The 70,771-nt window shown below is 52.1% G+C and overlaps 11 non-coding genes and 1 pseudogene across 11 annotated transcripts; all 12 read left to right on the top strand.

Annotated features, from left to right (window-relative positions):
- Positions 1–8,290: 8,290 nt before the first annotated feature.
- Positions 8,291–8,481, top strand: LOC140408149 (U2 spliceosomal RNA). Its single transcript, XR_011940065.1, has one exon. It is a non-coding gene; the product is annotated as a U2 spliceosomal RNA (small nuclear RNA).
- Positions 8,482–14,072: 5,591 nt separating this feature from the next.
- On the top strand, positions 14,073–14,263 carry LOC140407991 (U2 spliceosomal RNA). Its single transcript, XR_011939945.1, has one exon. It is a non-coding gene; the product is annotated as a U2 spliceosomal RNA (small nuclear RNA).
- A 5,590-nt stretch (positions 14,264–19,853) lies between these two features.
- On the top strand, positions 19,854–20,046 carry LOC140408000 (U2 spliceosomal RNA). Its single transcript, XR_011939954.1, has one exon. It is a non-coding gene; the product is annotated as a U2 spliceosomal RNA (small nuclear RNA).
- Positions 20,047–25,633: 5,587 nt separating this feature from the next.
- On the top strand, positions 25,634–25,826 carry LOC140408014 (U2 spliceosomal RNA). The gene has a single exon (XR_011939965.1). It is a non-coding gene; the product is annotated as a U2 spliceosomal RNA (small nuclear RNA).
- A 5,590-nt stretch (positions 25,827–31,416) lies between these two features.
- On the top strand, positions 31,417–31,593 carry LOC140407943 (U2 spliceosomal RNA; annotated as a pseudogene).
- Positions 31,594–37,183: 5,590 nt separating this feature from the next.
- LOC140408012 (U2 spliceosomal RNA) lies at positions 37,184–37,379 on the top strand. The gene has a single exon (XR_011939964.1). It is a non-coding gene; the product is annotated as a U2 spliceosomal RNA (small nuclear RNA).
- Positions 37,380–42,971: 5,592 nt separating this feature from the next.
- Positions 42,972–43,156, top strand: LOC140407998 (U2 spliceosomal RNA). Its single transcript, XR_011939952.1, has one exon. It is a non-coding gene; the product is annotated as a U2 spliceosomal RNA (small nuclear RNA).
- A 5,586-nt stretch (positions 43,157–48,742) lies between these two features.
- On the top strand, positions 48,743–48,927 carry LOC140407999 (U2 spliceosomal RNA). The gene has a single exon (XR_011939953.1). It is a non-coding gene; the product is annotated as a U2 spliceosomal RNA (small nuclear RNA).
- Positions 48,928–54,513: 5,586 nt separating this feature from the next.
- Positions 54,514–54,702, top strand: LOC140408018 (U2 spliceosomal RNA). Its single transcript, XR_011939968.1, has one exon. It is a non-coding gene; the product is annotated as a U2 spliceosomal RNA (small nuclear RNA).
- A 5,587-nt stretch (positions 54,703–60,289) lies between these two features.
- Positions 60,290–60,478, top strand: LOC140407982 (U2 spliceosomal RNA). The gene has a single exon (XR_011939936.1). It is a non-coding gene; the product is annotated as a U2 spliceosomal RNA (small nuclear RNA).
- Positions 60,479–66,065: 5,587 nt separating this feature from the next.
- On the top strand, positions 66,066–66,254 carry LOC140407986 (U2 spliceosomal RNA). The gene has a single exon (XR_011939940.1). It is a non-coding gene; the product is annotated as a U2 spliceosomal RNA (small nuclear RNA).
- A 2,763-nt stretch (positions 66,255–69,017) lies between these two features.
- On the top strand, positions 69,018–69,204 carry LOC140408037 (U2 spliceosomal RNA). Its single transcript, XR_011939983.1, has one exon. It is a non-coding gene; the product is annotated as a U2 spliceosomal RNA (small nuclear RNA).
- The last annotated feature ends 1,567 nt before the right edge of the window (positions 69,205–70,771 follow it).

Genomic DNA, 70,771 nt, shown 5'->3' on the forward strand with positions numbered 1-70,771 from the left:
CCCGGAAGTCCAGGGAGAGAAAGAGGCCGACGTTTTGGCCTTTGCTTCCCTGTTGCCCGGAGACGGATACTTCTAGCTTGGAGGGACTCAAACCCCCCGAAGTCAGAAGCCTGGCTGTCAGACATGGCGAGTTTCCTGGGCTTGGAGAAAATCAAGTTCACCTTGAGAGGGTCGTTGTTAGGGTTCGCCCGGAGGTGGCAACCATTCATTGACTTCTTTGTGGACAATGATCGTCAGCAGGGCGGGGGGGGGGGGGGGGGGGGGGGGGGGGGGGCGGGGGGGAAGAGAGAGAGAGGGAGGGTTACTGTATTTTGTTTACTGTACAGTCCTTTTGTTTTCTCGTTCTGTAATTCTACTGTTTACAATGCCAAAAAATACCTCATTAAAATTGTTTATCACCCAGCATTAGATCGTTCCAGATCTAGGACGGGAAAGAGGCCGGCTGCGGCCAAGGTGCTTCGGGGGTTTATGGACCAGATGGGGGGAGTAGATCCGTGGAGATTTGCTAGGCCCCTGGCCAGGGAATTTTCTTTATTTTCCCACGTACACAAAGCCTACTCCCGGATAGATTTGTTTGTTTTGAGCAGGGCTCTGATCCCGAAAGTGGAGGGAACGGAGTACTCGGTCATAGCCATCTCAGACCACGCCCCGCACCGGGTGGAGCTGGAGTTGGGAGAGGGGAGGGACCAACGCCCGCTGTGGCGTCTAGATGTGGGTTTGCTGGCAGATGAGGAGGTGTGCAGGATGGTACGGGGGTGCATTGAAAGGTATTTGGAGACCAACGACAACGGGGAGGTGCAGGTGGGGGTAGTATGGGAGGCGCTGAAGGCCGTGGTCAGGGGAGAGTTCATCTCCATCAAGGCTCACAGAGAGAAGAGAGAGGGCAGGGAAAGGGAGAGGTCAGTGGGGGAGATCCTGAGGGTGGACAGGAGATATGCAGAGGCCCCTGAAGAGGGACTACTTAGGGAGCGGCGAAGTCTCCAGACGGAATTCGACCTGTTGACCACAGGGAAGGCAGAGGCACAGTGGAGGAAAGCACAGGGGGCGACGTACGAGTATGGGGAGAAGGCGAGCCGGATGCTGGCACATCAGCTCCGTAAGAGGATGGCAGCGAGGGAGATAGGTGGAGTCAAGGATGGCAGGGGAACTACGGTGCGGATTGCGGTGAAAGTAAATGAGGCATTTAAGGCCTTTTATGAGGAGCTGTACAGATCTCAGCCCCCAGCGGGGGAAGAGGGGATGCGACGATTTCTGGATCAGCTGAGGTTCCCGAGGGTGGAGGAGCAGGAGGTGGCTGGTTTGGGGGCGCCAATTGGGTTGGAGGAGCTGATTGCAGGACTTGGGAGCATGCAGGCGGGGAAGGCCCCGGGACCAGATGGGTTCCCGGTCGAGTTTTACAGGAAGTATGCGGACCTGCTAGCCCCGTTGCTGGTGACGACTTTCAATGAGGCAAGGGAGGGGGGGACCCTGCCCGCGACAATGTCTCTGATCCTGAAGCGGGACAAGGACCCACTGCAATGCGGGTCGTATAGGCTGATTTCGCTTCTTAATGTGGACGCTAAGTTGCTGGCAAAAGTGCTGGCTACGAGGATTGAGGACTGTGTCCCGGGGGTGATTCACAAGGACCAGACGGGATTTGTAAAGGGCAGGCAGCTAAACACCAATGTGTGGAGGCTCCTAAACGTGATTATGATGCCATCGGTGGAGGGAGAGGCGGAGATAGTGGCAGCTAGGGACGCGGAGAAGGCCTGTGACCGAGTGGAGTGGGAGTATCTCTGGGAAGTGCTGCGGAGGTTTGGGTTTGGGGAGGGGTTTATCAGTTGGGTTAAGCTCCTATATAGAGCCCCGGTGGCGAGTGTGGTTACGAATCGGCGGAGGTCGGAGTATTTTCGGCTGTATCGAGGGACGAGGCAGGGGTGCCCCCTGTCTCCCCTGTTGTTTGCATTAGCAATTGAGCCTTTGGCCATGGCATTAAGGGAGTCCAGGAAATGGAAGGGGGTGGTCCGAGTGGGAGAGGAGCATCGGGTGTCGCTGTGTGCAGACGACCTGTTGCTGTATGTGGCAGATCCAGTGGAGGGGATGGTGGAGGTCATGCAGATCCTAAGGGAGTTTGGGGACTTCTCGGGCTATAAGCTCAATGTAGGGAAAAGTGAACTCTTTGTGGTGCATCCAGGGGACCAGGGAAGAGGGATAGACGACGTTGAGGAGGGCGGAAAGGAGCTTTTGGTACTTGGGGATCCAGGTAGCTAGGAGTTGGGAGCCCTGCACAAACTTAATTTGACGCGGCTGGTGGAGCAGATGGAGGAGGACTTCAAACGATGGGATGTGTTGCCACTCTCGCTAGCGGGCAGGGTACAGTCGATTAAAATGATGATCCTCCCGAGGTTTCTTTTTGTGTTCCAGTGCCTTCCTATTATGATTACCAAGGCCTGTTTTAAGCGGGTAGGTAGGAGCATCATGGGCTTTGTGTGGGCAAACAAGACCTCGAGGGTAAAGAGGGGGTTTCTGGAGCGTAGTAGGGTCAGAGGAGGGCAGGCGTGTCCGAATCTGGGTGGCCCACCACCCTAAAGATTGAGGCTGGGAAACAGCCCTGCAGTGGCCAATAATTGGCCACTTATGATCCTCAATTGGGACAAGGGTGGCAGCTCCCCATCTGAGGCCTTGCCTGCCCCAGTGTAAACTCATTGTGAGGTCAGGCTGGGCAGGACGGGAATCCTGTCCCTTCAATTTCCCACCTCGTTCCGCCCCGCCTAAAAACCCTCCCTGGGGTTAAAAATTAAATAAAATTCAGGCCTTTGTTTCTTTGTTCTGGAAAAAGAGGTAATGCTTGAAACATAAACGCATTCTCCCTTACGCCCCTTCCTCAGAGGAAGAACTCTTCACTCTCTGACCACACTCTCCAATTTGACACAGAATCAATTCCTACATTTAAACATCTTAACAGGTTGCATGATGTCCCTCCACTTTCTTCCCCAATCCCCATCGTCACTGAAAAATGTCCTTACTCGCATCTGAAACTTGGTTTATTTTTTCCTCGTTCTGCTCTGAATCCTGTTCCCTCCAAATAATCTGAATCTTCATTGAAGCTTTCCAGAGAAGAGGAAAGTATGGAGGCTTCCTTCATCCATGAGCCTCCCCACCCCTCCCCCACCCCCATTCTCCAGCGACAAAGGTATTTGTCAGCCGGCCCCCTGCTGCTCTCACAAGTTCAGCAATATCTCCCCATCGCCCCTCCCCCAGCAGCAAACTAACTATTTCCAATGGTAAAGTAAGGGCAGGACAGCGTGTGGGTCATACAGACCAATCTCCCTGATTAACGTCGACACCAAGCTCCTGGCTAAAGTCTTGGCGCTTAAAACTGAGGACTGTGTCCCGGAGGTGATCGGGGACGACCAAACAGGGTTTGTTAAAGGCAGACAGCTGGTAGCCAACTTGAGAAGACGACTCAATGTGATCATCATGCCCCCGGGGGCAGAGAGGTAATGATTAGGGGAGGGGTGGAGCACAGGGTATCGCTGACGACCTGCTCCTGTACGTATTGGACCCGCTGGCTGGGATGGACAGTATACTAGGAGTATTGAGAGAATTTGGCAGGTTTTCAGGGTACAAACTGAACATGACTACGGGTGAGATGTTTGTAGTGCAGGCGAGGGGCCAGGAGAACAGGTTGAAGGGGCTGCCATTTAGGATGGTCGGAGAAAGTTTCCCAGACTTAGGGATACAGGTGGCGCGAGACTGGGGCAGGCTGCATAAGCTAAATTTGACTAGAGTGGTGGAGCAAATGAAGAGCGGGTTTAGGAGACGGGACGCACTCCCGCTATCACTTGCGGGGAGAGTGCAGACGGTAAAGATGACAATCCTCCCAAGATTCCTGTTTATTTTTCAGTGCCTCCCGATTTTCATCCCGCGGTCCTTCTTCAAAAGGGTCAACAAGATTATTATGGGCTTTGTCTGGGCGGGAAACCCCCGCGGGTGAAGAAAGCGATGCTTGAGAGGAACCGTAGCGAGGGGGGGGCTGGCGCTGCCGAACCTCAGCAACTACTATGGGCGGCCAACATAGCCATGGTAAGGAATTGGATGGTGGGTACGGGGTCTATTTGGGGGCGAGTGGACGCGGCTTCGTGCAGGGGTACCAGTTTGGCAGCCCTGGTCGTAGCGGTGGCAGCCCTGCGGATTTGGGGCCAGTGGAGGAGGCATGTAGGGGAGGTGGGAGCATCGGCCTGGTCTCCAATATGCGATGCGACAACCACCGATTCGCCCCTGGGAGTATGGACGGTGGATTCCGAGCGTGGCAGCGGTGGGAAGGATGGGCGATATGTTCTTGCGGGGGGAACTTCTCGAGCATGAAGGCTTTGGAGGAGAAATTCGGACTAGAAAGAGGGAATGACTTTTGGTACTTGCAAGTGCGTGACTTCATACGCAGACAGGTCCCATCCTGTCCGCGCCTCCCACCAAATGGGATCCAGGACAGAGTAGGCTCTAGGGGAGAGGTAGGAGAGGGGAAACTCTCGGATATTTACCGAGAACTTATGAAAGGGGATGAGTCCCAGACAGAGGAACTGAAGCTCAAGTGGGAGGAGGAGCTCGGCAAGGAGATGGAGGAGGGGGTATGGGCGGAAACCCTGAGTAGGGTAAATTCAACTGCAATATGTGCTAGGCTCAGCCTGATCCAGTTCAAGGTCGTCCACCGGGCCCACATGACGGTGGCCCGGATGAGTACATTTACTGGGGTGGAGGACAAGTGCGGGAGGGTCAGCGAATCACGTCCACATGTTCTGGGCATGCCCAAAACTTAGTAGATACTGGGAGGGGTTTGTGGGCGTCATGTCCCAGGTACTGAAAGCTAGGGTGGTGATGAGTCCAGTGGTGGCAATTTTGGGGGTCTTGGAAGACCCGGGGGTCCGGGAGGAGAGGGAGGCCGACATCTTGGCCTTTGCTTCCCTGGTAGCCCGGCGACGTATATTGCTGGCATGGAGGGACTCAAAGCCCCCGAAGGCCGAAGCATGGCTCTCGGACACGGCGAGCTTTTTGGGGCTGGAAAAAATTAAGTTCGCCATGAGAGGATCTGTATTAGGGTTCGCCCGAAGGTGGCAACCATTCATCGACTTCTTCGCGGGGAATTAAACGTCAGCAGGGGCGGGAGGGGGTAGATTAGAGTAGAATGGAAGGGATAAATAGGCGGGTACTGTTTACGAGAGAGGTTTGGTCTTTTGCACTATGTTTCTCTTTTGGGTTGATATTTGCACATTACTGTAACTGTTTACAATGCCAAAAATACCTTAATAAAAAAAAAGTCAGGGCAGGACATCGCTGGAGTTACTCTCTAAGATACCACTCATTCAGCTTCCCCTCAACGAGTGACATTGACATAGTTCCTTCCGCTGGTGTTTGAGTTAACCCTTTACTCTACACAAGGTAAACCACAGACTTCTGAGCAGAGGCAGTTGTTCTCCGAGGCGCTGCCACTTGAGCACAGCATGAATACATAGACCCACACATAGAGCAACACGATGATCCAAAATGTAAGGAACCCTCTGACGGTGTCGCTTGATTTCTCCTGAATGTGTGTTAAATACTGAAACAGATTAAACTGAAGTGATTGAAAGTGTCAGTGGACATAGTATAGGTGGGTTATAAAATTAACCCGCATCTGGGCCTGTCAAATATATTTGCTGTTCTGATATTGATGATGAGTAATTATTCTGAAGGTGTTGATGACGGCTCTATCAAGCAGCACTTGCTCAGCAATAACCTGCTCGCTGACACTCAGTTTGGTTCCACCAGGTCACTCAGCTCCTCACCCAATTACAGCCGCGATCCAAACACGGACAAAAAAGCTGCACGCAAGAGGAAACTGACATCATAGAATTTACAGTGCCAAAGGTGGCCATTCGGCCCATCGAGTCTGCACCGGCTCTTGGAAAGCACACCCCTCTTAAGCCCACACCCCCACCCTATTCCCATAAACCAGTAACCCCATCTAACCTATGGGCAATTTTGCATGGCCAATCCACCGAACCTGCACATCTTTTGGGTTGTGTGGGCGAAACTCACGCAAACACAGGGAGAATGTGCAAACTCCACACGGATAATGACCAGAGCCGGGATTGAACCTGGGACCTCGGCGCCGTGAGGTAGCAGGGCTAACCCACTGTACTGCCCATTTATAAAGAGTTTGAATAACAATTCCCACCAATGGGAATGTGAAGGGTGAGGCAATGATTGTCACACTGACCCTTCAGTCTCATTTTTGGCACACATCTCCTTCAATAGTGGCCAAAATTATTCATCCATTACAAAACTTTCTTCTGGACATTGATTTCAAACCTCTCCCTGAATAGCTGTGAAGTAAGAACCATTTCTACTGTAAATAAAACAAAAGTTGCTCCAACTGATTTTTCTTTTGCACATTTGTTTTCACTTTCAGCTTGATCGATGTTCTCTGGGATGAACCTTTAGCGGGGGAGGGGGGTCACTCCATCCCAGGAATGCAACTTTTTCTAAGGTTTCCAGGTCCCCGCATCACGGTTCAATTCCCGTACCAGTCTCCCCGAACAGGCGCTGGAATGTGGCGACTAGGAGCTTTTCACAGTAACTTCATTTGAAGCCTACTTGTGACAATAAGCGATTTTCATTTTCATTTCAAATGTGAAGCCCCAGTGAGAATCTGAACTCTTGAACCGTGATACCTTGACAATCAAGGAACTGGCGGCATCTGTGGGGCGGGGGGGGGGGTGCGGGGAGAGATGATGTTTTGGGTCTGGGTGACCCTTTGTCAAAGCTCTTTGGGCTTTGGCGGGGGATCACCTGGACTCGGGACGTTAGCTCTTTTCTCTCCCTGCCAGACCTGCTGAGATTTTCCAGCATTTTCTCTTCTAATGTTTTTTGCCCCTTGGTATTTCTCAACTCCACCCATACAGACTCCACATTGTCAAAGCTAATATCCTTTCTCACCATTGTGTTCATTTCCGCTTTAACCAGCAGGGCCACGCCACCACCTTTTCTTCTATGCCTGTCCTTCCGAAATACTGAATACCCAGGGACATTCAGTTCCCATCCTTGGTCACCGTAATCCCAATTATATCGTACCCGTTTACCTATCTGCACGATTTATGTTAAAATCCGAATGACATTTAAAAAAAAAAAAGTGAACAATGGCTAACATCTCAAAGATCCTGGCGTGTAAGTCACCTTGTATGACAAAAGCAGTCCAGCTACACTAACACAATTGAGCCAACAGACAGTTTGTCTGCTGCAGCCAGCTTTGAACAAAGGCTGCCGTTCGCAGGAGCTGATGTCCAATAATGGTGCGAATGGCCTAAACATTGACTGTTCTCACACAATGGTTTCAACAAGAGGGCCTCGTTTAACAAGCCAAAACCAGTATCACAGGAGCGAGCGAGACTTGGGCTAGCAGAATTCCTTTCATGATACAGTCTTTGGGCGTGAGGGGAAATCTTCCTGCCTGGCTCGAGTGGTTAGAATCTGCAATGCACTGGGTTCAGAAAGCTGGAGAGGATTAAGTTTGCCCTGAGAGGGTTCTGCAGGCGGTGGCAACCGTTCCTAGACTACCTCGCGGAGCGTTAGAGGAAGGTCGGTCAGCAGCAACACTGGGGGGGGGCGGAGGGGAGGGGGGAACGAGAGATTGTTTGAGGGGATGGATGAGCAGGAGATAACATGGAGGGTGGGGGAAACTGGCACGTGCGGGCGAGAGCCAGTGTATAAAGCTATGTAAATATACCATTTTGCCATGTATATATCTTGCTCAGTGCGATTTTGTTACGGAGGGGGGGGTTATTGTTTGTAAGGGGAAAAAATTGTGTTGTTAAAAAACTTTAATAAATATATTTTTAAAACAAGAATCTGCAATGCACTGCCTGAGAGAGGGTGCTGTGGGCAGTTTCAAGCCTGCCTTTCAAAAGACAATGGGATAATTATCTGAAGGGAAAATATTTGCAGGGCCACGGGGAAAAGGCAGGTTGCTGCTGCTGCATTCTCACTGGCAAGACATGCAAGTGTTTTCAAAAGCTTGCTCCGCAGCGGTGACAGTGACGTACGTGTGGATAGGTGGAGTACTGCTCATTTACATAACTGTCATGCAGTCTGATTGACAAAGGGGAAAAGAGGCAGGTTCTGTCAATATGAATCTCCTGTTTCAATGGCAAAGGCCAGGAGCAATGTGGCAAGAGTGAAAGTGTCAGTGCTTTCATCGAAGAGTCTTTGGAATGCTGTCAGCGTGCTGTAAAAGAGGGAGGGCATATGGCACTCGGGCAACTCAAGAACATTGGCCATCGCTTCTCGGCCTTTTGGCTAAGATCAAGTGTAGTATCTGTTCTTATCAGTTTAATATCTGATACGTCCCTTATCTGGGGACCATATATTAAATTGATTTTTGGAGCAGGGAGATGGAATAGGGGCTTGCTCCGTCCACTCCACGCATCGACCTGGTATTGCAGTATCTCCAGCAACGGTGCACACCAACCCTTCATGGGGAATTTCAAACTCAAAAAACAGCTCAAACACATACAAATATACACTTTATTCACACTTCTTTCAGCACACAACAAAATGCTTTGGCAACTGGCTGCTGCTACTCACCATCTACCTGGCCCCGGGGTGTCATGAAGAATGACCAAACGCATCTTACAAGCACAACGGCGAAAGGGAACTCATTCGAAATTCACCACCCATTTCACTCTTCAATGTGCATTACTTCGCTTCTCGGCCTTTTGGCTCAGATCAAGTGTAGTCTCATTTGATCGAGGGAAGCTGAGGATTTCGATGACGATCGTGGATTGGAGAACTCGGAGGGATTGAAGTCGTCAAAGAAGAAACGTTTGGAGCTTGGCTGCTATTGGTGGATCTACATGCTGGCCTAAACCTCGGGTTTAGGCCTAACGCCGATACAGTTTCACACCCAACGTACGAGCTATGGATGCAGCTGCATCCCGACCACCAGGCTGGGGCGTGCGAAACACTGTCCGAGTCACAGTGAAGAAAACGGATGGAGAGTCACCTTTGGACCGGAAACACTTCGTGAAGAAGGTGCTGCTCGAGTGCTGTGGGTTTAAAGCAACAGAGATCTTCTGCTTGCAAAACTTCCCCAAGAATGGTTTCTTTGATGTCACCTTCAAGAGCGTCGCAGCGTGCATCAAATTCTTGAACGTCTTCAAGGAAAAAGGTAACCAGAGTCCCTTGTCGATCCTGACTGCGGAACCTCTGTTTACGCTACCGGCACAGCGAAATCGGGTTGTTACACTGCACACGTACAACCCCCACGTCCCTGTATCTGATGTGCTCACGTTCCTCGCCAGGTACGCTGAGCTGAAAAGTGACAGCGTGCAAGTGAAAGACACCTTCGGCATCTGGACAAGTGAGCACCAGGTCAAGGTGACCCTAAGAACGGACAGCAACGGAGCCATCCTGCATCCCCCCTCCAATTTCGCTATTGGAGTAAATCGTGGCTACCTCTACTACGTGGGACAGCCACGTGTATGCCACACCTGTGGCAAAACGGGGCATGTTGCCGCAAACTGCAGTGTGACCTTCTGCAAGAACTGCAGGCAGGAGGGACACATGACTAAGGACTGCAAAGAAGACAAGTGCTGCAACCTGTGTGGGGAGGCCGGCCATCTTTACAGGGCCTGCCCGAAACGCGGGGCGACATACGCTGAAATCATCAGCAGCGGAGTTAAAAAGGCGACCAGAGAGGAGGTGCATACACCCTCCACCGAAAAAGACACCACGGTTCAGAATGAGGAAAAGCAACAGAAGGGCCCCCAACAAAAAGAGGAGGCCCCAGCACCTCCTGACAACCCAACCCCAGCCCCATCTGATGAGGAACACTCAATGGAAGAGGAAGAGGATGGGACAAAGAATAAAGAGCCCTGGGAAACCGTGAACAGGGACAAACGTAAGAGGAAACAAAAAAACAAACTGAAGAACCCTCTGAGGGGTAGTGGCAAAAAGCGACACCTCTCAGCCGGCGCACTTAGTGCCGACACCTCATCCGATGAGGGAAAACAGGACAAGAATCGGCCTCAGATAAAGAGGCAAAGCACCAACGGGGAACGGAAGGCACAGACCCCCCAGACCACCGACCGGGAAGAAAACAAGGTCACAGACCAACCCCCGATAGCAACGAGCAGCAACAACCCAGGTGAAGACCGGCCTGCAACCCCAACACCTACTGACCACCACGACGAACCCCAGGGCTACACCACCCCCCCAATGCATCTGCATCCAAATCACGGGGCCAGTACGGACCAGAACAGTTTTCTCAGCCCTGCAACTGTGCTAAAGTTTGCGAGCACCACCGGCATGCTGGGGAACATCGAACAGCTGGAACAGCCAACTGTATAGACTCTGGACTCTTGAGACTGGTAAATCTATCTTTTTTAAAATGGGTTTAAAAATTGCATCCATAAATGTGCGAAGCATCAAAGATACTTCGCGGTGTGTAGCCACACTCAACTATTTGGCAAATGTAAAAGCTGACCTACTGTTCCTGCAGGAGTGCGGAATTCCGCACCTCAGCAACTACAGGCGCTGGTCGAGCTGGTGGTCCCACGGGCCATCCATCTGGTCAGGAGGAAACGACTGCCGCTCCTCCGGCCTGGGTATTCTGCTGCGGGGAGGCAACTTCACCATCTCCGACGTTAAGGAGGTGGTGGGCGGGCGCCTCCTCGTAGCAGACGTGAAATACAAGAACACCCCTCTCAGACTTATTAATGTGTACGCCCCGGCCGTAAAAAGTGAGCGGCTGGCAGTTCTTCAGCAACTCCCACTGCTGTTGGCCACCTCCAAGCCGGTCATCCTGGGTGGTGACTTCAACTGCATCATCGATGCGGCTGGACGATCCAGCAAAGCCGACAGCAAACTGGACGCTACGTCCAGACTCCTGATGGAAACGGTAAAAGACGCCAAGCTGCTCGACGTCTGCAGCAACCCTGCAGACGGCGCGCAGCGTAGATACACATGGTCACGGCCAGACGGGTCCGTCCGCTCCAGGATAGACTTCTTTTTTGTGTCCCGAGCTTTCACGGTCAGGTCCACCGACGTAACGCCGGTGTTCTTCTCTGACCACTGCCTCCTACTGGCCGACTGCCACCTGCAGGAAGACCAGGGGGTAGGCAGGGGGACGTGGAAGCTAAATGTAAAACTGCTGACCCCTGAGAACATCGAGGAACTCAGGAGGGATTACAAAGGTTGGAGAACCGTGAAACCCCTCTTTGAGGCCCCACATCTCTGGTGGGAAGCAATCAAGGGGAATATCAAGAGGTTTTTCATCCTCAAGGGCGTTCAAAAGGTGAGAGAGAGACGAGGGGTCATGTCCAGGCTCCAGAAAAGTATGCAAAATTTGCTCCAGCTGCAGTCGATGGGGGTGGATGTCAAGGAGGATCTCCAAGAGGTGAAGAGCCAGCAAGCCTCGCTCTACACCTCGGAGGCCTCCAAGGTTATCTTCCGTTCCAGAGTCCGCTCCGTGGAGCAGGACGAAAAGTGCTCACGCTTCTTCTTCCAAAAGGTGCACAGAGACACCTCTGTGATCAGCAGCCTGAAGGAAGAAGATGGCTCTGAAAAGTCATCGCAGTCTGACATCCTGAGGATCAGCCAATCCTTTTATGCCGGACTGTATGACCTGAAGCCAACAGATAGCACTGTTTCCCAGACCTTCCTGTCGACTATCACGGAGGTCATAGGCGACAGCGAGCTGGAAAACCTGGACAAACCACTAACTCTGGACGAGCTGACAAAGGCCGCCAAGTCCTTCGAGACGAGTAAAACTCCCGGAAGCGACGGCTTACCGGTTGAGTTGTATTTGGCTCTGTGGGACTGGATGGGCCCAGACCTGCTGGAAGTGTACGAGAGTATGCTTCTGGAAGGCAGCATGTCAGAGTCCATGAGGAAAGGCATCATCACCCTCATCTACAAACAGAAGGGGGAAAGGGAAGAAATTCGAAATTGGCGACCCATTTCACTGTTGAATGTGGACTACAAAATTCTAGCAAAGGTCATCGCCAATCGGGTCAGGTCTGCTCTGGAGTCGGTGATCCACCCTGACCAGACCTGTGCTGTACCCGGCAGGAAGATCTCTGATAGCCTCGCGCTACTCAGGGATACGATCGCCTACGTGCAGGACAGGGGGGTGGACACTTGCCTCATCAGCCTTGACCAGGAGAAGGCTTTTGACAGAATATCGCACACCTACATGATGGATGTGCTCTCCAAAATGGGGTTTGGGGAGGGAATTCGCAATTGGATCAAACTGCTCTACACAAACATCTATAGCGCAGTCTCAATCAATGGGTGGGAATCAGAAAAGTTCCAGATCAGATCTGGAGTCAGGCAGGGCTGCCCTCTCTCCTCTGCCCTTTTTGTGTGCTGCATAGAACCTTTTGCCGAGTCCATCAGGAGGGATCCGGGTATAAGAGGAGTGACGATCCCAGGCAGTGGAGGCATGCAAGTCAAGGCCTCCCTGTACATGGACGACGTTGCCGTCTTCTGCTCGGATCCTGCGTCTGTACGCAGGCTCTTGACCACCTGCGACCAGTTTGAACTGGCCTCTGGAGCCAAGGTAAACCGGGGCAAGAGCGAGGCCATGTTCTTTGGGAACTGGGCCGACCGGTCCTTTGTCCCCTTCACTGTCAGGTCCGATTACCTGAAGGTGCTGGGGATATGGTTCGGAGCTGCTGGGGCGTGCACCAAAAACTGGGAGGAGCGCATAGGAAAGGTAAGACAGAAACTGGGCTGGTGGGAGCAACGCTCCCTCTCCATTGCGGGCAAAACCCTGGTCATCAGGTGTGAGGTACTCTCGGTGCTACTGTACGTGGCGCAGGTCTGGCCCATAACCCGACCCTACGCCACAGCAGTCACCCGGGCCATCTTCAAATTTATCTGGCGATCCAAGATGGACCGTGTCCGAAGGGACACCATGTACAAACCTCTGGAGAAGGGAGGGCGGAACGTACCCAACGCCTCCCTCATCCTGCTGGCCACCTTTGTGTCCAGCTGCATCAAGCTGTGCGTGGACCCCCAGTATGCAAATACCAAGTGTCACTACATACTGAGGTTCTACCTGTCCCCGGTGTTGCGAAGGATGGGCCTGGCCTCATTGCCGCGGAACGCTCCAAGTAGTTGGACCGTACCGTACCACCTGTCCTTCGTGGAAAAGTTTTTGAAGAAAAACATCTTTGACCACAAGGCAATGAAGCAGTGGTCAGCACGTAATGTCCTCGAGGCCCTCAGGGAAAAGGAGACCGTGGAGGACGTTGGATGGTTCCCTGAGCAGACTGCCAGAGTCATCTGGCAGAACGCCTCATCACCAGAACTTTCAAACAAGCACCAAGACCTAGCTTGGCTGGTGGTGAGAAGGGCCCTCCCTGTCAGATTCTTCATGCACACCCGAAGGCTCTGCACCAATGCACGCTGCCCTCGGAGTGGCTGTGGGGGAAATGAGACGGTCACACACCTCCTTGTGGAATGTGCCTTTGCAAAGAAGGTCTGGAGAGAGATGCAGTGGTATTTGTCAAGGTTTATCCCAAACAGATCTGTGACACAGGACTCTGTGCTCTACGGACTGTTTCCAGGGACACACACCGAGACAAATATCAACTGCTGCTGGAAGGTCATCAACTCGGTAAAAGACGCTCTTTGGTCTGCCCGAAACTTGCTGATCTTCCAGTGCAAAGAATTGTCCTCGACCGAGTGTTGCAGACTGGCACATTCCAAGGTCCAGGACTACGTGCTGAGGGACGCACTCAAGCTTGGGGCAGCTGCCGCCAAGGCGCAATGGGGAAAGACCACAGTGTAAAGTCTTTCCAGCAAATGTACACCGAGGGGCGCGTAACAGTGTAAAGCCCCTCGGTCTGGGCAATCAACACTCCAATGTATAAAACAAACATGCCACTGTAAATATTTAAGAAGGAATTGTAATGTAAAGAGTGATATGTGTACGACAATATCAAAATTGAATGAAAGAAAGTCAAGGCAACATGTAACCCTGCCGAAAATGTACAGTCAAGACAATTTGAAATGTTTCTGAAATGCTCATGATAAATTTTTATGAATAAAGTATATTTTTTTGAATAAAAAAAAAAAAAAAAAAAAAAAATCTGTTCTTATCAGTTTAATATCTGATACGTCCCTTATCTGGGGACCATATATTAAATTGATTTTTGGAGCAGGGAGATGGAATAGGGGCTTGCTCCGTCCACTCCACGCATCGACCTGGTATTGCAGTATCTCCAGCAACGGTGCACACCACCCCTTCATGGGGAATTTCAAACTCAAAAAACAGCTCAAACACATACAAATATACACTTTATTCACAGTTCTTTCAGCACACAACAAAATGCTTTGGCAACTGGCTGCTGCTACTCACCATCTACCTGGCCCCGGGGTGTCATGAAGAATGACCAAACGCATCTTACAAGCACAACGGCGAAAGGGAACTCATTCGAAATTCACCACCCATTTCACTCTTCAATGTGCATTACTCCGCTTCTCGGCCTTTTGGCTAAGATCAAGTGTAGTCTCATTTGATCGAGGGAAGCTGAGGATTTCGATGACGATCGTGGATTGGAGAACTCGGAGGGATTGAAGTCGCCAAAGAAAAAACGTTTGGAGCTTGGCTGCTATTGGTGGATCTACATGCTGGCCTAAACCTCGGGTTTAGGCCTAACGCCGATACAGTTTCACACCCAACGTACGAGCTATGGATGCAGCTGCATCCCGACCACCAGGCTGGGGCGTGCGAAACACTGTCCGAGTCACAGTGAAGAAAACGGATGGAGAGTCACCTTTGGACCGGAAACACTTCGTGAAGAAGGTGCTGCTCGAGTGCTGTGGGTTTAAAGCAACAGAGATCTTCTGCTTGCAAAACTTCCCCAAGAATGGTTTCTTTGATGTCACCTTCAAGAGCGTCGCAGCGTGCATCAAATTCTTGAACGTCTTCAAGGAAAAAGGTAACCAGAGTCCCTTGTCGATCCTGACTGCGGAACCTCTGTTTACGCTACCGGCACAGCGAAATCGGGTTGTTACACTGCACACGTACAACCCCCACGTCCCTGTATCTGATGTGCTCACGTTCCTCGCCAGGTACGCTGAGCTGAAAAGTGACAGCGTGCAAGTGAAAGACACCTTCGGCATCTGGACAAGTGAGCACCAGGTCAAGGTGACCCTAAGAACGGACAGCAACGGAGCCATCCTGCATCCCCCCTCCAATTTCGCTATTGGAGTAAATCGTGGCTACCTCTACTACGTGGGACAGCCACGTGTATGCCACACCTGTGGCAAAACGGGGCATGTTGCCGCAAACTGCAGTGTGACCTTCTGCAAGAACTGCAGGCAGGAGGGACACATGACTAAGGACTGCAAAGAAGACAAGTGCTGCAACCTGTGTGGGGAGGCCGGCCATCTTTACAGGGCCTGCCCGAAACGCGGGGCGACATACGCTGAAATCATCAGCAGCGGAGTTAAAAAGGCGACCAGAGAGGAGGTGCATACACCCTCCACCGAAAAAGACACCACGGTTCAGAATGAGGAAAAGCAACAGAAGGGCCCCCAACAAAAAGAGGAGGCCCCAGCACCTCCTGACAACCCAACCCCAGCCCCATCTGATGAGGAACACTCAATGGAAGAGGAAGAGGATGGGACAAAGAATAAAGAGCCCTGGGAAACCGTGAACAGGGACAAACGTAAGAGGAAACAAAAAAACAAACTGAAGAACCCCCTGAGGGGTAGTGGCAAAAAGCGACACCTCTCAGCCGGCGCACTTAGTGCCGACACCTCATCCGATGAGGGAAAACAGGACAAGAATCGGCCTCAAATAAAGAGGCAAAGCACCGACGTGGAACGGAAGGCACAGACCCCCCAGACCACCGACCGGGAAGAAAACAAGGTCACAGACCAACCCCCGATAGCAACGAGCAGCAATAACCCAGGTGAAGACCGGCCTGCAACCCCAACACCTACTGACTGCCACGACGAACCCCAGGGCTACACCACCCCCCCAATGCATCTGCATCAAAATCACGGGGCCAGTACGGACCAGAACAGTTTTCTCAGCCCTGCAACTGTGCTAAAGTTTGCGAGCACCACCGGCATGCTGGGGAACATTCAACAGCTGGAACAGCCAACTGTATAGACTCTGGACTCTTGAGATTGGTAAATCTATCTTTTCATAATGGGTTTAAAAATTGCATCCATAAATGTGCGAAGCATCAAAGATACTTCGCGGTGTGTAGCCACACTCAACTATTTGGCAAATGTAAAAGCTGACCTACTGTTCCTGCAGGAGTGCGGAATTCCGCACCTCAGCAACTACAGGCGCTGGTCGAGCTGGTGGTCCCACGGGCCATCCATCTGGTCAGGAGGAAACGACTGCCGCTCCTCCGGCCTGGGTATTCTGCTGCGGGGAGGCAACTTCACCATCTCCGACGTTAAGGAGGTGGTGGGCGGGCGCCTCCTCGTAGCAGACGTGAAATACAAAAACACCCCTCTCAGACTTATAAATGTGTACGCCCCGGCCGTAAAAAGTGAGCGGCTGGCAGTTCTTCAGCAACTCCCACTGCTGTTGGCCACCTCCAAGCCGGTCATCCTGGGTGGTGACTTCAACTGCATCATCGATGCGGCTGGACGATCCAGCAAAGCCGACAGCAAACTAGACGCTACGTCCAGACTCCTGATGGAAACGGTAAAAGACGCCAAGCTGCTCGACGTCTGCAGCAACCCTGCAGACGGCGCGCAGCGTAGATATACATGGTCACGGCCGGATGGGTCCGTCCGCTCCAGGATAGACTTCTTTTTTGTGTCCCGAGCTTTCACGGTCAGGTCCACCGACGTAACGCCGGTGTTCTTCTCTGACCACTGCCTCCTACTGGCCGACTGCCACCTGCAGGAAGACCAGGGGGTAGGCAGGGGGACGTGGAAGCTAAATGTAAAACTGCTGACCCCTGAGAACATCGAGGAACTCAGGAGGGATTACAAAGGTTGGAGAACCGTGAAACCCCTCTTTGAGGCCCCACATCTCTGGTGGGAAGCAATCAAGGGGAATATCAAGAGGTTTTTCATCCTCAAGGGCGTTCAAAAGGTGAGAGAGAGACGAGGGGTCATGTCCAGGCTCCAGAAAAGTATGCAAAATTTGCTCCAGCTGCAGTCGATGGGGGTGGATGTCAAGGAGGATCTCCAAGAGGTGAAGAGCCAGCAAGCCTCGCTCTACACCTCGGAGGCCTCCAAGGTTATCTTCCGTTCCAGAGTCCGCTCCGTGGAGCAGGACGAAAAGTGCTCACGCTTCTTCTTCCAAAAGGTGCACAGAGACACCTCTGTGATCAGCAGCCTGAAGGAAGAAGATGGCTCTGAAAAGTCATCGCAGTCTGACATCCTGAGGATCAGCCAATCCTTTTATGCCGGACTGTATGACCTGAAGCCAACAGATAGCACTGTTTCCCAGACCTTCCTGTCGACTATCACGGAGGTCATAGGCGACAGCGAGCTGGAAAACCTGGACAAACCACTGACTCTGGACGAGCTGACAAAGGCCGCCAAGTCCTTCGAGACGAGTAAAACTCCCGGAAGCGACGGCTTACCGGTTGAGTTGTATTCGGCTCTGTGGGACTGGATGGGCCCAGACCTGCTGGAAGTGTACGAGAGTATGCTTCTGGAAGGCAGCATGTCAGAGTCCATGAGGAAAGGCATCATCACCCTCATCTACAAACAGAAGGGGGAAAGGGAAGAAATTCGAAATTGGCGACCCATTTCACTGTTGAATGTGGACTACAAAATTCTAGCAAAGGTCATCGCCAATCGGGTCAGGTCTGCTCTGGAGTCGGTGATCCACCCTGACCAGACCTGTGCTGTACCCGGCAGGAAGATCTCTGATAGCCTCGCGCTACTCAGGGATACGATCGCCTACGTGCAGGACAGGGGGGTGGACACTTGCCTCATCAGCCTTGACCAGGAGAAGGCTTTTGACAGAATATCGCACACCTACATGATGGATGTGCTCTCCAAAATGGGGTTTGGGGAGGGAATTCGCAATTGGATCAAACTGCTCTACACAAACATCTATAGCGCAGTCTCAATCAATGGGTGGGAATCAGAAAAGTTCCAGATCAGATCTGGAGTCAGGCAGGGCTGCCCTCTCTCCTCTGCCCTTTTTGTGTGCTGCATAGAACCTTTTGCCGAGTCCATCAGGAGGGATCCGGGTATAAGAGGAGTGACGATCCCAGGCAGTGGAGGCATGCAAGTCAAGGCCTCCCTGTACATGGACGACGTTGCCGTCTTCTGCTCGGATCCTGCGTCTGTACGCAGGCTCTTAACCACCTGCGACCAGTTTGAACTGGCCTCTGGAGCCAAGGTAAACCGGGGCAAGAGCGAGGCCATGTTCTTTGGGAACTGGGCCGACCGGTCCTTTGTCCCCTTCACTGTCAGGTCAGATTACCTGAAGGTGCTGGGGATATGGTTCGGAGCTGCTGGGGCGTGCACCAAAAACTGGGAGGAGCGCATAGGAAAGGTAAGACAGAAACTGGGCTGGTGGGAGCAACGCTCCCTCTCCATTGCGGGCAAAACCCTGGTCATCAGGTGTGAGGTACTCTCGGTGCTACTGTACGTGGCGCAGGTCTGGCCCATAACCCGACCCTACGCCACAGCAGTCACCCGGGCCATCTTCAAATTTATCTGGCGATCCAAGATGGACCGTGTCCGAAGGGACACCATGTACAAACCTCTGGAGAAGGGAGGGCGGAACGTACCCAACGCCTCCCTCATCCTGCTGGCCACCTTTGTGTCCAGCTGCATCAAGCTGTGCGTGGACCCCCAGTATGCAAACACCAAGTGTCACTACATACTGAGGTTCTACCTGTCCCCGGTGTTGCGAAGGATGGGCCTGGCCTCATTGCCGCGGAACGCTCCAAGTAGTTGGACCGTACCGTACCACCTGTCCTTCGTGGAAAAGTTTTTGAAGAAAAACACCTTTGACCACAAGGCAATGAAGCAGTGGTCAGCACGTAATGTCCTCGAGGCCCTCAGGGAAAAGGAGACCGTGGAGGACGTTGGATGGTTCCCTGAGCAGACTGCCAGAGTCATCTGGCAGAACGCCTCATCACCAGAACTTTCAAACAAGCACCAAGACCTAGCTTGGCTGGTGGTGAGAAGGGCCCTCCCTGTCAGATTCTTCATGCACACCCGAAGGCTCTGCACCAATGCACGCTGCCCTCGGAGTGGCTGTGGGGGAAATGAGACGGTCACACACCTCCTTGTGGAATGTGCCTTTGCAAAGAAGGTCTGGAGAGAGATGCAGTGGTATTTGTCAAGGTTTATCCCAAACAGATCTGTGACACAGGACTCTGTGCTCTACGGACTGTTTCCAGGGACACACACCGAGACAAATATCAACTGCTGCTGGAAGGTCATCAACTCGGTAAAAGACGCTCTTTGGTCTGCCCGAAACTTGCTGATCTTCCAGTGCAAAGAATTGTCCTCGACCGAGTGTTGCAGACTGGCACATTCCAAGGTCCAGGACTACGTGCTGAGGGACGCACTCAAGCTTGGGGCAGCTGCCGCCAAGGCGCAATGGGGAAAGACCACAGTGTAAAGTCTTTCCAGCAAACGTACACCGAGGGGCGCGTAACAGTGTAAAGCCCCTCGGTCTGGGCAACCAACACTCCAATGTATAAAACAAACATGCCACTGTAAATATTTAAGAAGGAATTGTAATGTAAAGAGTGATATTTGTACGACAATATCATAATTGAATGAAAGAAAGTCAAGGCAACATGTAACCCTGCCGAAAATGTACAGTCAAGACAATTTGAAATGTTTCTGTAATGCTCATGATAAATTTTTATGAATAAAGTATATTTTTTTGAAAAAAAAAAAAAAAAAAAAAAAAAAAAATCTGTTCTTATCAGTTTAATATCTGATACGTCCCTTATCTGGGGACCATATATTAAATTGATTTTTGGAGCAGGGAGATGGAATAGGGGCTTGCTCCGTCCACTCCACGCATCGACCTGGTATTGCAGTATCTCCAGCAACGGTGCACACCACCCCTTCATGGGGAATTTCAAACTCAAAAAACAGCTCAAACACATACAAATATACACTTTATTCACAGTTCTTTCAGCACACAACAAAATGCTTTGGCAACTGGCTGCTGCTACTCACCATCTACCTGGCCCCGGGGTGTCATGAAGAATGACCAAACGCATCTTACAAGCACAACGGCGAAAGGGAACTCATTCGAAATTCACCACCCATTTCACTCTTCAATGTGCATTACTCCGCTTCTCGGCCTTTTGGCCAAGATCAAGTGTAGTCTCATTTGATCGAGGGAAGCTGAGGATTTTGATGACGATCGTGGATTGGAGAACTCGGAGGGATTGAAGTCGTCAAAGAAGAAACGTTTGGAGCTTGGCTATTGGTGGATCTACATGCTGGCCTAAACCTCGGGTTTAGGCCTAACGCCGATACAGTTTCACACCCAACGTACGAGCTATGGATGCAGCTGCATCCCGACCACCAGGCTGGGGCGTGCGAAACACTGTCCGAGTCACAGTGAAGAAAACGGATGGAGAGTCACCTTTGGACCGGAAACACTTCGTGAAGAAGGTGCTGCTCGAGTGCTGTGGGTTTAAAGCAACAGAGATCTTCTGCTTGCAAAACTTCCCCAAGAATGGTTTCTTTGATGTCACCTTCAAGAGCGTCGCAGCGTGCATCAAATTCTTGAACGTCTTCAAGGAAAAAGGTAACCAGAGTCCCTTGTCGATCCTGACTGCGGAACCTCTGTTTACGCTACCGGCACAGCGAAATCGGGTTGTTACACTGCACACGTACAACCCCCACGTCCCTGTATCTGATGTGCTCACGTTCCTCGCCAGGTACGCTGAGCTGAAAAGTGACAGCGTGCAAGTGAAAGACACCTTCGGCATCTGGACAAGTGAGCACCAGGTCAAGGTGACCCGAAGAACGGACAGCAACGGAGCCATCCTGCATCCCCCCTCCAATTTCGCTATTGGAGTAAATCGTGGCTACCTCTACTACGTGGGACAGCCACGAGTATGCCACACCTGTGGCAAAACGGGGCATGTTGCCGCAAACTGCAGTGTGACCTTCTGCAAGAACTGCAGGCAGGAGGGACACATGACTAAGGACTGCAAAGAAGACAAGTGCTGCAACCTGTGTGGGGAGGCCGGCCATCTTTACAGGGCCTGCCCGAAACGCGGGGCGACATACGCTCAAATCATCAGCAGCGGAGTTAAAAAGGCGACCAGAGAGGAGGTGCATACACCCTCCACCGAAAAAGACACCACGGCTCAGAATGAGGAAAAGCAACAAAAGGGCCCCCAACAAAAAGAAGAGGCCCCAGCACCTCCTGACAACCCAACCCCAGCCCCATCTGATGAGGAACACTCAATGGAAGAGGAAGTGGATGGGACAAAGAATAAAGAGCCCTGGGAAACAGTGAACAGGGACAAACGAAAGCGGAAACAAAAAAACAAACTGAAGAACCCCCCGAGGGGTAGTGGCAAAAAGCGACACCTCTCAGCCGGCGCACTTAGCGCCGACACCTCATCCGATGAGGGAAAACAGGACAAGAATCGGCCTCAAATAAAGAGGCAAAGCACCAACGTGGAACGGAAGGCACAGACCCCCCAGACCACCGACCGGGAAGGAAACAAGGTCACAGATCAACCCCCGATAGTAACGAGCAGCAACAACCCAGGTGAAGACCGGCCTGCAACCCCAACACCTACTGACTGCTACAACGAACCCCAGGGCTACACCACCCCCCCAATGCATCTGCATCAAAATCACGGGGCCAGTACGGACCAGAACAGTTTTCTCAGCCCTGCAACTGTGCTAAAGTTTGCGAGCACCACCGGAATGCTGGGGAACATTCAACAGCTGGAACAGCCAACTGTATAGACTCTGGACTCTTGAGACTGGTAAATCTATCTTTTTATAATGGGTTTAAAAATTGCATCCATAAATGTGCGAAGCATCAAAGATACTTCGCGGTGTGTAGCCACACTCAACTATTTGGCAAATGTAAAAGCTGACCTACTGTTCCTGCAGGAGTGCGGAATTCCGCACCTCAGCAACTACAGGCGCTGGTCGAGCTGGTGGTCCCACGGGCCATCCATCTGGTCAGGAGGAAACGACTGCCGCTCCTCCGGCCTGGGTATTCTGCTGCGGGGAGGCAACTTCACCATCTCCGACGTTAAGGAGGTGGTGGGCGGGCGCCTCCTCGTAGCAGACGTGAAATACAAAAACACCCCTCTCAGACTTATTAATGTGTACGCCCCGGCCGTAAAAAGTGAGCGGCTGGCAGTTCTTCAGCAACTCCCACTGCTGTTGGCCACCTCCAAGCCGGTCATCCTGGGTGGTGACTTCAACTGCATCATCGATGCGGCTGGACGATCCAGCAAAGCCGACAGCAAACTAGACGCTACGTCCAGACTCCTGATGGAAACGGTAAAAGACGCCAAGCTGCTCGACGTCTGCAGCAACCCTGCAGACGGCGCGCAGCGTAGATACACATGGTCACGGCCAGACGGGTCCGTCCGCTCCAGGATAGACTTCTTTTTTGTGTCCCGAGCTTTCACGGTCAGGTCCACCGACGTAAAGCCGGTGTTCTTCTCTGACCACTGCCTCCTACTGGCCGACTGCCACCTGCAGGAAGACCAGGGGGTAGGCAGGGGGACGTGGAAGCTAAATGTAAAACTGCTGACCCCTGAGAACATCGAGGAACTCAGGAGGGATTACAAAGGTTGGAGAACCGTGAAACCCCTCTTTGAGGCCCCACATCTCTGGTGGGAAGCAATCAAGGGGAATATCAAGAGGTTTTTCATCCTCAAGGGCGTTCAAAAGGTGAGAGAGAGACGAGGGGTCATGTCCAGGCTCCAGAAAAGTATGCAAAATTTGCTCCAGCTGCAGTCGATGGGGGTGGATGTCAAGGAGGATCTCCAAGAGGTGAAGAGCCAGCAAGCCTCGCTCTACACCTCGGAGGCCTCCAAGGTTATCTTCCGTTCCAGAGTCCGCTCCGTGGAGCAGGACGAAAAGTGCTCACGCTTCTTCTTCCAAAAGGTGCACAGAGACACCTCTGTGATCAGCAGCCTGAAGGAAGAAGATGGCTCTGAAAAGTCATCGCAGTCTGACATCCTGAGGATCAGCCAATCCTTTTATGCCGGACTGTATGACCTGAAGCCAACAGATAGCACTGTTTCCCAGACCTTCCTGTCGACTATCACGGAGGTCATAGGCGACAGCGAGCTGGAAAACCTGGACAAACCACTAACTCTGGACGAGCTGACAAAGGCCGCCAAGTCCTTCGAGACGAGTAAAACTCCCGGAAGCGACGGCTTACCGGTTGAGTTGTATTCGGCTCTGTGGGACTGGATGGGCCCAGACCTGCTGGAAGTGTACGAGAGTATGCTTCTGGAAGGCAGCATGTCAGAGTCCATGAGGAAAGGCATCATCACCCTCATCTACAAGCAGAAGGGGGAAAGGGAAGAAATTCGAAATTGGCGACCCATTTCACTGTTGAATGTGGACTACAAAATTCTAGCAAAGGTCATCGCCAATCGGGTCAGGTCTGCTCTGGAGTCGGTGATCCACCCTGACCAGACCTGTGCTGTACCCGGCAGGAAGATCTCTGATAGCCTCGCGCTACTCAGGGATACGATCGCCTACGTGCAGGACAGGGGGGTGGACACTTGCCTCATCAGCCTTGACCAGGAGAAGGCTTTTGACAGAATATCACACACCTACATGATGGATGTGCTCTCCAAAATGGGGTTTGGGGAGGGAATTCGCAATTGGATCAAACTGCTCTACACAAACATCTATAGCGCAGTCTCAATCAATGGGTGGGAATCAGAAAAGTTCCAGATCAAATCTGGAGTCAGGCAGGGCTGCCCTCTCTCCTCTGCCCTTTTTGTGTGCTGCATAGAACCTTTTGCCGAGTCCATCAGGAGGGATCCGGGCATAAGAGGAGTGACGATCCCAGGCAGTGGAGGCATGCAAGTCAAGGCCTCCCTGTACATGGACGACGTTGCCGTCTTCTGCTCGGATCCCGCGTCTGTGCGCAGGCTCTTGACCACCTGCGACCAGTTTGAACTGGCCTCGGGAGCCAAGGTAAACCGTGGCAAGAGCGAGGCCATGTTCTTTGGGAACTGGGCCGACCGGTCCTTTGTCCCCTTCACTGTCAGGTCAGATTACCTGAAGGTGCTGGGGATATGGTTCGGAGCTGCTGGGGCGTGCACCAAAAACTGGGAGGAGCGCCTAGGAAAGGTAAGACAGAAACTGGGCTGGTGGGAGCAACGCTCCCTCTCCATTGCGGGCAAAACCCTGGTCATCAGGTGTGAGGTACTCTCGGTGTTGCTGTACGTGGCGCAGGTCTGGCCCATAACCCGACCCTGCGCCACAGCAGTCACCCGGGCCATCTTCAAATTTATCTGGCGATCCAAGATGGACCGTGTCCGAAGGGACACCATGTACAAACCTCTGGAGAAGGGAGGGCGGAACGTACCCAACGCCTCCCTCATCCTGCTGGCCACCTTTGTGTCCAGCTGCATCAAGCTGTGCGTGGACCCCCAGTATGCAAACACCAAGTGTCACTACATACTGAGGTTCTACCTGTCCCCGGTGTTGCGAAGGATGGGCCTGGCCTCATTGCCGCGGAACGCTCCAAGTAGTTGGACCGTACCGTACCACCTGTCCTTTGTGGAAAAGTTTTTGAAGGAAAACACCTTTGACCACAAGGCAATGAAGCAGTGGTCAGCACGTAATGTCCTCGAGGCCCTCAGGGAAAAGGAGACCGTGGAGGACGTTGGATGGTTCCCTGAGCAGACTGCCAGAGTCATCTGGCAGAACGCCTCATCACCAGAACTTTCAAACAAGCACCAAGACCTAGCTTGGCTGGTGGTGAGAAAGGCCCTCCCTGTCAGATTCTTCATGCACACCCGAAGGCTCTGCACCAATGCACGCTGCCCTCGGAGTGGCTGTGGGGGAAATGAGACGGTCACACACCTCCTTGTGGAATGTGCCTTTGCAAAGAAGGTCTGGAGAGAGATGCAGTGGTATTTGTCAAGGTTTATCCCAAACAGATCTGTGACACAGGACTCTGTGCTCTACGGACTGTTTCCAGGAACACACACCGAGACAAATATCAACTGCTGCTGGAAGGTCATCAACTCGGTAAAAGACGCTCTTTGGTCTGCCCGAAACTTGCTGATCTTCCAGTGCAAAGAATTGTCCTCGACCGAGTGTTGCAGACTGGCACATTCCAAGGTCCAGGACTACGTGCTGAGGGACGCACTCAAGCTTGGGGCAGCGGCCGCCAAGGCGCAATGGGGAAAGACCTCTGTGTAAGGGCTTTCCAGCAAATGTACACCGAGGGGCGGGTAACAGTGTAAAGCCCCTCGGTCTGGGCAACCAACACTCCAATGTATAAAACAAACATGGCACTGTAAATATTTAAGAAGGAATTGTAATGTAAAGAGTGATATGTGTACGACAATATCAAAATTGAATGAAAGAAAGTCAAGGCAACATGTAACCCTGCCGGAAATGTACAGTCAAGACAATTTGAAATGTTTCTGTAATGCTCATGATAAATTTTTATGAATAAAGTATATTTTTTTGAAAAAAAAAAAAAAAAAAAAAAAAAAAAATCTGTTCTTATCAGTTTAATATCTGATACGTCCCTTATCTGGGGACCATATATTAAATTGATTTTTGGAGCAGGGAGATGGAATAGGGGCTTGCTCCGTCCACTCCACGCATCGACCTGGTATTGCAGTATCTCCAGCAATGGTGCACACCACCCCTTCATGGGGAATTTCAAACTCAAAAAACAGCTCAAACACATACAAATATACACTTTATTCACAGTTCTTTCAGCACACAACAAAATGCTTTGGCAACTGGCTGCTGCTACTCACCATCTACCTGGCCCCGGGGTGTCATCAAGAATGACCAAACGCATCTTACAAGCACAACGGCGAAAGGGAACTCATTCGAAATTCACCACCCATTTCACTCTTCAATGTGCATTACTCCGCTTCTCGGCCTTTTGGCTAAGATCAAGTGTAGTCTCATTTGATCGAGGGAAGCTGAGGATTTTGATGACGATCGTGGATTGGAGAACTCGGAGGGATTGAAGTCGTCAAAGAAGAAACGTTTGGAGCTTGGCTGCTATTGGTGGATCTACATGCTGGCCTAAACCTCGGGTTTAGGCCTAACGCCGATACAGTTTCACACCCAACGTACGAGCTATGGATGCAGCTGCATCCCGACCACCAGGCTGGGGCGTGCGAAACACTGTCCGAGTCACAGTGAAGAAAACGGATGGAGAGTCACCTTTGGACCGGAAACACTTCGTGAAGAAGGTGCTGCTCGAGTGCTGTGGGTTTAAAGCAACAGAGATCTTCTGCTTGCAAAACTTCCCCAAGAATGGTTTCTTTGATGTCACCTTCAAGAGCGTCGCAGCGTGCATCAAATTCTTGAACGTCTTCAAGGAAAAAGGTAACCAGAGTCCCTTGTCGATCCTGACTGCGGAACCTCTGTTTACGCTACCGGCACAGCGAAATCGGGTTGTTACACTGCACACGTACAACCCCCACGTCCCTGTATCTGATGTGCTCACGTTCCTCGCCAGGTACGCTGAGCTGAAAAGTGACAGCGTGCAAGTGAAAGACACCTTCGGCATCTGGACAAGTGAGCACCAGGTCAAGGTGACCCTAAGAACGGACAGCAACGGAGCCATCCTGCATCCCCCCTCCAATTTCGCTATTGGAGTAAATCGTGGCTACCTCTACTACGTGGGACAGCCACGAGTATGCCACACCTGTGGCAAAACGGGGCATGTTGCCGCAAACTGCAGTGTGACCTTCTGCAAGAACTGCAGGCAGGAGGGACACATGACTAAGGACTGCAAAGAAGACAAGTGCTGCAACCTGTGTGGGGAGGCCGGCCATCTTTACAGGGCCTGCCCGAAACGCGGGGCGACATACGCTCAAATCATCAGCAGCGGAGTTAAAAAGGCGACCAGAGAGGAGGTGCATACACCCTCCACCGAAAAAGACACCACGGCTCAGAATGAGGAAAAGCAACAAAAGGGCCCCCAACAAAAAGAAGAGGCCCCAGCACCTCCTGACAACCCAACCCCAGCCCCATCTGATGAGGAACACTCAATGGAAGAGGAAGAGGATGGGACAAAGAATAAAGAGCCCTGGGAAACAGTGAACAGGGACAAACGAAAGCGGAAACAAAAAAACAAACTGAAGAACCCCCCGAGGGGTAGTGGCAAAAAGCGACACCTCTCAGCCGGCGCACTTAGCGCCGACACCTCATCCGATGAGGGAAAACAGGACAAGAATCGGCCTCAAATAAAGAGGCAAAGCACCAACGTGGAACGGAAGGCACAGACCCCCCAGACCACCGACCGGGAAGGAAACAAGGTCACAGATCAACCCCCGATAGTAACGAGCAGCAACAACCCAGGTGAAGACCGGCCTGCAACCCCAACACCTACTGACTGCTACAACGAACCCCAGGGCTACACCACCCCCCCAATGCATCTGCATCAAAATCACGGGGCCAGTACGGACCAGAACAGTTTTCTCAGCCCTGCAACTGTGCTAAAGTTTGCGAGCACCACCGGAATGCTGGGGAACATTCAACAGCTGGAACAGCCAACTGTATAGACTCTGGACTCTTGAGACTGGTAAATCTATCTTTTTATAATGGGTTTAAAAATTGCATCCATAAATGTGCGAAGCATCAAAGATACTTCGCGGTGTGTAGCCACACTCAACTATTTGGCAAATGTAAAAGCTGACCTACTGTTCCTGCAGGAGTGCGGAATTCCGCACCTCAGCAACTACAGGCGCTGGTCGAGCTGGTGGTCCCACGGGCCATCCATCTGGTCAGGAGGAAACGACTGCCGCTCCTCCGGCCTGGGTATTCTGCTGCGGGGAGGCAACTTCACCATCTCCGACGTTAAGGAGGTGGTGGGCGGGCGCCTCCTCGTAGCAGACGTGAAATACAAAAACACCCCTCTCAGACTTATTAATGTGTACGCCCCGGCCGTAAAAAGTGAGCGGCTGGCAGTTCTTCAGCAACTCCCACTGCTGTTGGCCACCTCCAAGCCGGTCATCCTGGGTGGTGACTTCAACTGCATCATCGATGCGGCTGGACGATCCAGCAAAGCCGACAGCAAACTAGACGCTACGTCCAGACTCCTGATGGAAACGGTAAAAGACGCCAAGCTGCTCGACGTCTGCAGCAACCCTGCAGACGGCGCGCAGCGTAGATACACATGGTCACGGCCAGACGGGTCCGTCCGCTCCAGGATAGACTTCTTTTTTGTGTCCCGAGCTTTCACGGTCAGGTCCACCGACGTAACGCCGGTGTTCTTCTCTGACCACTGCCTCCTACTGGCCGACTGCCACCTGCAGGAAGACCAGGGGGTAGGCAGGGGGACGTGGAAGCTAAATGTAAAACTGCTGACCCCTGAGAACATCGAGGAACTCAGGAGGGATTACAAAGGTTGGAGAACCGTGAAACCCCTCTTTGAGGCCCCACATCTCTGGTGGGAAGCAATCAAGGGGAATATCAAGAGGTTTTTCATCCTCAAGGGCGTTCAAAAGGTGAGAGAGAGACGAGGGGTCATGTCCAGGCTCCAGAAAAGTATGCAAAATTTGCTCCAGCTGCAGTCGATGGGGGTGGATGTCAAGGAGGATCTCCAAGAGGTGAAGAGCCAGCAAGCCTCGCTCTACACCTCGGAGGCCTCCAAGGTTATCTTCCGTTCCAGAGTCCGCTCCGTGGAGCAGGACGAAAAGTGCTCACGCTTCTTCTTCCAAAAGGTGCACAGAGACACCTCTGTGATCAGCAGCCTGAAGGAAGAAGATGGCTCTGAAAAGTCATCGCAGTCTGACATCCTGAGGATCAGCCAATCCTTTTATGCCGGACTGTATGACCTGAAGCCAACAGATAGCACTGTTTCCCAGACCTTCCTGTCAACTATCACGGAGGTCATAGGCGACAGCGAGCTGGAAAACCTGGACAAACCACTAACTCTGGACGAGCTGACAAAGGCCGCCAAGTCCTTCGAGACGAGTAAAACTCCCGGAAGCGACGGCTTACCGGTTGAGTTGTATTCGGCTCTGTGGGACTGGATGGGCCCAGACCTGCTGGAAGTGTACGAGAGTATGCTTCTGGAAGGCAGCATGTCAGAGTCCATGAGGAAAGGCATCATCACCCTCATCTACAAGCAGAAGGGGGAAAGGGAAGAAATTCGAAATTGGCGACCCATTTCACTGTTGAATGTGGACTACAAAATTCTAGCAAAGGTCATCGCCAATCGGGTCAGGTCTGCTCTGGAGTCGGTGATCCACCCTGACCAGACCTGTGCTGTACCCGGCAGGAAGATCTCTGATAGCCTCGCGCTACTCAGGGATACGATCGCCTACGTGCAGGACAGGGGGGTGGACACTTGCCTCATCAGCCTTGACCAGGAGAAGGCTTTTGACAGAATATCACACACCTACATGATGGATGTGCTCTCCAAAATGGGGTTTGGGGAGGGAATTCGCAATTGGATCAAACTGCTCTACACAAACATCTATAGCGCAGTCTCAATCAATGGGTGGGAATCAGAAAAGTTCCAGATCAAATCTGGAGTCAGGCAGGGCTGCCCTCTCTCCTCTGCCCTTTTTGTGTGCTGCATAGAACCTTTTGCCGAGTCCATCAGGAGGGATCCGGGCATAAGAGGAGTGACGATCCCAGGCAGTGGAGGCATGCAAGTCAAGGCCTCCCTGTACATGGACGACGTTGCCGTCTTCTGCTCGGATCCCGCGTCTGTGCGCAGGCTCTTGACCACCTGCGACCAGTTTGAACTGGCCTCGGGAGCCAAGGTAAACCGTGGCAAGAGCGAGGCCATGTTCTTTGGGAACTGGGCCGACCGGTCCTTTGTCCCCTTCACTGTCAGGTCAGATTACCTGAAGGTGCTGGGGATATGGTTCGGAGCTGCTGGGGCGTGCACCAAAAACTGGGAGGAGCGCCTAGGAAAGGTAAGACAGAAACTGGGCTGGTGGGAGCAACGCTCCCTCTCCATTGCGGGCAAAACCCTGGTCATCAGGTGTGAGGTACTCTCGGTGTTGCTGTACGTGGCGCAGGTCTGGCCCATAACCCGACCCTGCGCCACAGCAGTCACCCGGGCCATCTTCAAATTTATCTGGCGATCCAAGATGGACCGTGTCCGAAGGGACACCATGTACAAACCTCTGGAGAAGGGAGGGCGGAACGTACCCAACGCCTCCCTCATCCTGCTGGCCACCTTTGTGTCCAGCTGCATCAAGCTGTGCGTGGACCCCCAGTATGCAAACACCAAGTGTCACTACATACTGAGGTTCTACCTGTCCCCGGTGTTGCGAAGGATGGGCCTGGCCTCATTGCCGCGGAACGCTCCAAGTAGTTGGACCGTACCGTACCACCTGTCCTTTGTGGAAAAGTTTTTGAAGGAAAACACCTTTGACCACAAGGCAATGAAGCAGTGGTCAGCACGTAATGTCCTCGAGGCCCTCAGGGAAAAGGAGACCGTGGAGGACGTTGGATGGTTCCCTGAGCAGACTGCCAGAGTCATCTGGCAGAACGCCTCATCACCAGAACTTTCAAACAAGCACCAAGACCTAGCTTGGCTGGTGGTGAGAAAGGCCCTCCCTGTCAGATTCTTCATGCACACCCGAAGGCTCTGCACCAATGCACGCTGCCCTCGGAGTGGCTGTGGGGGAAATGAGACGGTCACACACCTCCTTGTGGAATGTGCCTTTGCAAAGAAGGTCTGGAGAGAGATGCAGTGGTATTTGTCAAGGTTTATCCCAAACAGATCTGTGACACAGGACTCTGTGCTCTACGGACTGTTTCCAGGGACACACACCGAGACAAATATCAACTGCTGCTGGAAGGTCATCAACTCGGTAAAAGACGCTCTTTGGTCTGCCCGAAACTTGCTGATCTTCCAGTGCAAAGAATTGTCCTCGACCGAGTGTTGCAGACTGGCACATTCCAAGGTCCAGGACTACGTGCTGAGGGACGCACTCAAGCTTGGGGCAGCGGCCGCCAAGGCGCAATGGGGAAAGACCTCTGTGTAAGGGCTTTCCAGCAAATGTACACCGAGGGGCGGGTAACAGTGTAAAGCCCCTCGGTCTGGGCAACCAACACTCCAATGTATAAAACAAACATGGCACTGTAAATATTTAAGAAGGAATTGTAATGTAAAGAGTGATATGTGTACGACAATATCAAAATTGAATGAAAGAAAGTCAAGGCAACATGTAACCCTGCCGGAAATGTACAGTCAAGACAATTTGAAATGTTTCTGTAATGCTCATGATAAATTTTTATGAATAAAGTATATTTTTTTGAATAAAAAAAAAATCTGTTCTTATCAGTTTAATATCTGATACGTCCCTTATCTGGGGACCATATATTAAATTGATTTTTGGAGCAGGGAGATGGAATAGGGGCTTGCTCCGTCCACTCCACGCATCGACCTGGTATTGCAGTATCTCCAGCAACGGTGCACACCACCCCTTCATGGGGAATTTCAAACTCAAAAAACAGCTCAAACACATACAAATATACACTTTATTCACAGTTCTTTCAGCACACAACAAAATGCTTTGGCAACTGGCTGCTGCTACTCACCATCTACCTGGCCCCGGGGTGTCATGAAGAATGACCAAACGCATCTTACAAGCACAACGGCGAAAGGGAACTCATTCGAAATTCACCACCCATTTCACTCTTCAATGTGCATTACTCGGCTTCTCGGCCTTTTGGCTAAGATCAAGTGTAGTCTCATTTGATCGAGGGAAGCTGAGGATTTTGATGACGATCGTGGATTGGAGAACTCGGAGGGATTGAAGTCGTCAAAGAAGAAACGTTTGGAGCTTGGCTGCTATTGGTGGATCTACATGCTGGCCTAAACCTCGGGTTTAGGCCTAACGCCGATACAGTTTCACACCCAACGTACGAGCTATGGATGCAGCTGCATCCCGACCACCAGGCTGGGGCGTGCGAAACACTGTCCGAGTCACAGTGAAGAAAACGGATGGAGAGTCACCTTTGGACCGGAAACACTTCGTGAAGAAGGTGCTGCTCGAGTGCTGTGGGTTTAAAGCAACAGAGATCTTCTGCTTGCAAAACTTCCCCAAGAATGGTTTCTTTGATGTCACCTTCAAGAGCGTCGCAGCGTGCATCAAATTCTTGAACGTCTTCAAGGAAAAAGGTAACCAGAGCCCCTTGTCGATCCTGACTGCGGAACCTCTGTTTACGCTACCGGCACAGCGAAATCGGGTTGTTACACTGCACACGTACAACCCCCACGTCCCTGTATCTGATGTGCTCACGTTCCTCGCCAGGTACGCTGAGCTGAAAAGTGACAGCGTGCAAGTGAAAGACACCTTCGGCATCTGGACAAGTGAGCACCAGGTCAAGGTGACCCTAAGAACGGACAGCAACGGAGCCATCCTGCATCCCCCCTCCAATTTCGCTATTGGAGTAAATCGTGGCTACCTCTACTACGTGGGACAGCCACGTGTATGCCACACCTGTGGCAAAACGGGGCATGTTGCCGCAAACTGCAGTGTGACCTTCTGCAAGAACTGCAGGCAGGAGGGACACATGACTAAGGACTGCAAAGAAGACAAGTGCTGCAACCTGTGTGGGGAGGCCGGCCATCTTTACAGGGCCTGCCCGAAACGCGGGGCGACATACGCTGAAATCATCAGCAGCGGAGTTAAAAAGGCGACCAGAGAGGAGGTGCATACACCCTCCACCGAAAAAGACACCACGGTTCAGAATGAGGAAAAGCAACAGAAGGGCCCCCAACAAAAAGAGGAGGCCCCAGCACCTCCTGACAACCCAACCCCAGCCCCATCTGATGAGGAACACTCAATGGAAGAGGAAGAGGATGGGACAAAGAATAAAGAGCCCTGGGAAACAGTGAACAGGGACAAACGAAAGAGGAAACAAAAAAACAAACTGAAGAACCCCCTGAGGGGTAGTGGCAAAAAGCGACACCTCTCAGCCGGCGCACTTAGTGCCGACACCTCATCCGATGAGGGAAAACAGGACAAGAATCGGCCTCAGATAAAGAGGCAAAGCACCAACGTGGAACGGAAGGCACAGACCCCCCAGACCACCGACCGGGAAGAAAACAAGGTCACAGACCAACCCCCGATAGCAACGAGCAGCAACAACCCAGGTGAAGACCGGCCTGCAACCCCAACACCTACTGACTGCCACGACGAACCCCAGGGCTACATCACCCCCCCAATGCATCTGCATCAAAATCACGGGGCCAGTACGGACCAGAACAGTTTTCTCAGCCCTGCAACTGTGCTAAAGTTTGCGAGCACCACCGGCATGCTGGGGAACATTCAACAGCTGGAACAGCCAACTGTATAGACTCTGGACTCTTGAGACTGGTAAATCTATCTTTTTATAATGGGTTTAAAAATTGCATCCATAAATGTGCGAAGCATCAAAGATACTTCGCGGTGTGTAGCCACACTCAACTATTTGGCAAATGTAAAAGCTGACCTACTGTTCCTGCAGGAGTGCGGAATTCCGCACCTCAGCAACTACAGGCGCTGGTCGAGCTGGTGGTCCCACGGGCCATCCATCTGGTCAGGAGGAAACGACTGCCGCTCCTCCGGCCTGGGTATTCTGCTGCGGGGAGGCAACTTCACCATCTCCGACGTTAAGGAGGTGGTGGGCGGGCGCCTCCTCGTAGCAGACGTGAAATACAAAAACACCCCTCTCAGACTTATTAATGTGTACGCCCCGGCCGTAAAAAGTGAGCGGCTGGCAGTTCTTCAGCAACTCCCACTGCTGTTGGCCACCTCCAAGCCGGTCATCCTGGGTGGTGACTTCAACTGCATCATCGATGCGGCTGGACGATCCAGCAAAGCCGACAGCAAACTAGACGCTACGTCCAGACTCCTGATGGAAACGGTAAAAGACGCCAAGCTGCTCGACGTCTGCAGCAACCCTGCAGACGGCGCGCAGCGTAGATACACATGGTCACGGCCAGACGGGTCCGTCCGCTCCAGGATAGACTTCTTTTTTGTGTCCCGAGCTTTCACGGTCAGGTCCACCGACGTAACGCCGGTGTTCTTCTCTGACCACTGCCTCCTACTGGCCGACTGCCACCTGCAGGAAGACCAGGGGGTAGGCAGGGGGACGTGGAAGCTAAATGTAAAACTGCTGACCCCTGAGAACATCGAGGAACTCAGGAGGGATTACAAAGGTTGGAGAACCGAGAAACCCCTCTTTGAGGCCCCACATCTCTGGTGGGAAGCAATCAAGGGGAATATCAAGAGGTTTTTCATCCTCAAGGGCGTTCAAAAGGTGAGAGAGAGACGAGGGGTCATGTCCAGGCTCCAGAAAAGTATGCAAAATTTGCTCCAGCTGCAGTCGATGGGGGTGGATGTCAAGGAGGATCTCCAAGAGGTGAAGAGCCAGCAAGCCTCGCTCTACACCTCGGAGGCCTCCAAGGTTATCTTCCGTTCCAGAGTCCGCTCCGTGGAGCAGGACGAAAAGTGCTCACGCTTCTTCTTCCAAAAGGTGCACAGAGAGACCTCTGTGATCAGCAGCCTGAAGGAAGAAGATGGCTCTGAAAAGTCATCGCAGTCTGACATCCTGAGGATCAGCCAATCCTTTTATGCCGGACTGTATGACCTGAAGCCAACAGATAGCACTGTTTCCCAGACCTTCCTGTCGACTATCACGGAGGTCATAGGCGACAGCGAGCTGGAAAACCTGGACAAACCACTAACTCTGGACGAGCTGACAAAGGCCGCCAAGTCCTTCGAGACGAGTAAAACTCCCGGAAGCGACGGCTTACCGGTTGAGTTGTATTCGGCTCTGTGGGACTGGATGGGCCCAGACCTGCTGGAAGTGTACGAGAGTATGCTTCTGGAAGGCAGCATGTCAGAGTCCATGAGGAAAGGCATCATCACCCTCATCTACAAACAGAAGGGGGAAAGGGAAGAAATTCGAAATTGGCGACCCATTTCACTGTTGAATGTGGACTACAAAATTCTAGCAAAGGTCATCGCCAATCGGGTCAGGTCTGCTCTGGAGTCGGTGATCCACCCTGACCAGACCTGTGCTGTACCCGGCAGGAAGATCTCTGATAGCCTCGCGCTACTCAGGGATACGATCGCCTACGTGCAGGACAGGGGGGTGGACACTTGCCTCATCAGCCTTGACCAGGAGAAGGCATTTGACAGAATATCGCACACCTACATGATGGATGTGCTCTCCAAAATGGGGTTTGGGGAGGGAATTCGCAATTGGATCAAACTGCTCTACACAAACAAATATAGCGCAGTCTCAATCAATGGGTGGGAATCAGAAAAGTTCCAGATCAGATCTGGAGTCAGGCAGGGCTGCCCTCTCTCCTCTGCCCTTTTTGTGTGCTGCATAGAACCCTTTGCCGAGTCCATCAGGAGGGATCCGGGTATAAGAGGAGTGACGATCCCAGGCAGTGGAGGCATGCAAGTCAAGGCCTCCCTGTACATGGACGACGTTGCCGTCTTCTGCTCGGATCCTGCGTCTGTACGCAGGCTCTTAACCACCTGCGACCAGTTTGAACTGGCCTCTGGAGCCAAGGTAAACCGGGGCAAGAGCGAGGCCATGTTCTTTGGGAACTAGGCCGACCGGTCCTTTGTCCCCTTCACTGTCAGGTCCGATTACCTGAAGGTGCTGGGGATATGGTTCGGAGCTGCTGGGGCGTGCACCAAAAACTGGGAGGAGCGCCTAGGAAAGGTAAGACAGAAACTGGGCTGGTGGGAGCAACGCTCCCTCTCCATTGCGGGCAAAACCCTGGTCATCAGGTGTGAGGTACTCTCGGTGCTACTGTACGTGGCGCAGGTCTGGCCCATAACCCGACCCTACGCCACAGCAGTCACCCGGGCCATCTTCAAATTTATCTGGCGATCCAAGATGGACCGTGTCCGAAGGGACACCATGTACAAACCTCTGGAGAAGGGAGGGCGGAACGTACCCAACGCCTCCCTCATCCTGTTGGCCACCTTTGTGTCCAGCTGCATCAAGCTGTGCGTGGACCCCCAGTATGCAAACACCAAGTGTCACTACATACTGAGGTTCTACCTGTCCCCGGTGTTGCGAAGGATGGGCCTGGCCTCATTGCCGCGGAACGCTCCAAGTAGTTGGACCGTACCGTACCACCTGTCCTTTGTGGAAAAGTTTTTGAAGGAAAACACCTTTGACCACAAGGCAATGAAGCAGTGGTCAGCACGTAATGTCCTCGAGGCCCTCAGGGAAAAGGAGACCGTGGAGGACGTTGGATGGTTCCCTGAGCAGACTGCCAGAGTCATCTGGCAGAACGCCTCATCACCAGAACTTTCAAACAAGCACCAAGACCTAGCTTGGCTGGTGGTGAGAAAGGCCCTCCCTGTCAGATTCTTCATGCACACCCGAAGGCTCTGCACCAATGCACGCTGCCCTCGGAGTGGCTGTGGCGGAAATGAGACGGTCACACACCTCCTTGTGGAATGTGCCTTTGCAAAGAAGGTCTGGAGAGAGATGCAGTGGTATTTGTCAAGGTTTATCCCAAACAGATCTGTGACACAGGACTCTGTGCTCTACGGACTGTTTCCAGGGACACACACCGAGACAAATATCAACTGCTGCTGGAAGGTCATCAACTCGGTAAAAGACGCTCTTTGGTCTGCCCGAAACTTGCTGATCTTCCAGTGCAAAGAATTGTCCTCGACCGAGTGTTGCAGACTGGCACATTCCAAGGTCCAGGACTACGTGCTGAGGGACGCACTCAAGCTTGGGGCAGCTGCCGCCAAGGCGCAATGGGGAAAGACCACTGTGTAAAGTCTTTCCAGCAAATGTACACCGAGGGGCGCGTAACAGTGTAAAGCCCGTCGGTCTGGGCAACCAACACTCCAATGTATAAAACAAACATGACAATGTAAATATTTAAGAAGGAATTGTAATGTAAAGAGTGATATGTGTATGACAATATCAAAATTGAATGAAAGAAAGTCAAGGCAACATGTAACCCTGCCGGAAATGTACAGTCAAGACAATTTGAAATGTTTCTGTAATGCTCATGATAAATTTTTATGAATAAAGTATATTTTTTGGGGAAAAAAAAAAAAAAAAAAAAAAAAAAAAAATCTGTTCTTATCAGTTTAATATCTGATACGTCCCTTATCTGGGGACCATATATTAAATTGATTTTTGGAGCAGGGAGATGGAATAGGGGCTTGCTCCGTCCACTCCACGCATCGACCTGGTATTGCAGTATCTCCAGCAACGGTGCACACCACCCCTTCATGGGGAATTTCAAACTCAAAAAACAGCTCAAACACATACAAATATACACTTTATTCACACTTCTTCCAGCACACAACAAAATGCTTCGGCAACTGGCTGCTGCTACTCACCTTCTACCTGGCCCCGGGGGTGTCATCAAGAATGACCAAACGCATCTTACAAGCACAACGGCGAAAGGGAACTCATTCGAAATTCACCACCCATTTCACTCTTCAATGTGCATTACTCGGCTTCTCGGCCTTTTGGCTAAGATCAAGTGTAGTCTCATTTGATCGAGGGAAGCTGAGGATTTCGATGACGATCGTGGATTGGAGAACTCGGAGGGATTGAAGTCGTCAAAGAAGAAACGTTTGGAGCTTGGCTGCTATTGGTGGATCTACATGCTGGCCTAAACCTCGGGTTTAGGCCTAACGCCGATACAGTTTCACACCCAACGTACGAGCTATGGATGCAGCTGCATCCCGACCACCAGGCTGGGGCGTGCGAAACACTGTCCGAGTCACAGTGAAGAAAACGGATGGAGAGTCACCTTTGGACCGGAAACACTTCGTGAAGAAGGTGCTGCTCGAGTGCTGTGGGTTTAAAGCAACAGAGATCTTCTGCTTGCAAAACTTCCCCAAGAATGGTTTCTTTGATGTCACCTTCAAGAGCGTCGCAGCGTGCATCAAATTCTTGAACGTCTTCAAGGAAAAAGGTAACCAGAGTCCCTTGTCGATCCTGACTGCGGAACCTCTGTTTACGCTACCGGCACAGCGAAATCGGGTTGTTACACTGCACACGTACAACCCCCACGTCCCTGTATCTGATGTGCTCACGTTCCTCGCCAGGTACGCTGAGCTGAAAAGTGACAGCGTGCAAGTGAAAGACACCTTCGGCATCTGGACAAGTGAGCACCAGGTCAAGGTGACCCTAAGAACGGACAGCAACGGAGCCATCCTGCATCCCCCCTCCAATTTCGCTATTGGAGTAAATCGTGGCTACCTCTACTACGTGGGACAGCCACGTGTATGCCACACCTGTGGCAAAACGGGGCATGTTGCCGCAAACTGCAGTGTGACCTTCTGCAAGAACTGCAGGCAGGAGGGACACATGACTAAGGACTGCAAAGAAGACAAGTGCTGCAACCTGTGTGGGGAGGCCGGCCATCTTTACAGGGCCTGCCCGAAACGCGGGGCGACATACGCTGAAATCATCAGCAGCGGAGTTAAAAAGGCGACCAGAGAGGAGGTGCATACACACTCCACCGAAAAAGACACCACGGTTCAGAATGAGGAAAAGCAACAGAAGGGCCCCCAACAAAAAGAGGAGGCCCCAGCACCTCCTGACAACCCAACCCCAGCCCCATCTGATGAGGAACACTCAATGGAAGAGGAAGAGGATGGGACAAAGAATAAAGAGCCCTGGGAAACCGTGAACAGGGACAAACGTAAGAGGAAACAAAAAAACAAACTGAAGAACCCTCTGAGGGGTAGTGGCAAAAAGCGACACCTCTCAGCCGGCGCACTTAGTGCCGACACCTCATCCGATGAGGGAAAACAGGACAAGAATCGGCCTCAGATAAAGAGGCAAAGCACCAACGTGGAACGGAAGGCACAGACCCCCCAGACCACCGACCGGGAAGAAAACAAGGTCACAGACCAACCCCCGATAGCAACGAGCAGCAACAACCCAGGTGAAGACCGGCCTGCAACCCCAACACCTACTGACCACCACGACGAACCCCAGGGCTACACCACCCCCCCAATGCATCTGCATCCAAATCACGGGGCCAGTACGGACCAGAACAGTTTTCTCAGCCCTGCAACTGTGCTAAAGTTTGCGAGCACCACCGGCATGCTGGGGAACATCGAACAGCTGGAACAGCCAACTGTATAGACTCTGGACTCTTGAGACTGGTAAATCTATCTTTTTTAAAATGGGTTTAAAAATTGCATCCATAAATGTGCGAAGCATCAAAGATACTTCGCGGTGTGTAGCCACACTCAACTATTTGGCAAATGTAAAAGCTGACCTACTGTTCCTGCAGGAGTGCGGAATTCCGCACCTCAGCAACTACAGGCGCTGGTCGAGCTGGTGGTCCCACGGGCCATCCATCTGGTCAGGAGGAAACGACTGCCGCTCCTCCGGCCTGGGTATTCTGCTGCGGGGAGGCAACTTCACCATCTCCGACGTTAAGGAGGTGGTGGGCGGGCGCCTCCTCGTAGCAGACGTGAAATACAAGAACACCCCTCTCAGACTTATTAATGTGTACGCCCCTGCCGTAAAAAGTGAGCGGCTGGCAGTTCTTCAGCAACTCCCACTGCTGTTGGCCACCTCCAAGCCGGTCATCCTGGGTGGTGACTTCAACTGCATCATCGATGCGGCTGGACGATCCAGCAAAGCCGACAGCAAACTAGACGCCACGTCCAGACTCCTGATGGAAACGGTAAAAGACGCCAAGCTGCTCGACGTCTGCAGCAACCCTGCAGACGGCGCGCAGCGTAGATACACATGGTCACGGCCAGACGGGTCCGTCCGCTCCAGGATAGACTTCTTTTTTGTGTCCCGAGCTTTCATGGTCAGGTCCACCGACGTAACGCCGGTGTTCTTCTCTGACCACTGCCTCCTACTGGCCGACTGCCACCTGCAGGAAGACCAGGGGGTAGGCAGGGGGACGTGGAAGCTAAATGTAAAACTGCTGACCCCTGAGAACATCGAGGAACTCAGGAGGGATTACAAAGGTTGGAGAACCGTGAAACCCCTCTTTGAGGCCCCACATCTCTGGTGGGAAGCAATCAAGGGGAATATCAAGAGGATTTTCATCCTCAAGGGCGTTCAAAAGGTGAGAGAGAGACGAGGGGTCATGTCCAGGCTCCAGAAAAGTATGCAAAATTTGCTCCAGCTGCAGTCGATGGGGGTGGATGTCAAGGAGGATCTCCAAGAGGTGAAGAGCCAGCAAGCCTCGCTCTACACCTCGGAGGCCTCCAAGGTTATCTTCCGTTCCAGAGTCCGCTCCGTGGAGCAGGACGAAAAGTGCTCACGCTTCTTCTTCCAAAAGGTGCACAGAGACACCTCTGTGATCAGCAGCCTGAAGGAAGAAGATGGCTCTGAAAAGTCATCGCAGTCTGACATCCTGAGGATCAGCCAATCCTTTTATGCCGGACTGTATGACCTGAAGCCAACAGATAGCACTGTTTCCCAGACTTTCCTGTCGACTATCACGGAGGTCATAGGCGACAGCGAGCTGGAAAACCTGGACAAACCACTAACTCTGGACGAGCTGACAAAGGCCGCCAAGTCCTTCGAGACGAGTAAAACTCCCGGAAGCGACGGCTTACCGGTTGAGTTGTATTCGGCTCTGTGGGACTGGATGGGCCCAGACCTGCTGGAAGTGTACGAGAGTATGCTTCTGGAAGGCAGCATGTCAGAGTCCATGAGGAAAGGCATCATCACCCTCATCTACAAACAGAAGGGGGAAAGGGAAGAAATTCGAAATTGGCGACCCATTTCACTGTTGAATGTGGACTACAAAATTCTAGCAAAGGTCATCGCCAATCGGGTCAGGTCTGCTCTGGAGTCGGTGATCCACCCTGACCAGACCTGTGCTGTACCCGGCAGGAAGATCTCTGATAGCCTCGCGCTACTCAGGGATACGATCGCCTACGTGCAGGACAGGGGGGTGGACACTTGCCTCATCAGCCTTGACCAGGAGAAGGCTTTTGACAGAATATCGCACACCTACATGATGGATGTGCTCTCCAAAATGGGGTTTGGGGAGGGAATTCGCAATTGGATCAAACTGCTCTACACAAACATCTATAGCGCAGTCTCAATCAATGGGTGGGAATCAGAAAAGTTCCAGATCAGATCTGGAGTCAGGCAGGGCTGCCCTCTCTCCTCTGCCCTTTTTGTGTGCTGCATAGAACCTTTTGCCGAGTCCATCAGGAGGGATCCGGGTATAAGAGGAGTGACGATCCCAGGCAGTGGAGGCATGCAAGTCAAGGCCTCCCTGTACATGGACGACGTTGCCGTCTTCTGCTCGGATCCTGCGTCTGTACGCAGGCTCTTAACCACCTGCGACCAGTTTGAACTGGCCTCTGGAGCCAAGGTAAACCGGGGCAAGAGCGAGGCCATGTTCTTTGGGAACTGGGCCGACCGGTCCTTTGTCCCCTTCACTGTCAGGTCAGATTACCTGAAGGTGCTGGGGATATGGTTCGGAGCTGCTGGGGCGTGCACCAAAAACTGGGAGGAGCGCATAGGAAAGGTAAGACAGAAACTGGGCTGGTGGGAGCAACGCTCCCTCTCCATTGCGGGCAAAACCCTGGTCATCAGGTGTGAGGTACTCTCGGTGCTACTGTACGTGGCGCAGGTCTGGCCCATAACCCGACCCTACGCCACAGCAGTCACCCGGGCCATCTTCAAATTTATCTGGCGATCCAAGATGGACCGTGTCCGAAGGGACACCATGTACAAACCTCTGGAGAAGGGAGGGCGGAACGTACCCAACGCCTCCCTCATCCTGCTGGCCACCTTTGTGTCCAGCTGCATCAAGCTGTGCGTGGACCCCCAGTATGCAAACACCAAGTGTCACTACATACTGAGGTTCTACCTGTCCCCGGTGTTGCGAAGGATGGGCCTGGCCTCATTGCCGCGGAACGCTCCAAGTAGTTGGACCGTACCGTACCACCTGTCCTTCGTGGAAAAGTTTTTGAAGAAAAACACCTTTGACCACAAGGCAATGAAGCAGTGGTCAGCACGTAATGTCCTCGAGGCCCTCAGGGAAAAGGAGACCGTGGAGGACGTTGGATGGTTCCCTGAGCAGACTGCCAGAGTCATCTGGCAGAACGCCTCATCACCAGAACTTTCAAACAAGCACCAAGACCTAGCTTGGCTGGTGGTGAGAAGGGCCCTCCCTGTCAGATTCTTCATGCACACCCGAAGGCTCTGCACCAATGCACGCTGCCCTCGGAGTGGCTGTGGGGGAAATGAGACGGTCACACACCTCCTTGTGGAATGTGCCTTTGCAAAGAAGGTCTGGAGAGAGATGCAGTGGTATTTGTCAAGGTTTATCCCAAACAGATCTGTGACACAGGACTCTGTGCTCTACGGACTGTTTCCAGGGACACACACCGAGACAAATATCAACTGCTGCTGGAAGGTCATCAACTCGGTAAAAGACGCTCTTTGGTCTGCCCGAAACTTGCTGATCTTCCAGTGCAAAGAATTGTCCTCGACCGAGTGTTGCAGACTGGCACATTCCAAGGTCCAGGACTACGTGCTGAGGGACGCACTCAAGCTTGGGGCAGCTGCCGCCAAGGCGCAATGGGGAAAGACCACAGTGTAAAGTCTTTCCAGCAAATGTACACCGAGGGGCGCGTAACAGTGTAAAGCCCCTCGGTCTGGGCAATCAACACTCCAATGTATAAAACAAACATGCCACTGTAAATATTTAAGAAGGAATTGTAATGTAAAGAGTGATATGTGTACGACAATATCAAAATTGAATGAAAGAAAGTCAAGGCAACATGTAACCCTGCCGAAAATGTACAGTCAAGACAATTTGAAATGTTTCTGAAATGCTCATGATAAATTTTTATGAATAAAGTATATTTTTTTGAAAAAAAAAAAAATAAATAAATCTGTTCTTATCAGTTTAATATCTGATACGTCCCTTATCTGGGGACCATATATTAAATTGATTTTTGGAGCAGGGAGATGGAATAGGGGCTTGCTCCGTCCACTCCACGCATTGACCTGGTATTGCAGTATCTCCAGCAACGGTGCACACCACCCCTTCATGGGGAATTTCAAACTCAAAAAACAGCTCAAACACATACAAATATACACTTTATTCACACTTCTTCCAGCACACAACAAAATGCTTCGGCAACTGGCTGCTGCTACTCACCTTCTACCTGGCCCCGGGGGTGTCATCAAGAATGACCAAACGCATCTTACAAGCACAACGGCGAAAGGGAACTCATTCGAAATTCACCACCCATTTCACTCTTCAATGTGCATTACTCGGCTTCTCGGCCTTTTGGCTAAGATCAAGTGTAGTCTCATTTGATCGAGGGAAGCTGAGGATTTCGATGACGATCGTGGATTGGAGAACTCGGAGGGATTGAAGTCGTCAAAGAAGAAACGTTTGGAGCTTGGCTGCTATTGGTGGATCTACATGCTGGCCTAAACCTCGGGTTTAGGCCTAACGCCGATACAGTTTCACACCCAACGTACGAGCTATGGATGCAGCTGCATCCCGACCACCAGGCTGGGGCGTGCGAAACACTGTCCGAGTCACAGTGAAGAAAACGGATGGAGAGTCACCTTTGGACCGGAAACACTTCGTGAAGAAGGTGCTGCTCGAGTGCTGTGGGTTTAAAGCAACAGAGATCTTCTGCTTGCAAAACTTCCCCAAGAATGGTTTCTTTGATGTCACCTTCAAGAGCGTCGCAGCGTGCATCAAATTCTTGAACGTCTTCAAGGAAAAAGGTAACCAGAGTCCCTTGTCGATCCTGACTGCGGAGCCTCTGTTTACGCTACCGGCACAGCGAAATCGGGTTGTTACACTGCACACGTACAACCCCCACGTCCCTGTATCTGATGTGCTCACGTTCCTCGCCAGGTACGCTGAGCTGAAAAGTGACAGCGTGCAAGTGAAAGACACCTTCGGCATCTGGACAAGTGAGCACCAGGTCAAGGTGACCCTAAGAACGGACAGCAACGGAGCCATCCTGCATCCCCCCTCCAATTTCGCTATTGGAGTAAATCGTGGCTACCTCTACTACGTGGGACAGCCACGTGTATGCCACACCTGTGGCAAAACGGGGCATGTTGCCGCAAACTGCAGTGTGACCTTCTGCAAGAACTGCAGGCAGGAGGGACACATGACTAAGGACTGCAAAGAAGACAAGTGCTGCAACCTGTGTGGGGAGGCCGGCCATCTTTACAGGGCCTGCCCGAAACGCGGGGCGACATACGCTGAAATCATCAGCAGCGGAGTTAAAAAGGCGACCAGAGAGGAGGTGCATACACCCTCCACCGAAAAAGACACCACGGCTCAGAATGAGGAAAAGCAACAAAAGGGCCCCCAACAAAAAGAAGAGGCCCCAGCACCTCCTGACAACCCAACCCCAGCCCCATCTGATGAGGAACACTCAATGGAAGAGGATGGGACAAAGAATAAAGAGCCCTGGGAAACCGTGAACAGGGACAAACGTAAGAGGAAACAAAAAAACAAACTAAAGAACCCCCTGAGGGGTAGTGGCAAAAAGCGACACCTCTCAGCCGGCGCACTTAGTGCCGACACCTCATCCGATGAGGGAAAACAGGACAAGAATCGGCCTCAGATAAAGAGGCAAAGCACCAACGTGGAACGGAAGGCACAGACACCCCAGACCACCGACCGGGAAGAAAACAAGGTCACAGACCAACCCCCGATAGCAACGAGCAGCAACAACCCAGGTGAAGACCGGCCTGCAACCCCAACACCTACTGACTGCCATGACGAACGCCAGGGCTACATCACCCCCCCAATGCATCTGAATCAAAATCACGGGGCCAGTACGGACCAGAACAGCTTTCTCAGCCCTGCAACTGTGCTAAAGTTTGCGAGCACCACCGGCATGCTGGGGAACATCGAACAGCTGGAACAGCCAACTGTATAGACTCTGGACTCTTGAGACTGGTAAATCTATCTTTTTTATAATGGGTTTAAAAATTGCATCCATAAATGTGCGAAGCATCAAAGATACTTCGCGGTGTGTAGCCACACTCAACTATTTGGCAAATGTAAAAGCTGACCTACTGTTCCTGCAGGAGTGCGGAATTCCGCACCTCAGCAACTACAGGCGCTGGTCGAGCTGGTGGTCCCACGGGCCATCCATCTGGTCAGGAGGAAATGACTGCCGCTCCTCCGGCCTGGGTATTCTGCTGCGGGGAGGCAACTTCACCATCTCCGACGTTAAGGAGGTGGTGGGCGGGCGCCTCCTCGTAGCAGACGTGAAATACAAAAACACCCCTCTCAGACTTATTAATGTGTACGCCCCGGCCGTAAAAAGTGAGCGGCTGGCAGTTCTTCAGCAACTCCCACTGCTGTTGGCCACCTCCAAGCCGGTCATCCTGGGTGGTGACTTCAACTGCATCATCGATGCGGCTGGACGATCCAGCAATGCCGACAGCAAACTAGACGCTACGTCCAGACTCCTGATGGAAACGGTAAAAGACGCCAAGCTGCTCGACGTCTGCAGCAACCCTGCAGACGGCGCGCAGCGTAGATACACATGGTCACGGCCAGACGGGTCCGTCCGCTCCAGGATAGACTTCTTTTTTGTGTCCCGAGCTTTCACGGTCAGGTCCACCGACGTAACGCCGGTGTTCTTCTCTGACCACTGCCTCCTACTGGCCGACTGCCACCTGCAGGAAGACCAGGGGGTAGGCAGGGGGACGTGGAAGCTAAATGTAAAACTGCTGACCCCTGAGAACATCGAGGAACTCAGGAGGGATTACAAAGGTTGGAGAACCGTGAAACCCCTCTTTGAGGCCCCACATCTCTGGTGGGAAGCAATCAAGGGGAATATCAAGAGGTTTTTCATCCTCAAGGGCGTTCAAAAGGTGAGAGAGAGACGAGGGGTCATGTCCAGGCTCCAGAAAAGTATGCAAAATTTGCTCCAGCTGCAGTCGATGGGGGTGGATGTCAAGGAGGATCTCCAAGAGGTGAAGAGCCAGCAAGCCTCGCTCTACACCTCGGAGGCCTCCAAGGTTATCTTCCGTTCCAGAGTCCGCTCCGTGGAGCAGGACGAAAAGTGCTCACGCTTCTTCTTCCAAAAGGTGCACAGAGACACCTCTGTGATCAGCAGCCTGAAGGAAGAAGATGGCTCTGAAAAGTCATCGCAGTCTGACATCCTGAGGATCAGCCAATCCTTTTATGCCGGACTGTATGACCTGAAGCCAACAGATAGCACTGTTTCCCAGACCTTCCTGTCGACTATCGCGGAGGTCATAGGCGACAGCGAGCTGGAAAACCTGGACAAACCACTAACTCTGGACGAGCTGACAAAGGCCGCCAAGTCCTTCGAGACGAGTAAAACTCCCGGAAGCGACGGCTTACCGGTTGAGTTGTATTCGGCTCTGTGGGACTGGATGGGCCCAGACCTGCTGGAAGTGTACGAGAGTATGCTTCTGGAGGGCAGCATGTCAGAGTCCATGAGGAAAGGCATCATCACCCTCATCTACAAACAGAAGGGGGAAAGGGAAGAAATTCGAAATTGGCGACCCATTTCACTGTTGAATGTGGACTACAAAATTCTAGCAAAGGTCATCGCCAATCGGGTCAGGTCTGCTCTGGAGTCGGTGATCCACCCTGACCAGACCTGTGCTGTACCCGGCAGGAAGATCTCTGATAGCCTCGCGCTACTCAGGGATACGATCGCCTACGTGCAGGACAGGGGGGTGGACACTTGCCTCATCAGCCTTGACCAGGAGAAGGCTTTTGACAGAATATCGCACACCTACATGATGGATGTGCTCTCCAAAATGGGGTTTGGGGAGGGAATTCGCAATTGGATCAAACTGCTCTACACAAACATCTATAGCGCAGTCTCAATCAATGGGTGGGAATCAGAAAAGTTCCAGATCAGATCTGGAGTCAGGCAGGGCTGCCCTCTCTCCTCTGCCCTTTTTGTGTGCTGCATAGAACCTTTTGCCGAGTCCATCAGGAGGGATCCGGGTATAAGAGGAGTGACGATCCCAGGCAGTGGAGGCATGCAAGTCAAGGCCTCCCTGTACATGGACGACGTTGCCGTCTTCTGCTCGGATCCTGCGTCTGTACGCAGGCTCTTAACCACCTGCGACCAGTTTGAACTGGCCTCTGGAGCCAAGGTAAACCGGGGCAAGAGCGAGGCCATGTTCTTTGGGAACTGGGCCGACCGGTCCTTTGTCCCCTTCACTGTCAGGTCAGATTACCTGAAGGTGCTGGGGATATGGTTCGGAGCTGCTGGGGCGTGCACCAAAAACTGGGAGGAGCGCATAGGAAAGGTAAGACAGAAACTGGGCTGGTGGGAGCAACGCTCCCTCTCCATTGCGGGCAAAACCCTGGTCATCAGGTGTGAGGTACTCTCGGTGCTACTGTACGTGGCGCAGGTCTGGCCCATAACCCGACCCTACGCTACAGCAGTCACCCGGGCCATCTTCAAATTTATCTGGCGATCCAAGATGGACCGTGTCCGAAGGGACACCATGTACAAACCTCTGGAGAAGGGAGGGCGGAACGTACCCAACGCCTCCCTCATCCTGTTGGCCACCTTTGTGTCCAGCTGCATCAAGCTGTGCGTGGACCCCCAGTATGCAAACACCAAGTGTCACTACATACTGAGGTTCTACCTGTTCCCGGTGTTGCGAAGGATGGGCCTGGCCTCATTGCCGCGGAACGCTCCAAGTAGTTGGACCGTACCGTACCACCTGTCCTTTGTGGAAAAGTTTTTGAAGGAAAACACCTTTGACCACAAGGCAATGAAGCAGTGGTCAGCACGTAATGTCCTCGAGGCCCTCAGGGAAAAGGAGACCGTGGAGGACGTTGGATGGTTCCCTGAGCAGACTGCCAGAGTCATCTGGCAGAACGCCTCATCACCAGAACTTTCAAACAAGCACCAAGACCTAGCTTGGCTGGTGGTGAGAAAGGCCCTCCCTGTCAGATTCTTCATGCACACCCGAAGGCTCTGCACCAATGCACGCTGCCCTCGGAGTGGCTGTGGGGGAAATGAGACGGTCACACACCTCCTTGTGGAATGTGCCTTTGCAAAGAAGGTCTGGAGAGAGATGCAGTGGTATTTGTCAAGGTTTATCCCAAACAGATCTGTGACACAGGACTCTGTGCTCTACGGACTGTTTCCAGGGACACACACCGAGACAAATATCAACTGCTGCTGGAAGGTCATCAACTCGGTAAAAGACGCTCTTTGGTCTGCCCGAAACTTGCTGATCTTCCAGTGCAAAGAATTGTCCTCGACTGAGTGTTGCAGACTGGCACATTCCAAGGTCCAGGACTACGTGCTGAGGGACGCACTCAAGCTTGGGGCAGCTGCCGCCAAGGCGCAATGGGGAAAGACCACAGTGTAAAGTCTTTCCAGCAAATGTACACCGAGGGGCGCGTAACAGTGTAAAGCCCCTCGGTCTGGGCAATCAACACTCCAATGTATAAAACAAACATGCCACTGTAAATATTTAAGAAGGAATTGTAATGTAAAGAGTGATATGTGTACGACAATATCAAAATTGAATGAAAGAAAGTCAAGGCAACATGTAACCCTGCCGAAAATGTACAGTCAAGACAATTTGAAATGTTTCTGAAATGCTCATGATAAATTTTTATGAATAAAGTATATTTTTTTGAAAAAAAAAAAAATAAATAAATCTGTTCTTATCAGTTTAATATCTGATACGTCCCTTATCTGGGGACCATATATTAAATTGATTTTTGGAGCAGGGAGATGGAATAGGGGCTTGCTCCGTCCACTCCACGCATTGACCTGGTATTGCAGTATCTCCAGCAACGGTGCACACCACCCCTTCATGGGGAATTTCAAACTCAAAAAACAGCTCAAACACATACAAATATACACTTTATTCACACTTCTTCCAGCACACAACAAAATGCTTCGGCAACTGGCTGCTGCTACTCACCTTCTACCTGGCCCCGGGGGTGTCATCAAGAATGACCAAACGCATCTTACAAGCACAACGGCGAAAGGGAACTCATTCGAAATTCACCACCCATTTCACTCTTCAATGTGCATTACTCGGCTTCTCGGCCTTTTGGCTAAGATCAAGTGTAGTCTCATTTGATCGAGGGAAGCTGAGGATTTCGATGACGATCGTGGATTGGAGAACTCGGAGGGATTGAAGTCGTCAAAGAAGAAACGTTTGGAGCTTGGCTGCTATTGGTGGATCTACATGCTGGCCTAAACCTCGGGTTTAGGCCTAACGCCGATACAGTTTCACACCCAACGTACGAGCTATGGATGCAGCTGCATCCCGACCACCAGGCTGGGGCGTGCGAAACACTGTCCGAGTCACAGTGAAGAAAACGGATGGAGAGTCACCTTTGGACCGGAAACACTTCGTGAAGAAGGTGCTGCTCGAGTGCTGTGGGTTTAAAGCAACAGAGATCTTCTGCTTGCAAAACTTCCCCAAGAATGGTTTCTTTGATGTCACCTTCAAGAGCGTCGCAGCGTGCATCAAATTCTTGAACGTCTTCAAGGAAAAAGGTAACCAGAGTCCCTTGTCGATCCTGACTGCGGAGCCTCTGTTTACGCTACCGGCACAGCGAAATCGGGTTGTTACACTGCACACGTACAACCCCCACGTCCCTGTATCTGATGTGCTCACGTTCCTCGCCAGGTACGCTGAGCTGAAAAGTGACAGCGTGCAAGTGAAAGACACCTTCGGCATCTGGACAAGTGAGCACCAGGTCAAGGTGACCCTAAGAACGGACAGCAACGGAGCCATCCTGCATCCCCCCTCCAATTTCGCTATTGGAGTAAATCGTGGCTACCTCTACTACGTGGGACAGCCACGTGTATGCCACACCTGTGGCAAAACGGGGCATGTTGCCGCAAACTGCAGTGTGACCTTCTGCAAGAACTGCAGGCAGGAGGGACACATGACTAAGGACTGCAAAGAAGACAAGTGCTGCAACCTGTGTGGGGAGGCCGGCCATCTTTACAGGGCCTGCCCGAAACGCGGGGCGACATACGCTGAAATCATCAGCAGCGGAGTTAAAAAGGCGACCAGAGAGGAGGTGCATACACCCTCCACCGAAAAAGACACCACGGCTCAGAATGAGGAAAAGCAACAAAAGGGCCCCCAACAAAAAGAAGAGGCCCCAGCACCTCCTGACAACCCAACCCCAGCCCCATCTGATGAGGAACACTCAATGGAAGAGGATGGGACAAAGAATAAAGAGCCCTGGGAAACCGTGAACAGGGACAAACGTAAGAGGAAACAAAAAAACAAACTAAAGAACCCCCTGAGGGGTAGTGGCAAAAAGCGACACCTCTCAGCCGGCGCACTTAGTGCCGACACCTCATCCGATGAGGGAAAACAGGACAAGAATCGGCCTCAGATAAAGAGGCAAAGCACCAACGTGGAACGGAAGGCACAGACACCCCAGACCACCGACCGGGAAGAAAACAAGGTCACAGACCAACCCCCGATAGCAACGAGCAGCAACAACCCAGGTGAAGACCGGCCTGCAACCCCAACACCTACTGACTGCCATGACGAACGCCAGGGCTACATCACCCCCCCAATGCATCTGAATCAAAATCACGGGGCCAGTACGGACCAGAACAGCTTTCTCAGCCCTGCAACTGTGCTAAAGTTTGCGAGCACCACCGGCATGCTGGGGAACATCGAACAGCTGGAACAGCCAACTGTATAGACTCTGGACTCTTGAGACTGGTAAATCTATCTTTTTTATAATGGGTTTAAAAATTGCATCCATAAATGTGCGAAGCATCAAAGATACTTCGCGGTGTGTAGCCACACTCAACTATTTGGCAAATGTAAAAGCTGACCTACTGTTCCTGCAGGAGTGCGGAATTCCGCACCTCAGCAACTACAGGCGCTGGTCGAGCTGGTGGTCCCACGGGCCATCCATCTGGTCAGGAGGAAATGACTGCCGCTCCTCCGGCCTGGGTATTCTGCTGCGGGGAGGCAACTTCACCATCTCCGACGTTAAGGAGGTGGTGGGCGGGCGCCTCCTCGTAGCAGACGTGAAATACAAAAACACCCCTCTCAGACTTATTAATGTGTACGCCCCGGCCGTAAAAAGTGAGCGGCTGGCAGTTCTTCAGCAACTCCCACTGCTGTTGGCCACCTCCAAGCCGGTCATCCTGGGTGGTGACTTCAACTGCATCATCGATGCGGCTGGACGATCCAGCAATGCCGACAGCAAACTAGACGCTACGTCCAGACTCCTGATGGAAACGGTAAAAGACGCCAAGCTGCTCGACGTCTGCAGCAACCCTGCAGACGGCGCGCAGCGTAGATACACATGGTCACGGCCAGACGGGTCCGTCCGCTCCAGGATAGACTTCTTTTTTGTGTCCCGAGCTTTCACGGTCAGGTCCACCGACGTAACGCCGGTGTTCTTCTCTGACCACTGCCTCCTACTGGCCGACTGCCACCTGCAGGAAGACCAGGGGGTAGGCAGGGGGACGTGGAAGCTAAATGTAAAACTGCTGACCCCTGAGAACATCGAGGAACTCAGGAGGGATTACAAAGGTTGGAGAACCGTGAAACCCCTCTTTGAGGCCCCACATCTCTGGTGGGAAGCAATCAAGGGGAATATCAAGAGGTTTTTCATCCTCAAGGGCGTTCAAAAGGTGAGAGAGAGACGAGGGGTCATGTCCAGGCTCCAGAAAAGTATGCAAAATTTGCTCCAGCTGCAGTCGATGGGGGTGGATGTCAAGGAGGATCTCCAAGAGGTGAAGAGCCAGCAAGCCTCGCTCTACACCTCGGAGGCCTCCAAGGTTATCTTCCGTTCCAGAGTCCGCTCCGTGGAGCAGGACGAAAAGTGCTCACGCTTCTTCTTCCAAAAGGTGCACAGAGACACCTCTGTGATCAGCAGCCTGAAGGAAGAAGATGGCTCTGAAAAGTCATCGCAGTCTGACATCCTGAGGATCAGCCAATCCTTTTATGCCGGACTGTATGACCTGAAGCCAACAGATAGCACTGTTTCCCAGACCTTCCTGTCGACTATCGCGGAGGTCATAGGCGACAGCGAGCTGGAAAACCTGGACAAACCACTAACTCTGGACGAGCTGACAAAGGCCGCCAAGTCCTTCGAGACGAGTAAAACTCCCGGAAGCGACGGCTTACCGGTTGAGTTGTATTCGGCTCTGTGGGACTGGATGGGCCCAGACCTGCTGGAAGTGTACGAGAGTATGCTTCTGGAGGGCAGCATGTCAGAGTCCATGAGGAAAGGCATCATCACCCTCATCTACAAACAGAAGGGGGAAAGGGAAGAAATTCGAAATTGGCGACCCATTTCACTGTTGAATGTGGACTACAAAATTCTAGCAAAGGTCATCGCCAATCGGGTCAGGTCTGCTCTGGAGTCGGTGATCCACCCTGACCAGACCTGTGCTGTACCCGGCAGGAAGATCTCTGATAGCCTCGCGCTACTCAGGGATACGATCGCCTACGTGCAGGACAGGGGGGTGGACACTTGCCTCATCAGCCTTGACCAGGAGAAGGCTTTTGACAGAATATCGCACACCTACATGATGGATGTGCTCTCCAAAATGGGGTTTGGGGAGGGAATTCGCAATTGGATCAAACTGCTCTACACAAACATCTATAGCGCAGTCTCAATCAATGGGTGGGAATCAGAAAAGTTCCAGATCAGATCTGGAGTCAGGCAGGGCTGCCCTCTCTCCTCTGCCCTTTTTGTGTGCTGCATAGAACCTTTTGCCGAGTCCATCAGGAGGGATCCGGGTATAAGAGGAGTGACGATCCCAGGCAGTGGAGGCATGCAAGTCAAGGCCTCCCTGTACATGGACGACGTTGCCGTCTTCTGCTCGGATCCTGCGTCTGTACGCAGGCTCTTAACCACCTGCGACCAGTTTGAACTGGCCTCTGGAGCCAAGGTAAACCGGGGCAAGAGCGAGGCCATGTTCTTTGGGAACTGGGCCGACCGGTCCTTTGTCCCCTTCACTGTCAGGTCAGATTACCTGAAGGTGCTGGGGATATGGTTCGGAGCTGCTGGGGCGTGCACCAAAAACTGGGAGGAGCGCATAGGAAAGGTAAGACAGAAACTGGGCTGGTGGGAGCAACGCTCCCTCTCCATTGCGGGCAAAACCCTGGTCATCAGGTGTGAGGTACTCTCGGTGCTACTGTACGTGGCGCAGGTCTGGCCCATAACCCGACCCTACGCTACAGCAGTCACCCGGGCCATCTTCAAATTTATCTGGCGATCCAAGATGGACCGTGTCCGAAGGGACACCATGTACAAACCTCTGGAGAAGGGAGGGCGGAACGTACCCAACGCCTCCCTCATCCTGTTGGCCACCTTTGTGTCCAGCTGCATCAAGCTGTGCGTGGACCCCCAGTATGCAAACACCAAGTGTCACTACATACTGAGGTTCTACCTGTTCCCGGTGTTGCGAAGGATGGGCCTGGCCTCATTGCCGCGGAACGCTCCAAGTAGTTGGACCGTACCGTACCACCTGTCCTTTGTGGAAAAGTTTTTGAAGGAAAACACCTTTGACCACAAGGCAATGAAGCAGTGGTCAGCACGTAATGTCCTCGAGGCCCTCAGGGAAAAGGAGACCGTGGAGGACGTTGGATGGTTCCCTGAGCAGACTGCCAGAGTCATCTGGCAGAACGCCTCATCACCAGAACTTTCAAACAAGCACCAAGACCTAGCTTGGCTGGTGGTGAGAAAGGCCCTCCCTGTCAGATTCTTCATGCACACCCGAAGGCTCTGCACCAATGCACGCTGCCCTCGGAGTGGCTGTGGGGGAAATGAGACGGTCACACACCTCCTTGTGGAATGTGCCTTTGCAAAGAAGGTCTGGAGAGAGATGCAGTGGTATTTGTCAAGGTTTATCCCAAACAGATCTGTGACACAGGACTCTGTGCTCTACGGACTGTTTCCAGGGACACACACCGAGACAAATATCAACTGCTGCTGGAAGGTCATCAACTCGGTAAAAGACGCTCTTTGGTCTGCCCGAAACTTGCTGATCTTCCAGTGCAAAGAATTGTCCTCGACTGAGTGTTGCAGACTGGCACATTCCAAGGTCCAGGACTACGTGCTGAGGGACGCACTCAAGCTTGGGGCAGCTGCCGCCAAGGCGCAATGGGGAAAGACCACAGTGTAAAGTCTTTCCAGCAAATGTACACCGAGGGGCGCGTAACAGTGTAAAGCCCCTCGGTCTGGGCAACCAACACTCCAATGTATAAAACAAACATGACAATGTAAATATTTAAGAAGGAATTGTAATGTAAAGAGTGATATGTGTATGACAATATCAAAATTGAATGAAAGAAAGTCAAGGCAACATGTAACCCTGCCGGAAATGTACAGTCAAGACAATTTGAAATGTTTCTGTAATGCTCATGATAAATTTTTATGAATAAAGTATATTTTTTTGAAAAAAAAAAAAAAAAAAAAAAAAATCTGTTCTTATCAGTTTAATATCTGATACGTCCCTTATCTGGGGATCATATATTAAATTGATTTTTGGAGCAGGGAGATGGAATAGGGGCTTGCTCCGTCCACTCCACGCATCGACCTGGTATTGCAGTATCTCCAGCAACGGTGCACACCACCCCTTCATGGGGAATTTCAAACTCAAAAAACAGCTCAAACACATACAAATATACACTTTATTCACTTCTTTCAGCACACAACAAAATGCTTCGGCAACTGGCTGCTGCTACTTACCTTCTACCTGGCCCCGGTGTCATGAAGAATGACCAAACGCATCTTACAAGCACAACGGCGAAAGGGAACTCATTCGAAATTGACCACCCATTTCACTCTTCAATGTGCATTACTCGGCTTCTCGGCCTTTTGCCTAAGATCAAGTGTAGTCTCATTTGATCGAGAGAAGCTGAGGATTTCCATGTCGATCGTGGATTGGAGAACTCGGAGGGATTGAAGTCGTCAAAGAGGAAACGTTTGGAGCTTGGCTGCTATTGGTGGATCTACATGCTGGCCTAAACCTCGGGTTTAGGCCTAACGCCGATACAGTTTCACACCCAACGTCCGAGCTATGGATGCAGCTGCATCCCGACCACCAGGCTGGGGAGTGCGAAACACTGTCCGAGTCACAGTGAAGAAAACGGAGGGAGAGTCACCTTCGGACCGGAAACACTTCGTGAAGTGGGTGCTGCTTGAGTGTTGTGGGTTTAAAGCAACAGAGATCTTCTGCTTGCAAAACTTCCCCAAGAATGGTTTCTTTGATGTCACCTTCAAGAGCGTCGCAGCGTGCATCAAATTCTTGAATGTCTTCAAGGAAAAAGGTAACCAGAGTCCCTTGTCGATCCTGACTGCGGAGCCTCTGTTTACGCTACCGGCACAGCGAAATCGGGTTGTTACACTGCACACGTACAACCCCCACGTCCCTGTATCTGATGTGCTCACGTTCCTCGCCAGGTACGCTGAGCTGAAAAGTGACAGCGTGCAAGTGAAAGACACCTTCGGCATCTGGACAAGTGAGCACCAGGTCAAGGTGACCCTAAGAACGGACAGCAACGGAGCCATCCTGCATCCCCCCTCCAATTTCGCTATTGGAGTAAATCGTGGCTACCTCTACTACGTGGGACAGCCACGAGTATGCCACACCTGTGGCAAAACGGGGCATGTTGCCGCAAACTGCAGTGTGACCTTCTGCAAGAACTGCAGGCAGGAGGGACACATGACTAAGGACTGCAAAGAAGACAAGTGCTGCAACCTGTGTGGGGAGGCCGGCCATCTTTACAGGGCCTGCCCGAAACGCGGGGCGACATACGCTCAAATCATCAGCAGCGGAGTTAAAAAGGCGACCAGAGAGGAGGTGCATACACCCTCCACCGAAAAAGACACCACGGCTCAGAATGAGGAAAAGCAACAAAAGGGCCCCCAACAAAAAGAAGAGGCCCCAGCACCTCCTGACAACCCAACCCCAGCCCCATCTGATGAGGAACACTCAATGGAAGAGGAAGAGGATGGGACAAAGAATAAAGAGCCCTGGGAAACAGTGAACAGGGACAAACGAAAGCGGAAACAAAAAAACAAACTGAAGAACCCCCCGAGGGGTAGTGGCAAAAAGCGACACCTCTCAGCCGGCGCACTTAGCGCCGACACCTCATCCGATGAGGGAAAACAGGACAAGAATCGGCCTCAAATAAAGAGGCAAAGCACCAACGTGGAACGGAAGGCACAGACCCCCCAGACCACCGACCGGGAAGGAAACAAGGTCACAGACCAACCCCCGATAGTAACGAGCAGCAACAACCCAGGTGAAGACCGGCCTGCAACCCCAACACCTACTGACTGCCATGACGAACGCCAGGGCTACATCACCCCTCCAATGCATCTGCATCAAAATCACGGGGCCAGTACGGACCAGAACAGCTTTCTCAGCCCTGCAACTGTGCTAAAGTTTGCGAGCACCACCGGCATGCTGGGGAACATCGAACAGCTGGAACAGCCAACTGTATAGACTCTGGACTCTTGAGACTGGTAAATCTATCTTTTTTATAATGGGTTTAAAAATTGCATCCATAAATGTGCGAAGCATCAAAGATACTTCGCGGTGTGTAGCCACACTCAACTATTTGGCAAATGTAAAAGCTGACCTACTGTTCCTGCAGGAGTGCGGAATTCCGCACCTCAGCAACTACAGGCGCTGGTCGAGCTGGTGGTCCCACGGGCCATCCATCTGGTCAGGAGGAAATGACTGCCGCTCCTCCGGCCTGGGTATTCTGCTGCGGGGAGGCAACTTCACCATCTCCGACGTTAAGGAGGTGGTGGGCGGGCGCCTCCTCGTAGCAGACGTGAAATACAAAAACACCCCTCTCAGACTTATTAATGTGTACGCCCCGGCCGTAAAAAGTGAGCGGCTGGCAGTTCTTCAGCAACTCCCACTGCTGTTGGCCACCTCCAAGCCGGTCATCCTGGGTGGTGACTTCAACTGCATCATCGATGCGGCTGGACGATCCAGCAATGCCGACAGCAAACTAGACGCTACGTCCAGACTCCTGATGGAAACGGTAAAAGACGCCAAGCTGCTCGACGTCTGCAGCAACCCTGCAGACGGCGCGCAGCGTAGATACACATGGTCACGGCCAGACGGGTCCGTCCGCTCCAGGATAGACTTCTTTTTTGTGTCCCGAGCTTTCACGGTCAGGTCCACCGACGTAACGCCGGTGTTCTTCTCTGACCACTGCCTCCTACTGGCCGACTGCCACCTGCAGGAAGACCAGGGGGTAGGCAGGGGGACGTGGAAGCTAAATGTAAAACTGCTGACCCCTGAGAACATCGAGGAACTCAGGAGGGATTACAAAGGTTGGAGAACCGTGAAACCCCTCTTTGAGGCCCCACATCTCTGGTGGGAAGCAATCAAGGGGAATATCAAGAGGTTTTTCATCCTCAAGGGCGTTCAAAAGGTGAGAGAGAGACGAGGGGTCATGTCCAGGCTCCAGAAAAGTATGCAAAATTTGCTCCAGCTGCAGTCGATGGGGGTGGATGTCAAGGAGGATCTCCAAGAGGTGAAGAGCCAGCAAGCCTCGCTCTACACCTCGGAGGCCTCCAAGGTTATCTTCCGTTCCAGAGTCCGCTCCGTGGAGCAGGACGAAAAGTGCTCACGCTTCTTCTTCCAAAAGGTGCACAGAGACACCTCTGTGATCAGCAGCCTGAAGGAAGAAGATGGCTCTGAAAAGTCATCGCAGTCTGACATCCTGAGGATCAGCCAATCCTTTTATGCCGGACTGTATGACCTGAAGCCAACAGATAGCACTGTTTCCCAGACCTTCCTGTCGACTATCGCGGAGGTCATAGGCGACAGCGAGCTGGAAAACCTGGACAAACCACTAACTCTGGACGAGCTGACAAAGGCCGCCAAGTCCTTCGAGACGAGTAAAACTCCCGGAAGCGACGGCTTACCGGTTGAGTTGTATTCGGCTCTGTGGGACTGGATGGGCCCAGACCTGCTGGAAGTGTACGAGAGTATGCTTCTGGAGGGCAGCATGTCAGAGTCCATGAGGAAAGGCATCATCACCCTCATCTACAAACAGAAGGGGGAAAGGGAAGAAATTCGAAATTGGCGACCCATTTCACTGTTGAATGTGGACTACAAAATTCTAGCAAAGGTCATCGCCAATCGGGTCAGGTCTGCTCTGGAGTCGGTGATCCACCCTGACCAGACCTGTGCTGTACCCGGCAGGAAGATCTCTGATAGCCTCGCGCTACTCAGGGATACGATCGCCTACGTGCAGGACAGGGGGGTGGACACTTGCCTCATCAGCCTTGACCAGGAGAAGGCTTTTGACAGAATATCGCACACCTACATGATGGATGTGCTCTCCAAAATGGGGTTTGGGGAGGGAATTCGCAATTGGATCAAACTGCTCTACACAAACATCTATAGCGCAGTCTCAATCAATGGGTGGGAATCAGAAAAGTTCCAGATCAGATCTGGAGTCAGGCAGGGCTGCCCTCTCTCCTCTGCCCTTTTTGTGTGCTGCATAGAACCTTTTGCCGAGTCCATCAGGAGGGATCCGGGTATAAGAGGAGTGACGATCCCAGGCAGTGGAGGCATGCAAGTCAAGGCCTCCCTGTACATGGACGACGTTGCCGTCTTCTGCTCGGATCCTGCGTCTGTACGCAGGCTCTTAACCACCTGCGACCAGTTTGAACTGGCCTCTGGAGCCAAGGTAAACCGGGGCAAGAGCGAGGCCATGTTCTTTGGGAACTGGGCCGACCGGTCCTTTGTCCCCTTCACTGTCAGGTCAGATTACCTGAAGGTGCTGGGGATATGGTTCGGAGCTGCTGGGGCGTGCACCAAAAACTGGGAGGAGCGCATAGGAAAGGTAAGACAGAAACTGGGCTGGTGGGAGCAACGCTCCCTCTCCATTGCGGGCAAAACCCTGGTCATCAGGTGTGAGGTACTCTCGGTGCTACTGTACGTGGCGCAGGTCTGGCCCATAACCCGACCCTACGCTACAGCAGTCACCCGGGCCATCTTCAAATTTATCTGGCGATCCAAGATGGACCGTGTCCGAAGGGACACCATGTACAAACCTCTGGAGAAGGGAGGGCGGAACGTACCCAACGCCTCCCTCATCCTGTTGGCCACCTTTGTGTCCAGCTGCATCAAGCTGTGCGTGGACCCCCAGTATGCAAACACCAAGTGTCACTACATACTGAGGTTCTACCTGTTCCCGGTGTTGCGAAGGATGGGCCTGGCCTCATTGCCGCGGAACGCTCCAAGTAGTTGGACCGTACCGTACCACCTGTCCTTTGTGGAAAAGTTTTTGAAGGAAAACACCTTTGACCACAAGGCAATGAAGCAGTGGTCAGCACGTAATGTCCTCGAGGCCCTCAGGGAAAAGGAGACCGTGGAGGACGTTGGATGGTTCCCTGAGCAGACTGCCAGAGTCATCTGGCAGAACGCCTCATCACCAGAACTTTCAAACAAGCACCAAGACCTAGCTTGGCTGGTGGTGAGAAAGGCCCTCCCTGTCAGATTCTTCATGCACACCCGAAGGCTCTGCACCAATGCACGCTGCCCTCGGAGTGGCTGTGGGGGAAATGAGACGGTCACACACCTCCTTGTGGAATGTGCCTTTGCAAAGAAGGTCTGGAGAGAGATGCAGTGGTATTTGTCAAGGTTTATCCCAAACAGATCTGTGACACAGGACTCTGTGCTCTACGGACTGTTTCCAGGGACACACACCGAGACAAATATCAACTGCTGCTGGAAGGTCATCAACTCGGTAAAAGACGCTCTTTGGTCTGCCCGAAACTTGCTGATCTTCCAGTGCAAAGAATTGTCCTCGACTGAGTGTTGCAGACTGGCACATTCCAAGGTCCAGGACTACGTGCTGAGGGACGCACTCAAGCTTGGGGCAGCTGCCGCCAAGGCGCAATGGGGAAAGACCACAGTGTAAAGTCTTTCCAGCAAATGTACACCGAGGGGCGCGTAACAGTGTAAAGCCCCTCGGTCTGGGCAACCAACACTCCAATGTATAAAACAAACATGACAATGTAAATATTTAAGAAGGAATTGTAATGTAAAGAGTGATATGTGTATGACAATATCAAAATTGAATGAAAGAAAGTCAAGGCAACATGTAACCCTGCCGGAAATGTACAGTCAAGACAATTTGAAATGTTTCTGTAATGCTCATGATAAATTTTTATGAATAAAGTATATTTTTTTGAAAAAAAAAAAAAAAAAAAAAAAAATCTGTTCTTATCAGTTTAATATCTGATACGTCCCTTATCTGGGGACCATATATTAAATTGATTTTTGGAGCAGGGAGATGGAATAGGGGCTTGCTCCGTCCACTCCACGCATCGACCTGGTATTGCAGTATCTCCAGCAACGGTGCACACCACCCCTTCATGGGGAATTTCAAACTCAAAAAACAGCTCAAACACATACAAATATACACTTTATTCACTTCTTTCAGCACACAACAAAATGCTTCGGCAACTGGCTGCTGCTACTCACCTTCTACCTGGCCCCGGTGTCATGAAGAATGACCAAACGCATCTTACAAGCACAACGGCGAAAGGGAACTCATTCGAAATTGACCACCCATTTCACTCTTCAATGTGCATTACTCGGCTTCTCGGCCTTTTGCCTAAGATCAAGTGTAGTCTCATTTGATCGAGAGAAGCTGAGGATTTCCATGTCGATCGTGGATTGGAGAACTCGGAGGGATTGAAGTCGTCAAAGAGGAAACGTTTGGAGCTTGGCTGCTATTGGTGGATCTACATGCTGGCCTAAACCTCGGGTTTAGGCCTAACGCCGATACAGTTTCACACCCAACGTCCGAGCTATGGATGCAGCTGCATCCCGACCACCAGGCTGGGGAGTGCGAAACACTGTCCGAGTCACAGTGAAGAAAACGGAGGGAGAGTCACCTTCGGACCGGAAACACTTCGTGAAGTGGGTGCTGCTTGAGTGTTGTGGGTTTAAAGCAACAGAGATCTTCTGCTTGCAAAACTTCCCCAAGAATGGTTTCTTTGATGTCACCTTCAAGAGCGTCGCAGCGTGCATCAAATTCTTGAACGTCTTCAAGGAAAAAGGTAACCAGAGTCCCTTGTCGATCCTGACTGCGGAGCCTCTGTTTACGCTACCGGCACAGCGAAATCGGGTTGTTACACTGCACACGTACAACCCCCACGTCCCTGTATCTGATGTGCTCACGTTCCTCGCCAGGTACGCTGAGCTGAAAAGTGACAGCGTGCAAGTGAAAGACACCTTCGGCATCTGGACAAGTGAGCACCAGGTCAAGGTGACCCTAAGAACGGACAGCAACGGAGCCATCCTGCATCCCCCCTCCAATTTCGCTATTGGAGTAAATCGTGGCTACCTCTACTACGTGGGACAGCCACGAGTATGCCACACCTGTGGCAAAACGGGGCATGTTGCCGCAAACTGCAGTGTGACCTTCTGCAAGAACTGCAGGCAGGAGGGACACATGACTAAGGACTGCAAAGAAGACAAGTGCTGCAACCTGTGTGGGGAGGCCGGCCATCTTTACAGGGCCTGCCCGAAACGCGGGGCGACATACGCTCAAATCATCAGCAGCGGAGTTAAAAAGGCGACCAGAGAGGAGGTGCATACACCCTCCACCGAAAAAGACACCACGGCTCAGAATGAGGAAAAGCAACAAAAGGGCCCCCAACAAAAAGAAGAGGCCCCAGCACCTCCTGACAACCCAACCCCAGCCCCATCTGATGAGGAACACTCAATGGAAGAGGAAGAGGATGGGACAAAGAATAAAGAGCCCTGGGAAACAGTGAACAGGGACAAACGAAAGCGGAAACAAAAAAACAAACTGAAGAACCCCCCGAGGGGTAGTGGCAAAAAGCGACACCTCTCAGCCGGCGCACTTAGCGCCGACACCTCATCCGATGAGGGAAAACAGGACAAGAATCGGCCTCAAATAAAGAGGCAAAGCACCAACGTGGAACGGAAGGCACAGACCCCCCAGACCACCGACCGGGAAGGAAACAAGGTCACAGACCAACCCCCGATAGTAACGAGCAGCAACAACCCAGGTGAAGACCGGCCTGCAACCCCAACACCTACTGACTGCCATGACGAACGCCAGGGCTACATCACCCCCCCAATGCATCTGCATCAAAATCACGGGGCCAGTATGGACCAGAACAGCTTTCTCAGCCCTGCAACTGTGCTAAAGTTTGCGAGCACCACCGGCATGCTGGGGAACATCGAACAGCTGGAACAGCCAACTGTATAGACTCTGGACTCTTGAGACTGGTAAATCTATCTTTTTTATAATGGGTTTAAAAATTGCATCCATAAATGTGCGAAGCATCAAAGATACTTCGCGGTGTGTAGCCACACTCAACTATTTGGCAAATGTAAAAGCTGACCTACTGTTCCTGCAGGAGTGCGGAATTCCGCACCTCAGCAACTACAGGCGCTGGTCGAGCTGGTGGTCCCACGGGCCATCCATCTGGTCAGGAGGAAACGACTGCCGCTCCTCCGGCCTGGGTATTCTGCTGCGGGGAGGCAACTTCACCATCTCCGACGTTAAGGAGGTGGTGGGCGGGCGCCTCCTCGTAGCAGACGTGAAATACAAAAACACTCCTCTCAGACTTATTAATGTGTACGCCCCGGCCGTAAAAAGTGAGCGGCTGGCAGTTCTTCAGCAACTCCCACTGCTGTTGGCCACCTCCAAGCCGGTCATCCTGGGTGGTGACTTCAACTGCATCATCGATGCGGCTGGACGATCCAGCAAAGCCGACAGCAAACTAGACGCTACGTCCAGACTCCTGATGGAAACGGTAAAAGACGCCAAGCTGCTCGACGTCTGCAGCAACCCTGCAGACGGCGCGCAGCGTAGATACACATGGTCACGGCCAGACGGGTCCGTCCGCTCCAGGATAGACTTCTTTTTTGTGTCCCGAGCTTTCACGGTCAGGTCCACCGACGTAACGCCGGTGTTCTTCTCTGACCACTGCCTCCTACTGGCCGACTGCCACCTGCAGGAAGACCAGGGGGTAGGCAGGGGGACGTGGAAGCTAAATGTAAAACTGCTGACCCCTGAGAACATCGAGGAACTCAGGAGGGATTACAAAGGTTGGAGAACCGTGAAACCCCTCTTTGAGGCCCCACATCTCTGGTGGGAAGCAATCAAGGGGAATATCAAGAGGTTTTTCATCCTCAAGGGCGTTCAAAAGGTGAGAGAGAGACGAGGGGTCATGTCCAGGCTCCAGAAAAGTATGCAAAATTTGCTCCAGCTGCAGTCGATGGGGGTGGATGTCAAGGAGGATCTCCAAGAGGTGAAGAGCCAGCAAGCCTCGCTCTACACCTCGGAGGCCTCCAAGGTTATCTTCCGTTCCAGAGTCCGCTCCGTGGAGCAGGACGAAAAGTGCTCACGCTTCTTCTTCCAAAAGGTGCACAGAGAGACCTCTGTGATCAGCAGCCTGAAGGAAGAAGATGGCTCTGAAAAGTCATCGCAGTCTGACATCCTGAGGATCAGCCAATCCTTTTATGCCGGACTGTATGACCTGAAGCCAACAGATAGCACTGTTTCCCAGACCTTCCTGTCGACTATCACGGAGGTCATAGGCGACAGCGAGCTGGAAAACCTGGACAAACCACTAACTCTGGACGAGCTGACAAAGGCCGCCAAGTCCTTCGAGACGAGTAAAACTCCCGGAAGCGACGGCTTACCGGTTGAGTTGTATTCGGCTCTGTGGGACTGGATGGGCCCAGACCTGCTGGAAGTGTACGAGAGTATGCTTCTGGAAGGCAGCATGTCAGAGTCCATGAGGAAAGGCATCATCACCCTCATCTACAAGCAGAAGGGGGAAAGGGAAGAAATTCGAAATTGGCGACCCATTTCACTGTTGAATGTGGACTACAAAATTCTAGCAAAGGTCATCGCCAATCGGGTCAGGTCTGCTCTGGAGTCGGTGATCCACCCTGACCAGACCTGTGCTGTACCCGGCAGGAAGATCTCTGATAGCCTTGCGCTACTCAGGGATACGATCGCCTACGTGCAGGACAGGAGGGTGGACACCTGCCTCATCAGCCTTGACCAGGAGAAGGCTTTTGACAGAATATCGCACACCTACATGATGGATGTGCTCTCCAAAATGGGGTTTGGGGAGGGAATTCGCAATTGGATCAAACTGCTCTACACAAACATCTATAGCGCAGTCTCAATCAATGGGTGGGAATCAGAAAAGTTCCAGATCAAATCTGGAGTCAGGCAGGGCTGCCCTCTCTCCTCTGCCCTTTTTGTGTGCTGCATAGAACCTTTTGCCGAGTCCATCAGGAGGGATCCGGGTATAAGAGGAGTGACGATCCCAGGCAGTGGAGGCATGCAAGTCAAGGCCTCCCTGTACATGGACGACGTTGCCGTCTTCTGCTCGGATCCTGCGTCTGTGCGCAGGCTCTTGACCACCTGCGACCAGTTTGAACTGGCCTCGGGAGCCAAGGTAAACCGGGGCAAGAGCGAGGCCATGTTCTTTGGGAACTGGGCCGACCGGTCCTTTGTCCCCTTCACTGTCAGGTCAGATTACCTGAAGGTGCTGGGGATATGGTTCGGAGCTGCTGGGGCATGCACCAAAAACTGGGAGGAGCGCATCGCAAAGGTAAGACAGAAACTGGGCTGGTGGGAGCAACGCTCCCTCTCCATTGCGGGCAAAACCCTGGTCATCAGGTGTGAGGTACTCTCGGTGTTGCTGTACGTGGCGCAGGTCTGGCCCATAACCCGACCCTACGCCACAGCAGTCACCCGGGCCATCTTCAAATTCATCTGGCGATCCAAGATGGACCGTGTCCGAAGGGACACCATGTACAAACCTCTGGAGAAAGGAGGGCGGAACGTACCCAACGCCTCCCTCATCCTGTTGGCCACCTTTGTGTCCAGCTGCATCAAGCTGTGCATGGACCCCCAGTATGCAAACACCAAGTGTCACTACATACTGAGGTTCTACCTGTCCCCGGTGTTACGAAGGATGGGCCTGGCCTCATTGCCGCGGAACGCTCCAAGTAGTTGGACCGTACCGTACCACCTGTCCTTCGTGGAAAAGTTTTTGAAGAAAAACACCTTTGACCACAAGGCAATGAAGCAGTGGTCAGCACGTAATGTCCTCGAGGCCCTCAGGGAAAAGGAGACCGTGGAGGACGTTGGATGGTTCCCTGAGCAGACTGCCAGAGTCATCTGGCAGAACGCCTCATCACCAGAACTTTCAAACAAGCACCAAGACCTAGCTTGGCTGGTGGTGAGAAGGGCCCTCCCTGTCAGATTCTTCATGCACACCCGAAGGCTCTGCACCAATGCACGCTGCCCTCGGAGTGGCTGTGGGGGAAATGAGACGGTCACACACCTCCTTGTGGAATGTGCCTTTGCAAAGAAGGTCTGGAGAGAGATGCAGTGGTATTTGTCAAGGTTTATCCCAAACAGATCTGTGACACAGGACTCTGTGCTCTACGGACTGTTTCCAGGGACACACACCGAGACAAATATCAACTGCTGCTGGAAGGTCATCAACTCGGTAAAAGACGCTCTTTGGTCTGCCCGAAACTTGCTGATCTTCCAGTGCAAAGAATTGTCCTCGACCGAGTGTTGCAGACTGGCACATTCCAAGGTCCAGGACTACGTGCTGAGGGACGCACTCAAGCTTGGGGCAGCTGCCGCCAAGGCGCAATGGGGAAAGACCACAGTGTAAAGTCTTTCCAGCAAATGTACACCGAGGGGCCGGTAACAGTGTAAAGCCCCTCGGTCGGGGCAACCAACACTCCAATGTATAAAACAAACATGCCACTGTAAATATTTCAGAAGGAATTGTAATGTAAAGAGTGATATGTGTATGACAATAACAAAATTGAATGGAAGAAAGTCAAGGCAACATGTAACCCTGCCGGAAATGTACAGTCAAGACAATTTGAAATGTTTCTGTAATGCTCATGATAAATTTTTATGAATAAAGTATATTTTTTTGAGAAAAAAAAAAAAAAAAAAAAAAATCTGTTCTTATCAGTTTAATATCTGATACGTCCCTTATCTGGGGACCATATATTAAATTGATTTTTGGAGCAGGGAGATGGAATAGGGGCTTGCTCCGTCCACTCCACGCATCGACCTGGTATTGCAGTATCTCCAGCAACGGTGCACACCACCCCTTGATGGGGAATTTCAAACTCAAAAAACAGATCAAACACATACAAATATACACTTTATTCACTTCTTCCAGCACACATACAAAAAGTATATTAAATTGATGCGCTAAGCGTCAAGAACCACAAAGACATGTGAGACTTTAACTCAGGCTGAACAGGTAGCATCTCTAGCAGGGCAGCGTTTCCTGGGGTGTTTTGCCTGGCCACAAAAATAACACTGGGGCCCAGGCATTTTTACTGCTGGAGTGGCTGGGTGGGCCGTGACTTGCAGGGGTTGTTGCTGGGAGGTAGCGGCCACGTAGGGAGCGTGGACAGGAGCAAAGGAAGTTTGTGCAGGCGTGTAGGACGCATTATTGTCGTAGGCTGCCTGTTGGGCCTCTGCCATAGTGACTGCCGTGTCCAGAGTCAGGGTAGTTTGTGTCAGAAGGAGTTGGCGAATCGGGACGGAAGCAATGCCAGCTACAAAGGCATCAAGCGCCAGGGCCTCAGTGTTCTGCTCAGCGGAGACTGCTGGCGCGTTGCAGGTGAGCGCGAGGGCACGGAGGTCCCGAACAAACACGGATAGGGGTTCACCCGGCTGCTGGTGCCGGGAGGCGAGGCGGTGGCGGGCGTAAATAGAATTAACAGTTCGTGCATACCGGCTTTTGAGCTTCACGATGGCATCGGCATAGGTCGTTGTTCCCGTGATGAGGTCGAAAAGCCCGTAGTCGAGCCGTGAGCACAGGAGATTGAGTCGGTCGGCGTCCGTTTTGGCGAAGGCGGAGGATGCTTCCAGGTAGGCCTCGAAACACCGGAGCCAGCAGTTGAAAAGGTGATCTGCGCGTGGAGCGTGGGGGTCGAGCGAGAGCTTGTCGGGTTTCAGAGCAGCCTCCATTATAACTGTAATATCACACACCTACATGATGGATGTGCTCTCCAAAATGGGGTTTGGGGAGGGAATTCGCAATTGGGTCAAACTGCTCTACACAAACATCTATAGCGCAGTCTCAATCAATGGGTGGGAATCAGAAAAGTTCCAAATCAAATCTGGAGTCAGGCAGGGCTGCCCTCTCTCCTCTGCCCTTTTTGTGTGCTGCATAGAACCTTTTGCCGAGTCCATCAGGAGGGATCCGGGCATAAGAGGAGTGACGATCCCAGGCAGTGGAGGCATGCAAGTCAAGGCCTCCCTGTACATGGACGACGTTGCCGTCTTCTGCTCGGATCCTGCGTCTGTACGCAGGCTCTTGACCACCTGCGACCAGTTTGAACTGGCCTCTGGAGCCAAGGTAAACCGGGGCAAGAGCGAGGCCATGTTCTTTGGGAACTGGGCCGACCGGTCCTTTGTCCCCTTCACTGTCAGGTCCGATTACCTGAAGGTGCTGGGGATATGGTTCGGAGCTGCTGGGGCGTGCACCAAAAACTGGGAGGAGCGCATAGGAAAGGTAAGACAGAAACTGGGCTGGTGGGAGCAACGCTCCCTCTCCATTGCGGGCAAAACCCTGGTCATCAGGTGTGAGGTACTCTCGGTGCTACTGTACGTGGCGCAGGTCTGGCCCATAACCCGACCCTACGCCACAGCAGTCACCCGGGCCATCTTCAAATTTATCTGGCGATCCAAGATGGACCGTGTCCGAAGGGACACCATGTACAAACCTCTGGAGAAGGGAGGGCGGAACGTACCCAACGCCTCCCTCATCCTGTTGGCCACCTTTGTGTCCAGCTGCATCAAGCTGTGCGTGGACCCCCAGTATGCAAACACCAAGTGTCACTACATACTGAGGTTCTACCTGTCCCCGGTGTTGCGAAGGATGGGCCTGGCCTCATTGCCGCGGAACGCTCCAAGTAGTTGGACCGTACCGTACCACCTGTCCTTTGTGGAAAAGTTTTTGAAGGAAAACACCTTTGACCACAAGGCAATGAAGCAGTGGTCAGCACGTAATGTCCTCGAGGCCCTCAGGGAAAAAGAGACCGTGGAGGACGTTGGATGGTTCCCTGAGCAGACTGCCAGAGTCATCTGGCAGAACGCCTCATCACCAGAACTTTCAAACAAGCACCAAGACCTAGCTTGGCTGGTGGTGAGAAAGGCCCTCCCTGTCAGATTCTTCATGCACACCCGAAGGCTCTGCACCAATGCACGCTGCCCTCGGAGTGGCTGTGGGGGAAATGAGACGGTCACACACCTCCTTGTGGAATGTGCCTTTGCAAAGAAGGTCTGGAGAGAGATGCAATGGTATTTGTCAAGGTTTATCCCAAACAGATCTGTGACACAGGACTCTGTGCTCTACGGACTGTTTCCAGGGACACACACCGAGACAAATATCAACTGCTGCTGGAAGGTCATCAACTCGGTAAAAGACGCTCTTTGGTCTGCCCGAAACTTGCTGATCTTCCAGTGCAAAGAATTGTCCTCGACCGAGTGTTGCAGACTGGCACATTCCAAGGTCCAGGACTACGTGCTGAGGGACGCACTCAAGCTTGGGGCAGCTGCCGCCAAGGCGCAATGGGGAAAGACCACTGTGTAAAGTCTTTCCAGCAAATGTACACCGAGGGGAGCGTAACAGTGTAAAGCCCCTCGGTCTGGGCAATCAACACTCCAATGTAGAAAACAAACATGCCACTGTAAATATTTCAGAAGGAATGGTAATGTAAAGAGTGATATGTGTACGACAATATCAAAATTGAATGGAAGAAAGTCAAGGCAACATGTAACCCTGCCGGAAATGTACAGTCAAGACAATTTGAAATGTTTCTGTAACGCTCATGATAAATTTTTATGAATAAAGTATATTTTTTTGAATAAAAAAAAAAAAAAAAAAAATCTGTTCCTATCAGTTTAATATCTGATACGTCCCTTATCTGGGGACCATATATTAAATTGATTTTTGGAGCAGGGAGATGGAATAGGGGCTTGCTCCGTCCACTCCACGCATCGACCTGGTATTGCAGTATCTCCAGCAACGGTGCACACCACCCCTTGATGGGGAATTTCAAACTCAAAATACAGATCAAACACATACAAATATACACTTTATTCACTTCTTCCAGCACACATACAAAAAGTATATTAAATTGATGCGCTAAGCGTCAAGAACCACAAAGACATGTGAGACTTTAACTCAGGCTGAACAGGTAGCATCTCTAGCAGGGCAGCGTTTCCTGGGGTGTTTTGCCTGGCCACAAAAATAACACTGGGGCCCAGGCATTTTTACTGCTGGAGTGGCTGGGTGGGCCGTGACTTGCAGGGGTTGTTGCTGGGAGGTAGCGGCCACGTAGGGAGCGTGGACAGGAGCAAAGGAAGTTTGTGCAGGCGTGTAGGACGCATTATTGTCGTAGGCTGCCTGTTGGGCCTCTGCCATAGTGACTGCCGTGTCCAGAGTCAGGGTAGTTTGTGTCAGAAGGAGTTGGCGAATCGGGACGGAAGCAATGCCAGCTACAAAGGCATCAAGCGCCAGGGCCTCAGTGTTCTGCTCAGCGGAGACTGCTGGCGCGTTGCAGGTGAGCGCGAGGGCACGGAGGTCCCGAACAAACACGGATAGGGGTTCACCCGGCTGCTGGTGCCGGGAGGCGAGGCGGTGGCGGGCGTAAATAGAATTAACAGTTCGTGCATACCGGCTTTTGAGCTTCACGATGGCATCGGCATAGGTCGTTGTTCCCGTGATGAGGTCGAAAAGCCCGTAGTCGAGCCGTGAGCACAGGAGATTGAGTCGGTCGGCGTCCGTTTTGGCGAAGGCGGAGGATGCTTCCAGGTAGGCCTCGAAACACCGGAGCCAGCAGTTGAAAAGGTGATCTGCGCGTGGAGCGTGGGGGTCGAGCGAGAGCTTGTCGGGTTTCAGAGCAGCCTCCATTATAACTGTAATATCACACACCTACATGATGGATGTGCTCTCCAAAATGGGGTTTGGGGAGGGAATTCGCAATTGGGTCAAACTGCTCTACACAAACATCTATAGCGCAGTCTCAATCAATGGGTGGGAATCAGAAAAGTTCCAAATCAAATCTGGAGTCAGGCAGGGCTGCCCTCTCTCCTCTGCCCTTTTTGTGTGCTGCATAGAACCTTTTGCCGAGTCCATCAGGAGGGATCCGGGCATAAGAGGAGTGACGATCCCAGGCAGTGGAGGCATGCAAGTCAAGGCCTCCCTGTACATGGACGACGTTGCCGTCTTCTGCTCGGATCCTGCGTCTGTGCGCAGGCTCTTGACCACCTGCGACCAGTTTGAACTGGCCTCGGGAGCCAAGGTAAACCGTGGCAAGAGCGAGGCCATGTTCTTTGGGAACTGGGCCGACCGGTCCTTTGTCCCCTTCACTGTCAGGTCAGATTACCTGAAGGTGCTGGGGATATGGTTCGGAGCTGCTGGGGCGTGCACCAAAAACTGGGAGGAGCGCATAGGAAAGGTAAGACAGAAACTGGGCTGGTGGGAGCAACGCTCCCTCTCCATTGCGGGCAAAACCCTGGTCATCAGGTGTGAGGTACTCTCGGTGCTACTGTACGTGGCGCAGGTCTGGCCCATAACCCGACCCTACGCCACAGCAGTCACCCG

The sequence above is a fragment of the Scyliorhinus torazame genome, chromosome 2, assembly GCF_047496885.1.
Source record: "Scyliorhinus torazame isolate Kashiwa2021f chromosome 2, sScyTor2.1, whole genome shotgun sequence".
Taxonomy (NCBI): Eukaryota; Metazoa; Chordata; class Chondrichthyes; order Carcharhiniformes; family Scyliorhinidae; genus Scyliorhinus; species Scyliorhinus torazame.